The 60,948-nt window shown below is 44.5% G+C and overlaps 1 protein-coding gene across 1 annotated transcript; it reads left to right on the plus strand.

Annotated features, from left to right (window-relative positions):
* Positions 1-14,174: 14,174 nt before the first annotated feature.
* On the plus strand, positions 14,175-60,558 carry LRP11 (LDL receptor related protein 11). Its single transcript, XM_028103419.2, has 7 exons — positions 14,175-14,787; positions 21,357-21,514; positions 35,162-35,303; positions 39,333-39,458; positions 40,404-40,610; positions 52,440-52,535; positions 57,006-60,558. Exons 1-7 carry the CDS (start codon positions 14,175-14,177, stop codon positions 57,158-57,160), a joined length of 1,497 nt encoding a protein of 498 aa, XP_027959220.1. The 3' UTR covers positions 57,161-60,558.
* The last annotated feature ends 390 nt before the right edge of the window (positions 60,559-60,948 follow it).

The raw sequence follows: 60,948 nt of genomic DNA on the forward strand, positions 1-60,948 counted from the left end.
TGCTCGGCGGGAAGCCTGCTTCTCCCTCTCCCACTCCCCCTGCTTGTGTTCCTGCTCTCGCTGTGTCTCTGTCAAATAAATAATAAATAATAAATAAAATAAAATAAATTCCCATTGCCCTAGGCTCAGCTCCATACTTTTCAAACCATGTTTCTCTTTCTCTACCCACATTTCCAAGCCGGTAGCATAGGATACATAAACATTGCAATGCATACTGTGGTTCTGTACCTTTGTATGTGACTTCCAGAGGTTCCCCACAGCAGGCTGGTCCCACTTAAAAGACTCGCAACTGGGGCACCTGGCTGGCTCAGTTGGTGGAGCATCTGACTCTTGATCCCAGGGTGGTGTGTTCAAGCCCCAGGTTGGGTGTGGAGCCTACTTAAAAAACAGATTTATAAATAAATAAGTAAGTAAATAAATAAATAAAATTTAAAAAGGAAAGACTAGCAATTACTTCATGATATATGAACCTATAGGAAAATAAAACTGCCTCAGATTTGCCAGTGTTTTTATAAAAAGCCCTAACCTCCTGAGACACAGAAATGTATACAAGATAAAGATAGGAATTGCTGGATGATATTTCCCCTGGAAGAATTTTACTCATCAAATACTATGAGAATTTGAAATGAAGCCATTCATCTAGTAAATTGCTCTGTTCCCAGAGGCCAAAGGATTACAGGCTGAACTTTGACCTTAGGCTAAACCCAACGCGGGGTTTGAACTGTGTAGGGGTTACACCTGTGATGAATTAGAGTGTGGAAATCGGGTGGAGAGAGGGTGAGGGAGAACACGAGATTAGGGAGGCGGGGAGGTCAGGAGAATAGAAGGGGGGTGTATGCGGGGTGTGGGGGGGAGCAGAGCAGCTGAAGTGAGGCGACGGGGGGGGGTCGGGGGAGGTGTTGGGGGAGTGTGCCGGGCGCCAGATCCCCTCTGAGCTGGACTGGAGGAAGGAGCCCTCCCGGCGCCCTCCCTGCTCCGGCTCCCGGGATCCTCCCCCGTCTCCCCAAAGGCTGTTTCCAGGGCCCGGGACCCCTTCCCCTCCCGCCCCTCCGCGAGACGCCGTGTCCTGGGGCTGGCCGCCAGGCTTTCGGGCTTTCAGGGAGCAAGAGAGAAAACCAGAGAAAACGGCGGAAACCGAAAACCCGCAAGAGGGAACTTTCAAAAAGTTCCAAGGCGTCCACAGTGACATCACACCCACCACGTCAGTGGTGGAGTCTTGTAGCAATTTCGGAGTTCTTAGCCCGCCAGCGCGCCCTGTCGGCGGGCACAGGCGCTGCAGCCTCCACCGCGGCCGCGGCTTTGGCCCTGGTGGCCCGGCTTGCGTCCTGGTGGCCCGGCTTGCGTCCTGGTGGCCCTGGTGGTGGTCCTTGCGCCATAGCCTCCTGGGGGAGTGGGAGTGAGCAGGGGAACCAGTGGGCAGGAAATTCCATCATCCTGGAAGCCACCAACCCTGATGATGGAGTTTGGGAATGTAGGTGAGGTCTGGAGTCCAAGACCAAGAAAGAATTCTTGAGACATCTTTGGTGCAAGATGGTGGTTTTATTAAAGCCCGAGGACAGGACCCTTGGGCAGAAAGAGCGGCCGCAGGGGGGTTGGCAGGGGTGGCTGATTATATACTTGGGTAAGTAAAAAGGGAGGTTTTCAAAAGAACTTTCCTATGCTAGAGAGGACCTACAAGATACTGGAGGCCTTGCCATTGTCAAGTTAAGGTTGTTTTTCCCTCTAGAAAGGGGTTAACAGTAAGTTATTTGTCAATGAGCTGCAGGTTATAAGGACATTTAATTTTACCTACATTTCCTTCTGGAAGTTAGGTTATTGATAAGAATGCTTTTTTCTTGTAAATCACTAAGACTTTTGTAAATTGAGGGAGACGCCTGTCCTGCAGGCCTATAATCTCTGTAAATTAACCACTTGTTTTTCCCTACCTAAGCTTTACAGCAGCCAAGAGTGCCGGATCCTACCAGGTGCTGGGGTGGAAGGGGTTGCAGGGTGTCAGCTTGTGCTTTGCCTTGGCTTTGTCCTCATCACTGAGACCTGGGGGGGGGGGGCAGTTGCCCCCCAGGGGAGGGGACCGCACTTGATAACGAAAGGGAGGAAATACCTAGATCTATTGCTTTGAACTTGCTCCTCCATCCCCTTAAGAGTTCACCGCAGGCAGGTGAAGAAAGAATAGCTGATGAGGAGAGCAAAGGCAAAAGAAATGTAGACAAAATTAAACGTCCTTACAGCTTGCAGCCCATTGGCAAATACTTGAGACAAGCAGAGTATGACCTTCCAGGAACTCACAACTGCCTTAACATTAACGCTTTGCTAGAGGTGAAAAGCAACCTTCCCTCGACATTAGCACTTCAACATCAGCGGGCACACAGCCCTCCTCTTTGACGCGATGAACGTGACCTGGACAGTCATGAATCCTGGAGCCAGAGGCCTCGAGGAAGAGTGGGAGAACAAGGGACTGGCAGACTATTTCAGGAGGATCTCCGTGGGAGGCTGCGGTCACTGGCTCAGGGAATTCTTAGAACACTGGGAGAGGGTGCTGGGGCCCCCAGGTAACTGAGCAGGGTGAGGAGGTTGCAAGTAGCTCTCTTTAAAGGTCGAATGCCTTCCTTCCCCATGTGGATAGGAGTATGTGTGTGCAATTGAAGATTTGATGAATCAGTCAGCTGACTGAGTTCTTGGTGGACTGGAGAGGCACTGACCCCCTCCCTCCTCACAGGGGCCCCCTTCCCCGCTAACCAATGATCCAGTCACCCTGGACTGCTAGGTGGTCTCCAAATCTGCAAGCTACGTTGTGCTTCCAGCCTTCTCTTCTTCCTCTGTTTTACTTATCCTTTAACCAGCACGTCCAAGGAAGCCCTCCCACTTCCCCCGGACAGAATGAAGTACCCCAGTTCTGTCACCCTCAAAAAGCTCTGCCCACAGTGACCACATCAAACTGTATGATAATCAGATGGACATCAGCTGTCTCCCTCAGTAGAAATATGAGCTCCATGAGGACAGGGCAAGACCCCCGTTCCTCCTTAGACCCCGGGATCTGATAGAATGGCTGCCACATCATGAATCAATAAATTTGGGGGTGACATGGGCTGCCTGGGGAAAGTGGGTGCTCAGGAAGGTATTTTATTATTTTTTTATTGAAATATAATTCACATACAGAATATATTAATTTCGCATGTACAATATAATGTTTCAACAATTCTCTACATTACTCAGTGCTCATCAGGATAAGTGGATGCTTAAACCCCTTTAGCTTTTTCACCCCACCACCACCTCTCCCCACAAGCATCCCATCTGGCAATCATCAGGAAGGTATTTTTTTAGGATTGACAGGGCTTTCACTTTTTGTCTGTTTTAGCACCATCAATAAATGTCCCAGATGCCGACCAGCCTTCATCCATCCTGAAAATTTTATGGATCATCACAGCAATCTTCCGCTTAATCCTAATTTGCATCTGCCTCTACATCTGCATCTGTAACAAATCAGGTAAGTGTGTAACAGGCCAGCCCCTGGCTGTGGGGGAGGACGTTGTCTGCTAAGGACTTGGGAGAGGTGAGCCGTGGGTCTCAACCAAGCCCTTGTCCACTGATCCATCGCTACACAGAAATGATGCCCTTTCTTGGTGTTGAGCCCCCACACCCCGCACTAGGGCTGGGGTTACTCTGATGTTGGGATGGTGGGGGCTGGTACAAGCAGCACGAGAGTGCAGACCGAGTATCTACTCCTGAGGTGGGGCAGGGTCTCAGACCTACATCCTGGAAGGGGTATTGTCTGGTCGCAGTCTATCCCAGAATTCCCGTTTTTTGATGAAAAAATTTTTTGCTCTCTGAGAATAGCATGATGTACTCAACAATCTTTGTAATGTCATAATAGCTGTTCCATGATTAGACGTTTCTTCTCTGGACCATGACATAGTTACAACATTAGACCAACCCTTGGTGGCAAAAACTGACATTAATGACAATCTGGCTGCCAAACCAATACGTGATCTTCTACCACAGGTGGGTTTGCTAAGAAGCTAATGAGGCTTCAGCTTCAGAACACTCCCTTTACACTGTCTCCTCCCATGGCTCTTGAAGGGGACCTTGCAATGTGTTGACTTGGTCATTTTTTTTAAATTTGCAAAAGTAAGCCATTTGCTCACGATCAGTTAGGCCTGTCGTTTTACTCTGATGCTCTTTACATCAGACTTCCCTCAATGTCAGGTGGAACTGGAATGGCGGCTGGCATTTTTTACAAATTCAGTTGAGAGGAAAATGAACTAGGGATTTATTTATTTTGGTTTAATGAGATATATTTATGTATTCGCACACACTTCCCTGTGCAGATGAATTATTGCTATGCGGAAACCATAGGTCCATCATGCTGACTGACTAGATGTCATAACACAAAGGTACAGGGCTACACAGCAAAGTGACATGTGAATTAACTTATCTGTTTACATATTAATATGCCCTAGTTGCAAGGATAAATAATAATGTGATATATTTACAAATGAAACACTATATAGTAATCAATAAGGAGTAAGCTGCTACACAAAACATGAATGATTCCCATAGATGGGAATTTAAGAGGAAAATGTCAGACACAGAAGAATATATACTCTATGATTCTATTTATGTAAATTTCAAAATAGACAAAACTGATCCTTGGTAGTAGAAGTCAGAATAGTGGATCCTGATTGGGAAATGATCTATAACTTGATCTGACAGGTGATTATGAAGGTGCATTTCACCTTTAAAAAGACATCAAGCTGACCATTAAAGATTTATATACTTTACTGTATAAGAATATTACATTTCAACAAAAAAAGTTTTAAAAAAATTTTTAAGTAGATATTTCAGTTTTCATTAATGTCTTGACAAACTGGTAGTTTTCTTGTCAGGAATATCCTCAATGGTGAATTAAATTAAAATACAATATACATTTTTTCTGAATAGAATCAGATATCTATACAGTGAGAGACAGAGACACAGACAGAGAAAAGTATTACGTGACAGACAGTGCCAGACTCCACAAACTAGTCCTTTACAGACAGAGAGAACTATTACGTGACAGACAGTGCCAGACTCCACTAACTAGTCCTTTACCTATATCACTGCTCTAGGCTTACAAATTTATTGCTTTCTCCCATTGCTGTCATCATCCTTATAATATCCTCCCCAGGTTCACCCAGACCTCACAAAATGAAATGTAAAAACTTAGATAAAGTTGGCAGTCCTGGGGTTAAAGTCACAGTTCCTGGGGCTCTCTGTGGAGTCCAAAGTTAAGATTCTTTTTTTTTTAAGATTTTATTTATTTATTTGAGAGAGAGAGAGCATGTGTGTGTGAAAGAGAGAGAGAGAGAGCAAGAGAAAGAGAGCGGGAGCAGAAGGAAGGGCAGACGGAGAAACAGACTCCGCACTGAGCTCGGAGCCCGACATAGGGCTCAATCCCAGGACTCTGGGATCATGACCTGAGCCGAAGGCAGATGTTTAACCTACTAAGCCACCCAGGCGCTCCCAAAGTTAAGATTCTGATGACAAAAATAACCCACTCCATAATTCAGTGAGGAGCAATGTTACGGATGGGGGAAATGATTCAACTCTTTAGCTGTTCAAAAGAATACTAATGTTCAGCCTTCTCTGTTTTAAGTATAGGCCCTGGCATGAAAAGTAAGCTTACAGAATAATAGTGTCCGAACATGCTGGGCACATATAAGTAAGTGGTCAGACAGGGGGCACTGTCCAGAAAGGGCTCGTGTTGTGAATGGTACGGTAGCAGCCAGAACCCGGGCTATGTTTATACCGAGACTTGGAGTGAGGGCAGTAACACGGTGGGCCCAGCTGATCTCTTGCCAGGGTAGGGGATGCCATGCACAGAGCTACAGGTACATAGGTCTGCCTTTAACCCCTGGTGGAATGTGCCTGAGGACAGCTTACCTGCCTCAACCCAGCAGGATGGAGTTAAGGCTGCATGCCCAGCCATGAAGGGGATTGGTGAACAGGGAGGAAGGCAGAAGACCCATTTTCAAAACTAGGTTTCAACAGTGAGGGCTTATGGGCCTCCATGGGCACTTGGGGTTTTGAACTCAGCCAGCTTGTTTCTGCCTGCATGAACCTGCTGTTGAAGGGCTACAGGTCTTGACAGGGACAGGGCAGGGTTCAGCTGGTGAATGTCATCGCCCAAGCTGAGGCTTAGGGGAGGTGGGAGGCAGGGCCGGCCCAGGAAAGCCTGTGTTAGAGAGAAGGAGTAAAAGAATATCCTCCTACGCTTCCTCCACCTTTGGGGAGTGCCTCCCTGCTCATCAATCCCCTTTGTGGCTGGGACGGCAGCCTCTCACAGGTCTTCCTGTAAGAGGGAGGGAGGATCAGAGGGAGGGAGGGAGGTCTTCCCATCAAAGGAAAGAGTATCAGCACCTGAGATCAAAGAGGGCTCTGTGTGCCCCTGACTCATTCCTACTTTGTTGTCTTTGGCATTTCTTGGCATTACTTTTGCTGATGAGTCAGAAGAGAGAGGAGATTAGCCAAAACTAAATGATGAAGAAAAGAGCTGATGGGAAGTGTCTTAAGTCAGGAGACATTAGGCAGAGGGTAGACCCAAGATAATCTGATCCAGAGTCTAGCATAAATACTTTTTTCTTTTTCCTCTTTAGTCTGAAGACAATTCCAGTGCCAGGAAGCAAGGCTCCGCTCTCCAGAGCTCCTTAGCATCTGACAGTAGCTATTTTGCCTATTCTTTCATTCCCGTTGTGGCCCCAGAGTGTCAAGAGATTCAGAGAGAATTTGATGCCCTATGACTGTCCCAACATCTTTTCATGCTCATCAACCATTTCGAGGATTTGTGAATTTCAGGATAAAAGTTCTCCCTAATATCCCTTCCCAGGTAAACCCTCTTCCTGCTAGTGGTCCACCCTGGACATAGGCCTACTTGAGGGGACTGTAGGGCCATGCTGTAAGGATGGGGGCCGGACTCTGGGAAACAGCCTAGAGGTTCCTCAAAAAGTTGAAAATAGAGCTACCCTACGACCCAGCAATTGCACTACTGGGGATTTACCCCAAAGATACAAACAGAGTGATCCGAAGGGGCACCTGTACCCCAATGTTTACAGCAGCAATGTCCACAATAGCCAAACTGTGGAAAGAGCCCAGATGTCCATCCACAGATGAACGGATAAAGAAGATGTGGTCTATATACACAATGGAATACTACTCAGCCATCAAAAAATGCAATCTTGCCATTTGCAATGACATGGATGGAACTAGAGGGTATTATGCTAAGCGAAATAAGTCAATCAGAGAAAGACAATTATCATATGATCTCACTGATATGTGGAATTTAAGAAACAAAACAGAGGATCACAGGGGAAGAGAGGAAAAAAATAATAAGGTGAAACCAGAGAGGGAGACAAACCATAAGAGATTCTTAATCATAGGAAACAAACTGAGGATTGCTGGAGGGGAGGGGGGTGGAGGGATGGGGTAACTGGGTGATGTAATGAGCACTGGGTATTATATAAGACTGATGAATCACAGACCTGTACCTCTGAAACAAATAATACATCATATGTTAATTAATTGAATTTAAATTTTAAAATGTTTAAAAAAAAATGGATGGGGGCTGGGCAGCAAAGGAACCATCCACATAATTAGGGGGTTGGAACTTTCAGTCCCACATCCTGTCAGTCCTGATATCCGGGAAAGGAACACCAGTTGGCGGTTGAATCGATCACCGATGGCCAATGATTTAATTAATCATACCTATGTAATGAAGCCTCCATAGAAACCCAAGAGGATGGGGTACAGAGAACTCCTGGGTTGGTAGACTTGCTGGGAGACTGGTGTTCTGGAAGAGGGTATGGAAGCTCAGTGCCCTTCCCCATACCTTGCCCTGTGCATCTCTTCCCTCTGTCTCCTCCTAAATTTTATCCACTTAAACTGGTGGTGTAATGAGTAAAATGTTTTTCCGAGTTCTGTGAGCTGCTCTCACAAATTAATGAAAGCCAAGGAAGGGATTATTGGTCGGTCAGAAGCACCAATGGGTGCTTCCTGGACTTGCAGCTGGCATCTGAAGGGTGGTGAGGCAGGGACCCTTGTAGGACAGACCCCTTGACCGGTGGGAAGCTAACACTATCTCCACATAAACAGTGTCAGGATTGAATTAAATTGTAGGATACCCAGCTGGTGTCTGGAGAATTGCTTGTTGGTGCGGGGACCCCCTTTCCTCCTCCATCACTGGGATTGAGTGCAGAACCCTTTCAGGGGAACTTTGTTACAGCAAGCCTAGCAAATGAACACTCATGACATACAAAAATTGAAGGCATAGGTATCACTGTGGTCTCAAAAGATGATTGCAAATAACAGCCCGGGAATTCTTGGTCAACGGGAGAAAATGGTAGAGCTGACCGGTAAATGAACTGGTGCAAAAGGGAGGATGGGCGAGTGAGCAACGGAGGGGCTTTACTGGTGGTGTCTCCCTGGGAACCAGGCACTTCCCACCCACTGTCCCTGTCCCTTCCCCCTCACACCCCCCAGACCCTCCCTCCCCCTACCATTCCTCGCCACCAACCCGATACCTACCCACCTCACCACAAGTGTGGGAGGTAAGGTAATGCAATTGTTTCTGTATTATAGATGAGCAATCTGGGGTTTAAAGAGAGCAAGTGGCTTGCTCCAAGGCTCCACAACCAGTAAGTGTCGGCCCAGCTGCTGCCGTCCTTGACCTTAAGACTGCACTATATTTAGCAGGTTGAGTTGCATGAGAGATGTTGTGCCAGTTTTTAAATATTTGAAAGACTGCCACTTGGGAGAAAGTACAGATTGCTCTGAGAGACCCCAGAAAATGAACTAGGACAAATACTTGGAAGCTACAAACCAATTATAACTGAATGTAAGGGAAAACATTCTAATGAATAAAGTAGAGTTGCCCGGAGATGGACTAGCTTTGCTATTGTGAAGTAGGATATTCCCACCCACTGTAACATGGGGATAGTCATGGTATATGCTGCGTAAGATTGAAGTCAGTGTTTGTGCAGAACTCAGAACAGTTCCTGGCAGTCCTAACACAACACCTCTTATAAGTGTTTCTTAAATCTAAAATAAAAATCAAAAGAAGTGTCCAAGCAAACGCTGGGCATTGCCTTAGTCAATGTAGAAGACAACTTTTCAGAATTGTCCCCAGCTCCTTACCACCGCCTTTCTCTCACTCCATCCTCAGTGAGGGGAGGGAAGGCAGTGCCTGCAGCCATGTTTGTACTTCATGATATCTGCACCTCTGTAATGGCACCTGGGGGGACATGGGACCAAACTGGCCTCAACAGAATCTCCCTCCTGGCACCGACCATCGCTGGTCTCAGCTTCCGTGCACTGCTGGAATTGAGGTGAGGGAAACTCAGGCTTTGCACAAGGAGGGCAGAAAATGCCAGACGGAAAGAAGCAGGAATCGTGGGCGCCGAGCGAGGTGGACATCCAAGACTGCTTGGTCCTAGAAGGGAGAAGTAGCCCCTGGGAGACCAGCTGCCTGGTTGCTCAGAGCTCTCCACCTTTGGGTCCAGGCCCGCTTTCAGGCTCAGCTGCCCATCCTGCCCTGCCTGTGAGTCATCTTACATTTTTATGCACAGTGGCCCTTTTTCCTCAAGCCAATTTGAAGTGGGTTTTGTTGTTTGCCACCCACAGAGATTTAATCAGGCCAAACCTGGGTCAATCCGCTGCAAGGAATAAAAAAGTCCATGCAAAGAACCCGAAGTATAAGGCCAAGGAGGCGCGCTCACAGAAGCCATCTGGGGCTCTAAAGTTGAGAGGCAACTCCTGTCTTCAGTCTGTTCCTCTCCCAGGGCTGTGTGTTCACCGTTCCCTGCTTGCCCCTCCTGAGTGCTCCATTTGTCCCCCTCTGCTGAGCAGTTTCCCTACTCTATTCTCCCCTTCCATGGAGCCCTGGAGCCCACGTGGCTTTCCAGCTGTGCTGTTCTCACTGATTCCATCTGTTTCTCAATTCTATATTGTATATTCCTGGGAGAGGGTATCTGATGGGCTCAGCTTGAGCCGGGTGCTCATTATTGGTTTCCCTGAGCGGACGGGGTGGGGTACCCGGAAGCTGGGGTTGCCCCTTCCAGGGATGTGGGCAGAGTAGACTCCAAAAGTGGCGTGGACAGAGAGGAATCATAGTATAATGACCGCCTGGCTGGCTGGTAGGTTGTAGGAGATTCAGGCTTCAGGGGGTCACACACCTTCTAATCCTGGGGAATCTCCTTCATTTCTGTGAGCGCTAGTTTTTGTACCTGTAAAATTAAGAAGTGGAACCAGAAATAATAACTAGCATTTATCGAGCATCTACCATGTGTCAGATTCTATTCTAAGCGCTTTGCACGCACCAGTTTAACTTATTTAATGCCTGTCAAGCATTTATGGTGGTCACTAGGATGACAATCTTGTTCCAGCATTCAGTAAATGGACCTACAATGTGCAAATCCCAATCTGTGGGACTTTACCCTTAGTGATCTTATAAAACTGTAACGCATCTCCATCTTTTCAGCCCACAGTCCTGACATATGTATCCTCACGTACCAATTCTTCGTCCATCGATAAGGTTTTGATGTTTAGGTTTTCAAAACAAAGATATTTTATTTCTGATAGAAATGAAAGGATTTCTAAGAACTTGGAGATAAATGATTTATTTCCTCTATCACAAATGATAATCAGCCCAAATCTCCCTCCTAATTCACCATACAATGAAACCTGTTTTGTCACAGTTTTATTAAAGTGTAATTGAAGGGGCGCCTGGGTGGCTCAGTCGGCTAAGCATCTGCCTTCGGCTCAGGTCATGATCCCAGGGTCCTGGGATCGAGCCCTGCATCAGGCTCTGAGCCTGATCAGTGGGAAGCCTGCTTCTCCCTCTCCCTCTGTCCGCTGCTCTGCCTACTTGTGCTCTTTCTCTCTCTGTCAAATAAATAAAATCTTTTAAAAAAATAAAGTGTAATTGAAGACAATAAACTATATCCCCTTAAAGTATGTACAATCTGATGAGCTTTCGCATATGCATGCACCAGTGAAACGTCACCACAGTCAAAGCAGGAACATCTATCTGTCACCTGCTAGTTCAAGTGTCCTTGTACTTCTTTGTAATCCTTCCCTCCCACTGCACCCCAGAATTACAGGTTTCTCCACTCAGGCTGCCCAGAACATCAGCTATTCCCAGGCCTGTGCAGCTGGGAAATTGTTCTGCCTGCTTCTTTCCAGTGGTTCTTCCTCTGGCCTTGGATAGTTTCCTCACATGCATACACTTGACCGGTACTCCGGTGAAGGCCTAGGGGTGGAGGGAACCCTCGGCAGACCTCCAGAACTCTTTCTGTACAGCTCTTTCCCCTCTGGTACTCTGCTCTGTGGATTCTAGCCACCTGGCCCCCCGGATTCTCAATTCTGTTTTCTCTGCTCAGAGAGACTGCCAGGCTTCCTTTGGGTTCCCCTCCCAGGCTTGCAGTTTGGAATCCTCTCCAGGCAGGAAGCCAGGGTAGTCAGAAGGATCGCTTCCTTATTTATTTTTTTTAAAGATTTTATTTATTTATTTGACAGACAAGAGACACAGCGTGAGAGGGAACACAAGCAGGGGGCACGGCAGAGGGAGAGGGAGAAGCGGGCTCCCCACTGAGCAAGGAGCCCGATGCGGGGCTCAGTCCCAGGGCCCAGGATCATGACCTGAGCTGAAGGCAGATGCTTAACCCACTGAGTCACCCAGGCATCCCTCCACTTTTCTCAAAAGGACCCTGTTGTGAAGTTAGAGAGGGGGGATCTTTAGCAGTGCTGGCAGGTTTGGAAATAAATGCTCCTGAGAAACGCTGTCCCTCCCACTCGCCCTCATTATCTCCCCCACGGAACATGTGAGCTGAGTCTCACTATGTGCCGACTTCCCTTCCACTGTCCCAAAAGCAGGAATGAGGGTCCTGTGTCCATCTTAAAATCTCTGTGAAGGACAAACGAAATCATATGCCTGAAAGTGCTTGGCAAACTTTGAAAACAACACAATTGTTGATCAATGCTATATCCTATTATTATCATGCATGTTTATTTTTCATATTATTATTTTTATCATAGCTACTATTTAGAAGATTTGAATGCTACCTTCAGGATCCATTTTTTTAACTTCCATTTTTATCACCAGTGACAGTTTCTCCTTATCATGAGTCTACTGGAGCTCTCTGAGGTCTAAGGTGAAAGGAATCCTTATGTTGTCAAGAACATCCTTAAGTGGCTTCAGTTGTGCGGGTTGACTATCTCAGAGGTGGAAGAACCTGTAACCCAAAGTGGGCCACTCCCTGTAGGGCTAAGAGGCCAGTATTTCAGCTTCAGAGTCATGCATATACACAACCTCATGAACTCTATCAATTTTCCTTTTCATGGAATAGCAAGAAATATTGGACTTTTTTCTTTTTTCTTCTTTTGTATTTTTACCTTCTAGTTCTATCCTTCTCTATTCTAGATCTGAAAGCAATGGGTTCCTAAATATAAGCTCTAAAATCATATATATACGTGCTATTTTCCTATCCAATTATTTTCTCTTTCCCTCCTAAAAACGACATTGAACCATGTACAAATTACAATGTTCATGCATCCAATCAAAAAAACTTCTAGACATGCCAAAAAGCAAGAAAATGTGATACATAATCAGCAGAAAAACGAATCAATACAGACTCTGAAATAAAAAAAAAAAGCAGAAACCACTGGCAGGCAGTTACAACTCTCGGGTGTGGTCTCCACTGGACTGGATTTTCATAAACCTTATTATGCCATTTAAAACACTACTAAAAACAAACAAACAAACAAAAAAACACTACTGCTCTGGGGCACCTAGGTGGTGCAGTCGGCTGAGCCACCCACTCTTGATATCCCCTGAGGTCACGATCTCCAGGTCATGTCATCCACCTGCGTGAGGTGTGAGATCTAGCCGGTGTTGGGCACTGGGCTCAGTGCAAAGTCAGCTTGAGATTCTCTCTCCGTCTCCCTCTGCCCCTCCGGCTCATGCTCTCTCTCTCTCAAATAAATAAATAAAATCTTAAAAAAAAAAAAAAACTGCTGCTCAGTTTTGTAACCGTGTATGGTGACGGATGTTCTGGTGATCCATCAACAATATATACAAGTGTTGAATCATTATGTACACCTGAAACTAACATGTTATATGTCAAGCGTATCTCAATAAAGGAAAAGGTTATCTGCTAAATTTAATTAAATAAAATACATCCTCACTAGATCTTACATGATCCAAGCTGAAGGCCTCTCTGCATGTTATATAGAGCTAGCTCATCAGGTCCTCATGATTGGCTGTGTTCAGATTTTCGGTTACGTTTGGGGAAATATGACTGCATGTGACTACTTGATTTTTATGTTTCAACAGCATTGCCCGCCTTGTGCTACCCAAGTACATCTGGGGAATCGAATGTGTCAGGCGACGTTGGAGGTGAAGGAATGGACTGTCTGTATTGGTTCCCCAGTTCAAGTCCATTTTCTAAAGCAGACCCTCAGGTCACCAAGATTTGAGCTTCCCCTTTGGGCTGACACCCGAGCAGGTCTCCCGTGTTAATAAAGCGGAGCGGGTTTAGACACAAACCCTGCCCAGCCTCGGAGGGCCGCGGTCGTAGATGCACTCTCAGTACAGCACCGCTAGAAACCCACCCTCCAGGTCTCCCTCCCGCGGTCTCCCAGCTTGGGAGGAGCCTGCAGAAGGCGGTGTGTGGAAGGTGTCAACGCGAGCAAGGGGCAGGACAGCACGCAGGAGGGGCGGGGCTGGGGAGTCGGGGGCGGGGCCGCACGCGGGGGTGGGGGGAGATGGGCGGGGCTTGGCGCGCCTCCGCCCCCGCCGCGGCCACTGTTCACAGTCTCGGTGCTGATCCGCGCCGAGGCCGTCTTGCTGCCTCAGGAGGGAGCCCCGGGTCCCGGCAGAGAGGCGCGGGCGTTCCCCGAAGCCTCCACAAAGCACGAGCGGCGGTGCCGGGCAGGGCCGGCTATGCCTCCCGTTGCTGCGGTTCCCGCCGGCGACCGCGCGCCCGCGGCTTCGGGGGCGCAGCCGGGCCCCGGGGAGGCCGCGCTGTGAGGCGCCAGGGCCTAGCGCCCGCCGCGGCCGCGCAGGAGGGGCCCAGGGCCCGGGCTCGCCCCGCCTTCCTCGCGCTCTGCGGCCCCTCCTAGGCTCGCTGCCTCAGCTGCCGGCCGCCATGGCCTTCGCCGCCCGGGAGGGCGCGGGCTCGGGGCGCGGGCGGCCGCCGCGGCACCGGGCGCTGCGCGGGTTGCTGCTACTCTGCCTGTGGCTGCCGAGCGGCCGCGCGGCCGGCCCGGCCTCCGCGCCGCTGTCCGAGCTGCACGCGCAGCTCTCGGGAGTGGAGCAGCTGCTGGAGGAGTTCCGCCGGCAGCTGCAGGAGGAACGGCCGCAGGAGGAGCTGGAGCTGGAGCTGCGCGCGGGCGGCGGCCCCCCCGAGGAGGGCTGCCCGGGCCCGGGCGGCGGCGGCTACAGCGCCAGGCCGGACGCCATCATCCGCACTAAGGACTCCCTCGCGGCGGGCGCCAGCTTCCTGACCGCGCCGGCGGCCGTGCGGGACTGGCGGCAGTGCGTGGCGGCCTGCTGCTCCGAGCCGCGCTGCTCCGTGGCGGTGGTGGAGCTGCCCCGGCGGCCCGCGCCCCCAGCCGCCGCGCTCGGCTGCTATCTCTTCAACTGCACGGTCCGCGGCCGCAGCGTCTGCAAGTTCGCACTGCACCGCGGCTACAGCAGCTACAGCCTCAGCCGCGCCCTGGAGGGCGGGCAGGAAGAGCTGGAAGCCGCGCCACGCATGGGTGAGCACTCCGCGGGAGGAGGCTGGCCCAGACCTCTGGGTCCTGCTGCCCCTGGCACCTGTGGGTGGCTGCATCCGGGAGACCACTGAGGCAGTATAGCCAAGTGAAAAATGGAACAGCCTCGTTCCAAGTTATTTTAGTTCGGGGGCACCCGGACGAGTGGCTTTGATTGCTGTTTTATGGATGCTTTCTGAGAAACCTAGAAGATTGGGCAGAGAGGGCACCGTGGCCTGCTTCTGGAATTTTTCTATCCTTGGGGAGGGAGGCTGATCTGAGAGGATTCGCAGAAATTCGATTTAAAGGAGGCGAAAAGATCGAAATAAAAAAAAAAAAAGTTTATATTAGGCTCAGATTTTTTTAAGTCATGGTTTGTGTCAAGTAATCTCAGGAGCAAAATCTAATTAGGTGCCAGACTGCTCATAGCACACCCGTTTCTTAGCTTGACTCATGATTCCACGTGCAGTGGCTTTTCACCAGACAAAAATGAGAAGGGAAACTTGGTGTCAGGAATTTTGAAGTGGGTCCAGCTGACTCGCGTGAACCACGGTCCCTTTTGTAAAAAGGGAAAGGAAGGGATTTGATTTTAGTTGAAAATAAGAAAGTTGAGGGCACATCTCTTTTTAAAAGCGTTAATAATGAAGTTTTTCATTCTGTGGTTTTACTTCCTGCAGATGCTCTGAATGACAGTCAAGGCACATAGAGGAGGCACAAAAAATGTGGCAGTTGGAGATTAAAGCCATTGGGGGAAAAAAACCTTGATTGGGCCCACATGTGGTTGGCTGTGTGTTTGATTGCATTCTGTTGCTCTTTGATTTATGATAACATAAGAATGATATAGTGAGATTAGGGGTGGAGGGGGAGCCTCAGCTGCTTTGGAAATCTGGAGTCTCCAAGACCTGAAGGTTCAAAGAGAAGGGTCTGGGAAACCATATTCGCAAGGGCCCATCTCCTCACTTAACCTCCACCTGAGAGAAAGCTCAGGACCCTTGTCAGGGGAGCAGACATCAAAAGTCACCCTGGGACTGTTCAGCCCTGAGGCAGACATTGGGAAGAACCCCAGAGTTTTCTCCCTGAAGCAAAAGCAAGAGACACTTTCACTTGGACCTCCGCCAGCATCCCTGAGCCTGCCCCATGGCTGTTACACACACATCCTTCCTCTTTGCTCAAACATGGACTAAAAAAATCCCAGCAGTGAAGAAACAAAATCCCTTTCTCTTGTTCTCACTGCACATCTGGAGGAAACCAACATCACCAAAGGAAGCTTTCTTATAAGCTAGGGGAAATCAAAAGGAAAATAAGGAAAGAATATTCTCATGGAAATTAAAAAAAAAAAACTTAGGTTTACTAGTAGGAGTTTCTGAGTCACTTTTCTTCCGCTTCCTTCATTGCCATTCCCCTCCCTAGGGGGTATTTGGGAATTCAATTATGTAGATGTTAGGGATAAAAATGGGTGACCACAGGGCTTGGTCCTCCTTCTGGAAAACACTGTCATACTCACACCTCAGATCCCCAGCAACATGTAGAAGGGTGTAGCTCAGGTCCCGAGGTACCCTTATTTGCAGCTAGGGCAAAGGTTACCTGCCCACATGCACTGTGTCTGCCTTGCCTTGCTTAGGTGCTTAACCTCTTGAAGCTCTTTATGCTTCTGAAACTTGCACGTTATTCCTTCTTGCATTGCCTCTTTTTCCAACTCTTGTGAGTATACAGAGTTGGAGGCTAACTGAGCCTGAATATCATTTAGAAAAGCTCTTGCAGAGAATTAGTCAGGGGGCCATTTGAGGTGAATAGAAGCCTCGTGAAATGATGAGGGGGCAGGTGGAATTTATAGCAGAACCCATCAGCCGTGTTTGTTGCGGCCACTGACTGAGTTTGGTGCTAGACATTATTATAAGGTGCTTCGACACATGAACTCACTCTCCTCACAACAGCCAAAGATCTAGGTTCTGTTATAATCCCCAGTGTACTAGAAGGCTCTGTGAGAGAAAGTAAACTGCCCAAAAAAGCCTTGCCACACATGAGTTGTGGAGCCGTGTCCAAGTGTCTCCCAGGAAATATATAGCAGAGACCATTAAAATGGTCATTCGTTCTGAGATATTTTTATGGGAAAGTGGTCCATGCTAAAGAAAAAGTAGGAGCAAGAAAATTTATTGTGGCATTATTTATAATGGTGAAAAAATTGATAAAGTATATGTCCAATAGCAGAGGCTAAAATTAAAATGGCAACTGTGAAGTTTATGGAGTTACATGGGCAATACTAGAATATATGAATAAATATCAATAAATAGAACATATTAATGAGTTAGTAGGCTAATTCAGGATATAAATTTCTATTTCCTATAACTGGGTACACTTTGGGGACGCCCAAAGTATGTTTAGAAAGATCTGGGCTGACATCCGAACTGACAAATTTATCATTTGTATCATCTTAGGCAACTAAGCATCTGACTCTCATTTCCTCATGAGTCTGATGCAGATGATAATACCTCCCTCCCTCAGAGATTTGTGAAAGTTGAGTGACATTAAGGCTCACAAGCACTTAGCCTGGTGCCTGGTACAAAGAAATCACCCAATAAATGGCAGCTCTTACTTATTATCATCAGCTCATGTAGAGAAAAACTATAACGGTACACACCAAAAATGATGATAATCATATTGGGATTGTGAATAATCTTTTCCTGAAGTGTTACAATTAGGAGGAACACACAATGAAAAAAGAAAACCACAAAAACGAATAAACCAACCACATGGATTTTGACACAGTATCTAAGCCTCTTCCCTTAGGCAGGCCCCACTTCTGTGTCCAGACTTTAGGAGTCTCTGCTAGTTTCTCAACCGCCACTATATCCTTTGTGCCCACACAGTACGGATCCAGATTCCAGAACCTCCTTGTTATTAAGGCTCCTTTCACAGCAGTGTGTTATAAATCAGGTTACTTAACAATATTCTTATCTGTATAAAGTGTTTTAACTTGATATGCTTCATCAGAATTGGTATGAGTCTTATTTTGCCTCTGTAGCTCTGACCAAGTGTGTTTAGTTTTCAAAAGAAATCAGTGTTCCTATAGTACTTAACATTGATTTATTATTTTTATGATGAAAATTCAAATTTACCTTTTTTTACAAGATTTTATTTATTTATTTGCCAGAGAGAGAGAGAGCACAAGCAGGGGGAGCGGCAGGCAGAGGGAGAAGCAGGCTCTTTGCCGAGCAAGGATCCCAATGAGAGACTCGATCCTAGGACCCCGGGATCGTGACCTGAGCCGAAGGCAGATAATTAACCGACTGAGCCACCCAGGCGTCCCTCAAATTTACCTTTATCTTGTTCTTTATCAGCAAGTCGAGTTTTTTTTTTAATTAATTTATTTATTTAGAGACGGGGCGGCGGGGGGAAGGGGCAGAGAGAGAAAATCTCAAGCAGCCTCAACGCCCTGTGCAGAGCTCCATGCTGGTCTCCATCTCACGACCCTGAGATCATGGCCTGAGCCGAAATCAAGAGTCAGACACTTAACCGGCTGAACCATCCAGGCGCCCCTTAAAGATTTTAAGTAATCTCCACACCCAACCTGGGGCTCAAACTCAACAGCCCTGAGATCAAGAGTCCCATGCTCCACCAACTGAGCCAGACAGGTGCCCCAGCAAGCCACATACTTTTAAATGATAGCATACTCCTTTCCTCTTGTTGTTTATTTTTAAGACCTGTTCCTGGGTAGATAAGCTCTGGCTTATTTCAGAATACATTTCGCAGCATAATTTACCTGGACTTAAACTGAGGAGGAAATGTATCTCTTTTATTTCAGTTACAACAGTGATCAATGTGGAAGATATGAAGGTTTCGCTGTGTTCATAAATCACATCTTAAAGCTTACCTACAGAAAAGTAAACAACTAAAACAATGATTTTTTTTCTTCTTCCAGGAAAGGCAGGATTAATTAGTTTTGTAATTACGTGAGATATTTCAGAACTTACCTGATTTTTCCATCTTAAGTCTTTGGGGTTACATCTTTGAGAGCTTAAAAATATAACATGCATTCATTGTTGTTTATATCATATAGGCATATTTTAGTTTGTTTACTTACAAAAAGTATTTTAAAGTAAATTTTCATGCAGATAGTTGCTAACTATAATGTATTACTGTGAATTATAAGATAATTTCCAGAATTATAAAGTGGTAAAGCATTGTGTGGAAAGCAATGAAACTTCCAGAGCCAAAAGAAAGTTCTCTGTAACACTCTGTAAAATGGCTTATTAGTAATGAAATTGTCACCTCTTTCCTTACCTGAGAGAAGCAGAATAAAGACCTCAGACCCTAGGTCTTTGCTCAGAGATGGAAAAGGCAGAACAAATTTCTTCTTAGGCAAAGGTTGCTTGTGTGGCTTATTTCAGTCTGAGTTATTAGTCCTCATTGTTGTTTTTTTTTTAAGATTTTATTTATTGATTTGACAGAGAGAGACACAGCGAGAGAGGGAATACAAGCAGGGGGAGTGGGAGAGGGAGTGGCAGGCTTCCCGCAGAGCAGGGAACCTGATGCGGGGCTCGATCCCAGGACCCTGGGATCATGACCTGAGCCGAAGGCAGACGCTTAACGACTGAGCCACCCAGGCGCCCCCTAGTCCTCATTGTTTTAAATGACTATAAAAATGGGACTCATCTTAGGGCGCCTGGGTGGTGCAGTCAGGCATTCCGACTCTTAATTTCGGCTCAGGTCATGATCTCAGAGTCATGGGATCAAGCCCCACATCCAGCTCCATCCAGCTCCACTCTCAGCACGGAGTCTGCTCAAAGACTCTCTTTCCTCTCCCTCTGCCCCTCCCCCAGCCCCCCTTCTCAAATAAATAAGTCTTTAAAAAAACAAAACAACAACAGCAAATGGGACTCATCTTCTCAATAGACAAATGGAACCATCGGCAATAGCAAGTGTGCTTATTCCCTGTAAATAGGCTCATAAAAAAAGCCATCTCTTTTTGAGGCTACCAGCAGCATTCTCATTCAGAAAAGCCACAGCTCTAAGAGCTGCCAGCCCCTTACAGAAATTCTGGGTTTCTGGGTATATTGGGAGCATCAGTAGATGAGAAGATAGGGCTGGACGAGCAGGTCTCTCAACATCTGCAAGGTCATGGTAATTTGTTGAAGGGTTTTTCTTAAGCAGGGAAATGACCCAATCAGACTAGAATTTCAGGAAAGTCATTTTAGCTGTAGTGTATCAAGAGAAAGGACCTTTGTTGCCTAGTGACAAATAGGATTGCTGCTATCCTCAGGCCCTGGGATATCTGGGTTGGCCCTCAGAAGTTTGCTTGGGAAGCCACCGGGGCTCTGCAGGAAGAGAGCCCTGTCTCAGCAACGTCATCCAGAGAAAGTTAAGGAAGAACAAATCCAGGCCAGAATTTGGGCAGAGCTTTGGCATGGGAGGAGGGAGGAAATAGTGGCAGCCAAAAAGGATAGATTATAAGAACCTATAGATTCCCCCCCCAGTTATATTACTTAGTTTCTTTAATATAAAAGTGCATTTGGGTAAGTTTACTAATAAGCTTAAATCAATAAAATATTCACAACTCTGCTCTTAGAAATGTTTTCTGTATGCAGCTTCTCCTATCCATCGACTATCAGTTAAAGATTAGTAGTTAGTGAACACTACTTCACCTTAGCCTTGAATTATTTAGTACCATTCCAGATCAAAGGTAAACACATACTTGTTTGCTATCATACAGAAACTCTGTGCCAGCTTCTGTTATAAAAGTTAGTTGTTAGGGGCACCTGGGGGAGGCTCAGTCGGTGAAGCACCTGCCTCCAGCTCTGGTGATGGTCCCAGGGTCCTGGGATTGAGCCCCGCGTCGGGCTCCCTGCTCCCCAGGGAGCCTGCTTCTCCCTCTCCCTCGCCTGCCGCTCCCCCTGCTTGTGCTCTCTCTCTGTCAAATAAATAAGATCTTAAAAAAAAAAAAGAAAAGAATTAAAAAATAAAAATTAGTTGTTAGAACCTGTGAATGTTTTCTATTTTCCTAGATGAAAAATTGTATTCCGGAAAATTTCTAAGTGAGTTTTATTTTGTGTGAATCCAAGAACTTGCCTTAACTTTAATTTAGTCTCCTACGCATTGAATACTTAATATCACTTCTATTTTAAAAACTTGAGGATAAGAAAAAAAAAATCTATATCAGAGGCGGGTTTTTTTTTTAAATGTGTTTCAGAAGTTCTTTTTTGATAAATTCATTTAATAGAACTTTGAACTAAAATTATTTATGAATTAAATGAATATTTGACTCTAGAGAATAAAAGTACTACTCCAGATTGGATAGCCTAGTACGCACAAGCTTGTGGTAGCTGCTGCTACTAGCTGATACACCACACCTCCTCTTCTGCATGTGTTAAAGTCCATATTCCTAATTTGTTGCTGTTGTTTATTATGTAAAGAGAATATGATGAAAATCAATAAGAAAATAACTTTAGTTGCTATACATTCTCTTAGTAGTTGTTCACTGGACTACATCTATTCTAGCAAACAAGATACTTCTTTAAATAAATTATAAAAAAAATAGGGCCTCATCTCTCTTGTGAATAATTGATTTTCTTTTACAGAAAAAGATGAGCCCCCACTTAGCAAGGCCGGGCAGGATGTGGTCTTGCATCTACCTACAGATGGGGTGGTTTTGGACGGCCGTGAGAGCACAGATGACCACGCCATTGTCCGGTATGAGTGGACACTGCTGCAGGGTGACCCATCAGTGGACATGAAGGTAATTCATGATTCATTGTAATGACTGCAAATATTTCCATGAGGTGACTGCTCATAATGTTCTTCTACTCCTGTTCCCAAAATATCTGTAAGCTAGCAGAAGAGGTATAAAATGGAGAACGCACAAAAGTGATAGCTGAAAAAGTGGTTTATTATATGAATTTACTTTTCTACTGAGTAAACAGTGATTCTGATCCTTTGTTTTGAAGCTTACTCTTGTTCTTGCTGCTTTTTTGGCAAAACACTTCAAGGGAAAAGACTCAGGCTTTGTTTTAATGACTCAGATTACTTTTTAAATTTTTTTTTTTTGCCTTTTTTTACTTTTTAAATTTTCTTATTCCTTCTTTTTAAATTTTCTTATTCCTTCTTTCCTTAGCTCAAGGTCCAGGTAGAAAATTTGAAAAATACGAAGGAATATAAAGATAACAATAGAATAAACCAATTCGGGGAGCCTGGGTGGCTCAGTCGGTTAAGCGACTGCCTTCGGCTCAGGTCATGATCCTGGGGTCCCGGGATCGAGCCTGGGATCAAGCCCCGCATTGGGCTCCCTGCTCAGCAGAGAGCCTGCTTCTCCCTCTCCCTCTGCCCCTCCCCCTGCTTGTGTTCCCTCTCTCGCTGTCTGTCAAATAAATAAATAAAATCTAAAAAAAAAAAAAAAGAATAAACCAATTCTTCACAGGATCCAGAAAGCAACCACCTCATCTGGCAATGAGGCCTGCTTGAGATAACTGAGTCAGTCAGTGAGGGCAAGTGTCCCTGTTGGTGCCCTCCCTGCTGATGTTCATCAGGCTTATGTGGGCTGATCGGAATTGCTACAGACGGAATGAGTCACTCTCCCATTGGCTGCCTACACCCAGGAGTCTTTCTGTTATTTTGTTTTTTATTAATTGAGCTATTAAAAAACATTATATTAGTTCCAGAAGAACAACATAATGACTCGACATCTATACATATTGTGAAATGATCACCATAATAAGCCTAGTTAAGATCTGCTATCTCACATAGTAACACATTTCCTGTGATAAGAACTTTTTTTTTAAGGAAGCCTTAAAAACTTTTTTTAAAGATTTACTCTCAGTGACTTTCAAATATACAGTACAGTATTATTAACTATAGCCACCATGCTTTACATTATATCCCATGACTTATTTATTTTATAACTGGAAGTTTGTACCTTTTGACCCCACTTTACCAATTTCACCCACCCCTCACACCCTGCTTCTTGCAGCTACCCATCTGTTCTCTGTATATATGAGCTCAAGTTTTCTGTTTAGATTCCACATATGAGTGAGATCATACGGCATTTGCCTTTCTCTGTCTGAGTTATTTCACTCAGCATAGTACCCTCAAGGTCCCTCCATGCTGTCACAAATGGCAAAATTCCTTTTTATAGCTAAATATATGTATATACCCCATTTTTCTTTATCCATTCATCCATCAGTGAACACTTAGGTTGTTTCTTTATCTTGGCTATTGTAAAGAATGCTGCAATGAACATGGGGGAGTGCATATATCTTTTCAAGTTAGTGTTTTGTTTACTTTAAAGAAATACCTAGAAATGGAATTGAGGGATCAACACAGGGTATCTTGAGTTGTGAGGCAAGTGGCTTCCAATTAACTCTGTCAGGATCCTTCCTAGATGGGAGTATTTTCTGGCTTAATTAACCACGTTAGTTGGAGGAGGAGGAAAAAGTCTGTATTGGTCTGCTGGGGCTGCTATAACAAACTAGCACAGACTGGATGGCTTAACCAACAGAAAGCTCTCACTGTCCTGGAGGCTGGAGGTCCAAGATCAAAGTGTCAGCAGGGCTGGTTTTTTCTAAGGCCTCCCAGTTGGCTGTCGACTACTTCCTGTGTCTTCACAGGGTCTTCCCTCTGTGGGGAAGCACTGATTTATATTCTTTTGGAACAAAAACAATAATCAGCTAGTCCTTCAAGACTGATTTGTGTTCTTTATTTACTCAATTATTATGTAGTCTTTGATTTGCCTGGACCCTTGATGAGCGTCTTACCCAGCCCCCATCCATCTAGGAGCCCCTTCCAGTGGTTGTCCACTCTCTGCCTGGTATTTCCAGAGATGAAAGCTCACTACTTCACGTCATGTCCTGTAACAGCTTTCATCAGCTCTAATTATTAGGCCAACAGGATATGCCTCCTATTACTACTGTGCACCGTGCTCGATCTCTTTGGATAAGCACTGAATACATCTTTTTATTCTATTTATCAGCCACTTAAGTTTTGGAAAAAAAAAAAAAATGAGGGGCGCCTGGGTGGCTCAGTCAGTTAAGTATCTGCCTTGGCTCAGGTCACGATCTCAGGGTCCTGGGATGGAGCCCCACATCGGGCTCCCTGCTCAGAAGGGAGCCTGCTTCTCCCTCTCCTCCCTGCTCATGCTCTGTTTCTATCTTTGTCTCTCTCTCTCTCAAATAAATAAATAAAATCTTAAAAAGAAAAATGAATGTCAACCACTTGGAATGCTCTTCTCAGAACTCAACACTCCCAGTCTTTCAGATGTTCCTCATAAATTGATTTTCAGAGGGTCCCACTTACCATCCAGCCTCTTCTGGATTTTCTCAGATTCTTCCAGGCCCTTCTTAAAATCTGACATCCTGGGGTGCCTGGGTGACTCAGTCAATTAAGCATTTGCCTTCGGCTCAGGTCATGATCCTGGGGTCCTGGGATCGAGTCTCCCATCAGGCTCCCTGCTCAGCGGGGAGTCTACTTCTCCCTCTCCCTCTGCCCTTTCCTCTGCTTGTGCTGTGTTTCTCTCCCTCTCTGAAATAAATAAATAAAATCTTAAAAAAAAATCTGACACCCTTATGAACCCCATATGAAACTGTGGTTCTTCCTCACACAGACTATCACCTCCTGTGATCCAGACATTGTCTCTACTTCTACTAGTGAAGCTCAATTTACATAAACTATTTTAGTGGCTGCTTCACACAATAGATTTCATGTTGAGTTTTCCAGTAGCAGGATGACCCAAACCCTGCTTCATCTTTCTGCACGGACTGCTGCCCTGATGGCCTCTTCATCCTGTGTTTATATAATTGATTTATTGAACCTGAGTGCAGGACCTTATGTTTATCCTTTTTACAGCTCAGCCTTTTGGTTTTCACCTACAACAGAAATAATTTTGAAATTTGAGTATCATCCAGCATATTTATTATCCTTCGATGCATTGTGTCAGCTGCAAAATTAATATATCTTTATTTAATCTTTGAGAACTAAGGTTGATCAGGAAAGGTACACAGACAAGCCATTGATCATACCACTAGAGAGCTCCCTTGAGATGGACACTGACTGGTAATTGGCACTTCTGGGACATATTTGTTTAAGCAGCTATAAATCTGCCTCCATTATCATCTAGCTTTGTCTATTTGCTACTAAAAGCTTTATTCTGTAAGCAATGAATTGCATATTTGAGTGCTGAATAAAAATAATGCTGATGATTCAGTATTTAATTTATTGAAGATATCTAAAAGGCCTAACAAAATTAGGCATTTCTCATGGGCTTTTAGGTCTGACTGCTCTGCCATCAAGAGGGAAATGTGGACCAATTCGCCTGTCAAGTGTATAATGTGCTGGCAGATAGATCTAAAGTTATACAGCCATAATCTAAGTGACAAAATCTGCAATAAGAGAGCCATTTGCTACCAAACTGTGACTGTCTTATAATGGTGTACATTCATGAATGCCCGCAAAAGTAAATTCTCATCCTACTCTGACTTCATCATAACAAAGCTGTCATTGATTGAGCCATCCAGGCGGTTTAGACCTATCTGTAATCCTCAGAACAACCTCACAAGCGGGCACATCCCTACTTTGTGGATTAAAATTATAATAAAACATCATTAAAGACTTTGAAGTGGCAAGAGATTACTGAGTACCTTTCAGTGAAATGCTGCAGAGCAGGTCCTTCAAGGTTAGCATTTATAGATTGTAGAAAACAGATTGTAATGCAAATGATTCTTGTCCATAGAAATGCAAATAAATTGTTTCATATAGAGATGCAATTGACTTCCGCCCTGTGGAAAAGTGGATTTCAAGTATGATATTTTAACACCCATGGGTATTAATCTATTAATCCACGTATGTTGGTGCCTAATCACTACTAATAGGAAACTTGTTTCAGCTTTGCATCTCCTAGCAACTTCATTTAAACATTCATGGCTGCTTATTTCTGTCTGTTCCTCAGATTCTCCTTTGTCTTTTGTTTGTTTGTTTTTTTAAAGATTATATTTTTATGAGAGACAGAGAGCAAGTAGGGTGAGGAACAAAGGGAGAGAGACAAGCCGACTCCGCTCTGAGTGCACAGCTTAACACAGGCTCCATCTCAGGACCAAGATCATGACCTGAGCTGAAATCAAGAGTCCCATGCTTAACCGTTGAGCCACCCAGGGGCCCCTCAGATTCTCCTTTGAATCTATGGAATGTCTTATTGGTTTTCTCTTTAATTAATGAATTAAATAAAATCTTTGACTCATGTTCATATTAGATTTGTGTGAGAGCCATAGTTTTAACATTTTGAGAATGTTCCTTTAACAGTAATTAACATCCTTCAGGGACCATCTCACTGATCCCTTTCACTTGGGCAGCGGATTTTACACCCCAAAATTTCCTTTTTTTTTTTTAGCTTATTTGTGTTATTTATTAATCTCTATACTCAGCATGGGGCTCCAGCTCACCACGCAGTGATCAAGAGTTGGTGTTCTTCCAACTGAGCCAGCCAGGTGTCCCCACACCCCCAAGTTTCTGACTGGAAAATTGGAACGCTTAAGTCAGTTTTTTGTTTGTTTGTTTGTTTGTTTGGGCTTTGTTTTGTTTTTCTGAGAATGGGATCCAGTTGACTGGAATCTTAATTCAGTCCTTCCAGCTGTAAAACAGGGCTCAGTTGAAAGGTTGTTGGGAATGGGGGAAGAGCGATTATAGGCTAGCATAGCAAAGCAATTAAGTTAAATCCCAGTGTGCGATACACTTGTTCTTATGCCCCTTGACCATCCCCACCCCTCAGGAGCACTCATTGGTCAGGCTTTCCCCTGAGAACATGATGTCTGCTCAAGATTCTTTTTCCCCCTTCCTCCAGCTCTGCCCCTCCCCCTGCTCATGCACAGAGAAAAACTGAAGCAAACAGGAACGTGGGTCCTTCTTGATAAAATCCAAGTTACACTGGATGGTCTATGTGAGGTCTCCCCCTTAGTCTCATTTTTAATACCATAAAATGGTATTTTATAGGGACACCTGGGTGGCTTAGCTGGTTAAGCCTGTGACTCTTTTTTTTTTTTTTAAGATTTTATTTATTTGAGAGAGAGAAGGAGAGAACACAAGCAGGGGGAGCGGCAGAGGGAGTGGGAGAGGGAGAAGCAGGCTTCCTGCTGAGCAGGGAGCCCGGTGTGGGGCTGAAGCCCGGTGTGGGGCTCGATCCCAGGACCCTGGGATCATGACCTGAGCCAAAGGCAGACGTTTAACCAACCGAGCCACCTGGTCACCCTCAAGCCTCTGACTCTTGATTTCAGCTCAGATCACGATCTTAGGGTGGTGAGATCCGAGCCCCACATGGGTCTGCACACTTAGCAGGGAGTCTGCTTGAGATTCTCACCCTCTGCCCCTCCCCCCTCAAATAAACCTTTTAAAAAATGGTATTTTATAATTCAGCCTTAGAGAAGAAGTTTCTGGAAAAGGAACATAAATAGAAACAATAATTGACTTTTTTGACATAGGGCAAGAGGGCACAAAATAATTTTTGAATTTCAAATTGCACTGTCTCCTTGTAGAGGAGCCATTTGGTCACTTCTCCTCAGTCAGACTTCCTGGGATGTAATTTGGGTCAATACTGAAAATGCTCACAAAAGGAACGAATTATTACATGGTAAGGCGGTGGTTTAAAAACCTACCAAAAGACTATAAAACTTTAGGGAGCAGGATTTTCAAGGCAGCCTGCAGTTGTTTAACCAAGAGATTCCAGAGAACCTACCGTGGTCTTGAAAGATTAAACACTAACTGTATCTGTTGTTTTCTCCACATCCTCATTGATAACAGGCCAAAGAAATACATAAAATCTATAGTATCACAACAGAATTCTAACAATAATGAAAGATTCCTGTAGAAGTCTTTTCAGTGAGAGAAGGAACGATGAGCTGAAGACGGGTTTCCCTGACAGAGGGGCCCTGTCTCCCTTTTCTCCTTCTTCCCGCCCTCCTTCCTTTATTCCTTTCTTGATCATTTTTTCCCTTTCTCTCCCAAAGCTTAGAACTATGCATATACTTATTAGGATTCTAATAATACTTACTAATTAATTAATTTTTTTTAAGTAATTGGTTGCTCAGCTAACCTTTCCAAAAGTGTTCTTCTAGCCCCCAAATCTGTATCATCCTTCCTAGCACGATGGGCAGAACAACATTGCTCAGCACTCTGGGCTCATACAGCTATTTACAGAGAGCCGGTGAGTGTTGTCGGACAATTTCTTTGCACCTCGTCAAAGGAGATCCTAAGCACACATAACCTATTATTATTTCTTGGCTATTGGACAATTTCTAGTCTTCATAAAAACAAAATGTAAGGGATGCCTGGGTGGCTCAGTCAGTTAAGCGTCTGCCTTTGGCTCAGGTCATGATCCCAGGGTCCTGGGATCAAGTCCCACATCAGGCTCCTTGCTCAGCAGGGAGCCTGCATCTCCTTCTGCCTGCCTCTCTCTCTCTCTCTCTCTCTCTGACAAATAAATAAATAAAATCTTTTTAAAAATAAAAACAAATTGTAAATCACTTTAATAAAAGTTATCTCAGATATTCTAGGCCTTTGGTTGGGGGGAGTGATGGGGGGAAGATTGTTTCTAAATTTAAAAAAAAGAAGAGAAAAGTGGTAATTGGGTACCTGAGAAAGTTTCATATCACACTTAACCTATTTCCTTCCTCCTTCAAGTGAGTCAATTTGTCATAAATGAAAGAGAGCAAACAGGTAAGAATTATAACAGAGCACCTACTTTATGCTGTGGTTTTTGAATCCCAGCTCTACCACTTCCTATCTGTGAGACAGATGGCTTAAGCCATTTGCAAGATGAAAATAAGGAGTCCTCCTGTCAAGGCGTTTATTATTGGGGTTAAACAAGGTGGTGCAGGTAAGGCCCCCGGAGCCATGAGCCAAACACAGTAGACATTCAAACATGATGATATTATTCAATTTATTATGAGATCATTTTTCCTTTGATGGTGTTCACACAATTCTTGACAGCCTTGTCTTATACCCAGGCAAGACTGTGTTGCTGCCTGGGTAATATTCTTTCAGAGATTCTCCTAAGGAAACCCAAACCACCAAGACTCACTCCATGTGCTCACCAGTGCACAAAAGGACTTAAACAGGGAACAAAACCTCCCTCCTCAAATGACCAAAGAGGCAAACTTTCAGACTCTGGTCTGAGGCCAAAAAGGACTTTAAGAAGGAGCCATTTTGACACTGAGAAAGCCAGAGGGTCTAGGTGTTTCCTGGGAATGAGAGCAAAAGCAGAAGAAGAGAAGTAAATATCACCGTAATAGTTACCTCTCCTGGAGTGCTCATGTTATGCTCTGTGGTACGCTAAGCGCTTTATTTGCCTATATAGGGTAATAATTCATAGCTGTTGTGTTTCAGTGTTGACCACGAGCTTAAATGTAGCCTACCCTCACTTACGTATGAATTCTTTTTACACAACCCTCAAGGCCTTGAATATTTAATTGCATTTTTTTCTTTAAGAAAATTACTTATATGGAAATGTTGAAAAATAATCTCTCTGGGGGAAAAAAGTGCATAATTCATGAAAAGTAAATCTGGGTAAATTGAGTTAGGAAAGCTCTATTCCAGTAAGGGCAGAAGCTTTGAAGTTCTTTGCCTGTTCAGAAACAAACACACAACTTCTCAGACAATAAATTGACAGCACAGTAGGCTTCCAGAACCCCAGGAGTCTGCAATCTATCTGTGCTTCCAGTCAGATGGGGCTTCAACCTGATTTTTTTAGAGCATTACAGCTGGCCAGTCTGTATAGAAACTGTGCCTGGGTTCTTTCTAAGAAATGGTTCTTGGAATAAGGACCTTGGAAGGCCTTCCTGGGCTGACAGAGAGGTAGGATTCTGGAACTGCTGTGCGTATGGAATTTGGAGTCAAATGACCTGGACTCAAACCCAGTTTTGCCAATTCCCTAGCAGGGTGAACTTGGGAAAATTGTTTCATTATTTAAGCCTTAGTTTCCTCAATTGTAAAGAGGATAATACCACCTGATAAGAGTTTCAGTAAGGGATCAAAATGGGAAAACGCAAATAAAGCGCTTAGTGTACCAAGGAGCATAACATGAGCACTCCAGGAGAGGTAACTATTACGGTGAATTCTAAACATCTTGAGATATAAATACTGGTCTCTTTTGACCGATAGTTTAGCTGAACTACTAACAGAATAGATTTACTCACTTGTATGTAAACAAAAAATTATAAGGGCCTCTTCAAGGCAAGGAGCAAGGGAGTAAGGCACTGTGAAAAAGTTGTAAGGGATATTGCCCTCAAGTAACTTGACACCACTTGAGGATATTAGATGTGCACCTAAATAACAGTAATACCAAGTAGAAAGGGCAAGACTGTAAAAGAATGTAGATAAAATGCTACTAGAATTCAGAGAAGGAGAGATTATAATCTAGTTGAGGGAAGTCAGAGAAGACTTCGCAGATGAGGCCCCTGTGGTACATGTCTCTATAACCTTAATATTCGGACAAATAGGACTTATAAAATTATATTGACTAGAACTTTTCAGTTTGAAAAGATCCACATTCTATAGTGCAAAAATTTTGGGCATGCCCGATAGTATTTAAAGTGTGTATCCTCTCAGTATGGTGACCTAGGGCCATAAAATCAGAATCCATTCAAAATGAGAATCGGGTTTGGCTTTTCCCAGAGGACACTTGGCCATTTGCCCAGTGGTCTGTATAGTAACATACTTTTACTTTTCTAAGAAATAATACAGAGAGGAGTGCCTGGCTGGTAGAGCATGAACTTTTGATCTTGGGATTGTAAGTTTGAGCCCCACGTTGGGTGTAGGGATTACTTAAAAAAAAAGAAAAAAGAGGGGCACCTGGGTGGCTCAGGTGGTTGAGCATTCTACTCTTGGTTTTGGTTCAGGTCGTGATCTCAGGGTTGTGAGATCAAGTCCCGTGTCAGGCTCCACACTGAGCAGTCTGCTTGAGATTCTCTCTCTCCCTCCCTCTCTGCCCTTCCCCCTGCTCATTCTCTCTCTCTCTCTAAAATAAATGAAGAAAAGAGAAAAATAATACAGAGAGATCTTGTGTACACTTTACCCATTTTACCCACATCTTGCCAAACCGAGATACCAATATTGATCTTCCCTAGTTTAGGAAGGAGAGAAGGGCAGTAGGAGAAGAAACAAGAAGGAAGCAGTACTAATCTTTTGTCTGTAGAAACTCTGCATTATGGCCAGGTGTCAAGAAAATGGATTCATGTTCTCAGGAAATGTCCTGTTCCCTTGGCAGGAACAATGAGAACGTTTGTCTTATTCTCTTTCTCCTATATATGTTTTTTACCCTAACACTTAGGAAATGTTTGTAAAATACTTTAAATCCTTTCCAATGTCATATAAATATGAGAAGATGTCCAGAAGGATTACCTGGGGGCTTGAAGGGAAAATATCCATCTTACTGTTCTAAATATTCTAAATATCTGATTTCAAGGAAAGACACCCTTTGTTAGCTAAATGAATAAAAGGGGTCGAGGAAGGGATATTAATCTGAATAGATCTAAATTTAAGCTCACCCAGGACTTTGAAGGTTATCACCATGGTCTGGATCTGGATCAGTGTTTCCGACATCAGAAAGGAGGTGCCTAGGAAGGCAGAGAGAGGCATCCAAAGCCCAGGTGGATGATGACCTCTTAGGGGATGCTCTGTCCTTCCAGCCCCAGCACTGAAAAGAGGCTTCCCAAACAAACCCCAGGTCCTCAGAGTTTCAGTTTGATACTAGTGTGTTGAATGTTGACACCCAGAGAGATTAGGCACAGGCCGGGGTGATAATAGTGTCCACGTAGATGGCCCATCTAGATCCCTTGCTTCAGGGCCTCCCCAGTCTCTTAAAATCTCCATTAACTTCACCTCCACCTCACTCCTATGGCCCCACTCAGGGTCACCCTGACCTTACAAATCTCATTCTGTGCAAGCCTATAGTCTACCCTCTCCTCTCAAGTCCCTAGGCAATAAAGCCCTCAGCTGTTGGCTTTCTGTAGTCTTAGGTCTTGTCTGCATTCAGGCAAACCAGCTAGGACAGCTTCTCTCCCTTGTAGCACCTTACTCAATGCTGTAGGGCTCAGTGTGGTCATCATCTGCCACCATGTATCCGTGTGTCCCAAGAAGCAATAAGTAGTGGTCTTACCTATTACGTTGCTGCCACCTAGCAAGGCCCGCCTGATTCTGAGCCAGAGCTGGAGAGAGTGAGAGTCCACCAACTGCACCAGGCTTACCACCTCCTGCCCCTTGCAGACATTGACTCTCCTTGGTTCAGCCTCACACTCCTATAGCCATAGGGAGAAGTCATAACTGACACTTATCTTACAATCATGTGGACAAAGGTGGGAGGGGAAGTTTCCGGAAGAAAAGGATGTCGGGCTCCAATCCCACTGGAGTGCAAATCTCTTGACCACTGCAGTGACTCAGGCTAGAGACAGGGTGGGCTCAGACCAGACTGGGCTCAGAGCAAGGTGGTGACAGTGACGGTGGACGTGATGAGAAGTGGTTAAATTCTGGATTTTTAAAAAAAGATTTTATTTATTTAGAGAGAGCATGTAAGGGGGGGCGTTGGGCAGAAGGAGAGGGAGATAACCCCAAGCAGACCCGTTGTGGGGCTTGTTCTCATGACCCTGAGATCATGACCTGAGCGGAAATCAAGAGTCTGACGCCCCACTGACTGAGTCACCCAGGTGCCCCTGGATGTGTTTTTAAAGTAGAGCCAACAGGACTTCCTGACGGATTGGATGGGATGTAAAAGACAACAGGCGTTCAATACGACCCTGCGGTCCCAAACCATAGTTCTTGTCTCATTTTAAATCCTACTCATCTGAATCTCTGATGTTCTCAGACATCGCAGCACCCCCTTGTTTCTGAGGATCAGTTGCCCACCCCAGACTCTGCAATTAGCTTGTCATCTTCAGCTTTCTCTCTGCATGCCCCTCGGGTAGTGTTTTAATTCTCCTAGAAGTGAACCCTGTTTGATATTCTCTTAGTGTAGCTGGGCCTGAAGTTCATGTAACCACATGGCAGTGAAAACTGCTTAACATCTCTTTGAAATAAACCACAAAGGACTGGTGGTCTTCTTTGCCAGATGTCCAGCCTACAGCTTTTGCAGGGGGAGCGATGGGACTGCTCATAGCCGGTTTTACATCTGGAGGTCTCAATTCTGCCACCATCTCAGTGAGTGAGAGTCACATTATTGAGATTTCATTTCCCTGTCTATAAAAACTGGGTGGCTCAGCTTGAGATGAGAACTAACCAAGGGAGATAATGGATATATCTAAGCATTTACTATGTTTCAAGCTCTTTTGATATATATTTATAATTCTATGTAAGCCCTATATTAAGCTTTTTACACAGCTATCTCATTTGATACTTATAAGATAGGTGCCATTATTACTTCATTTCACAGATAAAGAAACTGAGACTTAAGTAGGCTAAGTGACTTGTACAAGGTCACATAGTTGGCACATGGTTGGACCTGGCATTCCAACCCAGCTCTGTTGGATGCCAGGCTCCACTCTTAACCACTTCACTCATTTTCTTCCATTGTATCATCTGTGTGTGCCTGTTACGTTCAGATTCCCAGATCCCACGCTCAGACCCTCTGACTCAGACTCTGAGGCTGGGCTGGGAAATCTGTGCTTAACAGGAGCTCTGGTGATTGATTCCTGAGCAGCCTAAAGTGTGGCAACAGCTGTATCTCCTTACATTGTCTCTGAGTGATTGTAAAGCGTTCTGCTTGTGTGTGTACATAGTCCTGAAAAAGCCTCGAAGCCAGGGTCATGTGCAGGAATCTCAATTCTAGGATTTCATGAATACAAACCAGCAGCTGATAGTTCTAACAGGGCAGCAACTCTCTGTACTTTCAAGTCCGTTGATGCATCCCTGTAATAAACCGTGTAATGGTCAGAATTCATTTGTAGCCGATATCCAGACTAGTTCACTTAAGCAAAAAGGGATTTTTCCTAGAAAAATAGGATATTAAACCATTATAGTATCTTTGGGAGGGCTGAAAATATATAGTAGTTGGATTGAGCATCCAAAAATGACTCCCAAAATCACAACGTAGAACTGAGCCTCAGAAGCTATTGCTCTTGCCATGAGCAGGAGGCTCCTTGAAAAGTGGCATGAGATGGGCGCCTGGGTGGCTCAGTTGGTAAAGTGTCTGCCTTCAGCTCAGGTCATGATCCTGGGGTCCCAGGATCAAGTCCCACATCGGGTTCCCTGCTCAGCAGGGAGTCTGCTTCTCCCTCTGCCCCCTCTCCCCCGCTCATGCTCTCTTTCTCTCTCTCTCTCACAAAAATAAATAAAATCTAAAAAAAAAAAAAAAAAGATTTAAAAAAGAAAAGTTGCATGAGAAGAATAGAGGATCAAGATGGGGCCCTGGGTTTAGGAAGTGAGCAGAAGTGAAGTCCATGAGGGTGATCAGCAAGGAATAGTTGGGGAAACTCAGACACAGAAACAGAAGCCCGGGAAGTCGGGAGTTCCAGAACCCAGGAGTGGTCACATTATAAAGTACAGTAAGAGGGCCAGTGGAGGGGAGCTGGTGCAAGGTGAGGCTAGCGAGTAGCGCTGACCTTGACAACCCCGTGACCTTTGCTAGATCTGTTAGTGAGTTTTACCAGCAGTTTCAAGGGGATGGTGAGGAAAGAAAGCAGATGGGTGGGATAAAGAATAAATGGGAAACGAGCGAATGGAAGCAGCAAGTGCAACATGAACCAGGTTTTGAAAAGGTAAGTTGAAATGGAAAGGAGATATGATTTATGGCTGGAGAAGATCTTGGAGTGGAGGGTGTTTTACTTGCTGTTGTTTTGTTTGTTTTTAGGTCAAGAGTAACTTGAGCATAGTGATAGCAGAGCCATTTGAAAGAGAAGTTACTTGATGGGTCAGTGTTCTGAGGGCAGAGAGCAAAGAGGTCAGGGCCTGAATGGAGCATTGGCCTGGAGTGCAGGCAGGACAGCTCATCTTACGGGTGGGGGAAAGGAGGTGATGCCAGGTACAGATAGAGGGGCATTCCCAGCATGGGGTGAGTGCAGGAGCCATACTCGCGGCCATAATTAGAGTCCTGATTTTCTTCTCAAAGCAGATGACGTCATCTGCTGAGAAGGAAGACACCAGGTATCGAGTGTGGAGCTTGGAGGAGTTACAGGGTGGGAACAGTGGTTGCTAAGGACAAGTGAAGGATTGTCAGTCAAGGATAGTGTCAGCCCAGATAACACTGAGGATCGTGAATTCCAAGTGGGGCAAACTGCCAAAATAGTGTATGATTTAGTATTTCACATCCTTGGACCAGGAGTGGAGAGGCGAGTCTTGGGACTACTCCAGGGATAATGGATGACGCTGGACCCCATGCCGCAGCTCTCTTAACTAAATGTGCTGTTTCCTGTTTGGGTGTCAGGTACCTCAGTCAGGAACCCTGAAGCTGTCCCACTTACAAGAGGGAACATACACCTTTCAGCTCACGGTGACGGACACCGCCGGGCAGAGAAGCTCCGACAGCGTCTCGGTGACGGTGCTCCCCGCGGCCTTCTCCGGGGGAGGTGAGGGGAAGGTCCTTCCCTTGCATTCACGGTGCCTGGTAGATACCAGCTATTCACAGAAGAATGGTATTACACTGGCATTTTATATTCTGACTGCATCTCATGGGCTCTTCCATTCTTTCTTTTTTTTCTTTTTTTTAAGTAGACTCCACGCCCAGCATGGAGCTCAACACAGGCTTGAACTCACACACTGAGATCAAGACCTGAGCTGAGATCAGGAGTCGGTCGCTTAACCAACTGAGCCACCCAGGCGCCCCTCTTCCATTCTGTTTTTGGTTGTTGTTAAATAAGAGTCTTTTCTAAAAATATGACAACAAAAATAGGCTCCATTACATTTTGGGCTTCATGGCACTGTTGGATTGGGGTGGAGGAGGCTCCAGGGGATGAGAATAGACTGTGTGAGCCACACGACCCTATAGATTCTTCATCTTTCCTGACTCGTTTTCACAAAAGACAATCATGTGGTTTTTTTAGGAGAGGATCTTGTTCAAAGAAAGGCGGTCTATTTGATATGTATGTTCAGAGAGTGCAGCTAAGAAGCGTATTTAAAACAAATTAAAATTTAAAAATTTAATAGTCCTTTTAAATTGTGCATGTGTCAGTTTAAAAGGACTATTTAAAATTTTTCATGGACACATCACGCAGATACTCTCATAATATAGCTTTACATATATGCGATTGTTCTCATAATCTGTTGCACAATATAAACTCGCCCTCCTCATTTATCTGTGTTTCTTACTTTCCCAAACATCTACGTTTCTAAGATTAGCTCATCAAGTTTAAGAAATATACATATTGAACTTGAGAGCACTAAAAATATAGAGGTATTGCAGAGGGAACCCCCCCACAACTCACTTCTGGAGAAGTGCAGAGATAAGTGTGTATCTGAGGGTCTTGCCCTTCGGTCCGCAGCTACTCTGTGTCTGCAGGAACTCGGGGCTCTCTCCCAGGAGCTGTGCTAGGCACCAGGCGGACGGTGGTATGCTGCACAGACCCGGCCCCGGCCCCACGTAGCGAGCCTTCACAGTCGCTAGCCTCGGCTCTAGTAAACCCACAGCATGTCTTTGCCATCCCTGACAACTCAGTAATTAGATGGTAATTAAGCCAGCAGCTGGAAGAATAAGTGTAAAAGATTGGAAAATGCCTGTATGTCACCAATCTTGTCTTCCATCCGACATAGGTCAATGTGCATGTGGGAAACAAAGCGAGATTTTAGAATCCTGAGAACTTGGCAACCTTGATAATTTGCCTTCCGCAGGGACAGAGAACACAAGCAGCATTCCGAATTTGGCTGGCTGACTCCCCGTCCAGCCAAGGTTCCAGCGTCCTGTGAGGAAGGAGGGTGACTGCCCGGGGACTGGCTGGCACCAAGCTCCTGCCCACCGCTGCCCTCTGAAGCCCTGACAGCAAGCACGAGGAGCGTCCGGGCCAGGATTCTGATCCAGCCCAGATGCCAGCAGGGCCGCTGACTTAGTGCAGCTCCTAGGGACAGCCAGAAAGTTACTCAGAACAGTTTTGAGGGGCACCTGGCTGGTTCAGTTGGAAGAGTGTGTGACTCTTGATCTCGGGGTCGTGGGTTTCAGCCCCACACTGGGTAGAGAGATTACTTAAAAAAAAAAAAAAAAACTTGGAAAAAAGAAAACATTTGGGGGTACCTTGGCGTGCTGGGCATGCACCAGGGCCATTGGAAACACGGGCTCGGCTCCAGCCACTCACTCCCTGTGCAGGACCGCTGAGCCCAGACAGCTGTCCCCCTGGGATCCAGGGCTCACCTGGGCAAGGAGCGAGTCACGTGCTGATTCTTGGAGGAAAGAGCTCATGGGAAGAAGGCAGGAATACCCTGCTATCCCTACAGAAGTTGGAAAGGGATTGCTTCTGTACAACCAAGGTGCCTGGGGGGAGGAAGGGATGTAAGTGTAGGTCTAAGCCAATGACTAACGCTGCACCAGCCTGGCTTATTTACTCAGACCAATTTTCCAGGGCTCCAAAGGTAAATGACCAGTTGTACATTTCTGGCCTTTCTCCGAGATGATAATAAAATGTATTCAAAGTGGCAGAAAGTTACGTGAATCACTTTTGATTACTGAAAGGCCACTTGGATATAGCTGTTATGTATGTAACTTCATATAGAAAATAAAAAAGAATGGCTGTGTTATTAACTGCTATCTGGAATCACTCTCTGGCTAGACTGGAATAACATACTATGAATTAAAGTAATAAAACACACCACATAGAGACATTGAAAACCAGAAGTGGGGCTAGAGAGGTGTTTCTCTCCCTTCTGTTATATATATAGTGGTCTTGCAGTTAATAACCCAGCTCTAATGGTAACCAAGGGTGCATTTTCTGGGGGAAGCAGACAAGCATGTCCCCCTGGTTATGTGATAATAATGTGGTTGACTCTGGGTATAGAGCCTGCATGTTTTCAAGCTTGGGGGAAAATAACCTCTTCAAATGCCAAGCCAACAAAAACTTCTAATATGATCTAGGTTAGTGGTCTCCAAAGAGGATCCCCCAGAGATCGACATTTTTGGGATGGAAAAGAAGACACCTGAACTTGCATTTTTAGTAATTTTTAATCTCCTTTACATTTTTAGTATATTTTATAACATGTTTAATATGTTAGTATAGTCGTACATGCATATTATTTATAGATGGAGCTGTGTGTTTACTACACTACACACATAGTATACAATACTATATGTATTGATCAGATGCACGGTCAAAAAAAATTAGAGACCACTAATCTAGAAATAAATGGATAAGTTACAGATACCAGTCTGTCTCCAAAACTACCAATGAATAAGAAAAACCTTGAGATATTTAGGATTTTTATGTCATGAACTTAAAAATGTGAGCAATAGCTATATCCTACTTGGTATTCAGGGTAACCCCAGTTCCCCTTCACTTTTCCTCTAAGCTCCTTTCCTGGAACAGAAGCAGATTCCCCTTTCTGGGCCCAAAGTCTCAGTCATCGCTGAGGCTCTTTGCTTCCTCTTCTTTCTCAGGAGCTTCTACCACCACTTCTTCTCTTCTTCTTCCTGGATCAAGGTATTTTCAAACTGCCTTGTACCCAGAGGGACTCCTTTCCCAGGACCTAATTTAACTGCTTCCCAATGGAGTATGTATCCAAGATTTCGCTTGGGCTTGTATACTATGCTCAACCATTTGTTTCAGTAGAATATCATTATCTACTACTCTCCCATGTCCTGAGAGAATTGTTAGTTTCTTCTGTCCCTGGAAAATTATGGAGTTCCTTAAGAGCTACTTCTAGCCTGATAACCTTTACACTGCATTAACCAGTGTCAAAGTCACCCAGTTGTTGTATAGCTAAGTCTGGTAAAGTTGGCTTAATCTGGAGTGGGGGAATGCCTTTCAAGAAAATACAAGTAGCTCCTATGAATTACACTGTAGATTAAAAACCCCTAATGGCTCCAAAAGGGAGACAATTTCGTTATTTGAAGAAAATAAATTCATATCAGCTGGTGACTAAAGATTTTGTTTATTCTTTATAACACCAAGGATGTATGGTAGTCAACAAATAGGGTTCAGTAGTAGAAAGTTAATCTCTGTAAAAATTATTACTTAGGAAACAAGAATGCGAGACATAGCGAGACATAAAATGGTGTCTCTAATAGAACATGGCCAGGTAAGAGTGTTAGGCTGCCCACAGAGCTGACGGGCTGAACAAAGGAATGCAGAGGGAGACCCCTGAGGGAGCAAACCCAGGGCTGGATGGAGAAGACCAGAACTGCTGCTTCCCTGCTCCCACCTCTTACGCAGGGTTGGCCTGGAGAATGGCCCTGAGAGAAGAGCCCGTGGTGATGCCTCAGAATTAAGCCAGGAGGTCAAGGAGACATCCTTCACTTTCTCGAAACATGTTGCTCCAGCTAACACTACTGGGTGTTTCCCCATTATTTGCGTCTCTATACCCCAAAGCATTTCATGGTACATTTAGTCTTTGTGACTAGAATGCAGTGAAATGTTGACTTTCCCACGCTTCCGTGACCTGAGACTGTTTGTAAACAGGGTGCTTGAAGGTTTGCTCACGCTACCACTTCTTCTGTGATGATGGCTGTTGCATTGACATCACCCTGGCTTGTGATGGAGTGGAGCAGTGTCCTGATGGGTCTGATGAGGCTTTCTGCCAAAACCGTGAGTCCACTGCATGGCCTTTTCAGGCAAGGCGGGAGAAGAGATGTCTGTATCCTCATAATAAAATGCAAGCTCAGGATTGCTCTTTTTCTACTTTAGCTATAACTGCATGTGAATAACTTCATGTGAATAAGCTATGCCTTACATTAGGTGAGCATTTACTAGGAGTCTTAATCTGAGTTATAAATGTCAAACTTTTTATATTGCTTACATTTTTCGAAAATTGCTTTCAGTTTTCCAAAAGATTCTTCCCCATCCTAAAAAAGCTGTGTAGAATATGGTTTTTAAAGACAATAAAGTGAGTTAAGATTTTATTTTGATCAATGTATTTTGAAAATTTATGATGTACTGGGATGTGCCTAAATCAGGACTATAAATCCGTCTTATAATGTCATCCAGATACATAGAAGGGCACCACAAAAAAGAAGAAAAGCTTCAGAAAGTGTAAAGTGAAGCTTCTGGTTTGAAGAAAGATGTAGAATCTCTCAACCTTAGGTTTAAGCTTTGTTTTTGTCAATTTATGTGTGACATTTAGAAAGTCAATTATTGGAAGAAGAGAAAACAGGTTACCCATTTGAAGGGAGAGGAGTTTTTTATGGGGCTCTGACATGCCTCAGATGGTTATTATTCCCAAATATCCATGACTTTAAATCTACTGCAAATTTAGGGTTTTTTTTTTAAAGATTTACTTATTTATTTGAGAGAGAGAGAGAAAGAGGAGGGGGGGAGGGGCAAAGGGAGAGGGAGGTAAGCAGACTCCCCACTGAGCTCAGAGCCCAACATGGGGCTGATCCCATGACCTTGAGATCCTGACCTGAGCTGAAACCAAGAGTCTGCCAGCCACTTAACCGACTGAGCCACCCAGGCACCCCACCAAATTTAGTGGTTTTAATTACAGTTCAGAAAAGAAACCCAACAACTAACAGTAGCTCTTCCGTGTTCCAGTGAGCCTTGACCAGAAGATGGTGACCCACACAGTGACTGCCCAGCCTAGAACCACAGGACCAAGAAAAGATGCAGCAGGAAGCTCCTTCTTGGAAAAGTCCCAGAAAGTCACTGTCCAAAACCAGCCACCAGCATTATCAAATACGGAGAAGAGGAATCATTCCATGTTTTGGGGATCAGAGAGTCAAACCGATCCTGTGATGCCAGGTAAGGAGCTGAGCAGGTGCTCCAGAAACAGCCTCATGTTCTATAGTGACGCTTGGCTTCAAAATTCAGGTTATATTTGTTTTTTGTTTTAACTTTGTGTCTTTTTTTAAGATTTTTATTTATTTATTTGACAGAAAGAGAGACAGCAAGAGAGGGAACACAAGCAGGGGGAGTGGGAGAGGGAGAAGCAGGCTTCCTCCTGAGCAGGGAGCCCGATGCAGGGCTCGATCCCAGGACCCTGGAATCATGACCTGAGCCGAAGACAGATGCTTAATGACTGAGCCACCCAGGTGCCCCAAAACTCAGGTTATATTTGAAGAGTGTTAAGGAAATACAAGAAAGAAGAGAGTTAAAATGAAGAATTTGGCCAAAAATGAAAAAAAACTATTTGCACTGATTATTTATAGTAAAGAACACCTACTAAATACATTCATACATACTCCAGAGATACCAGTACATTTATTAGTAAGTAAGCTAGAACTAGGCAATTTCAACACCTGTATTAAGGAAACAAATGCCCTAAGTGTTAAATTTTAGGTTTTAAGTGTTAATTTTGAGATGAAGCAGCATAACCCCTATGTATTCATGTAAATCCTCTTTACACTAAGCAAGTGAATGTGAAGAAAATGTATCATATGGAAATGGTTTCATGTGCCAGTATTTCAGTGTTTTTGTCCCCAATTTAACTAAATCTGTAATTTTTTCTTTCTAATAAGGCTAATAGATTTTTAAATATATTCACACTGCTGAAGCATTAGCATTCTATCATCTTAAATTTATTTTTGCACATTTGTATTTGTTGATGACATAGACAGAAATATAGAATCTCCCATTTCTGTACACTTTTGTAAATGTCCTTTCAGTACTCCAACTCTGCCTACATTATACGGAAATAATCTGTCACTATTTTAATAACTTCTTGATGACAATTTTTTGTTCATTGCAGGAGATGCAAATAATAAAAAAGGAAAATGACTTAAAACACCACACTTTACTGAAAACAGCTTTTACTATTTTGGTATATTTCTTTCCAATCTTTTGTTTATCTACTGTTTAGATTTTAAGTGCCTCTACAGATCCATGCACAAAATATTCCGCGATGGGCTCAGATTTAGGCGCTTTCAGAGCCCTGCGTTGGGTCTCTTCCTTGTTCGTACTGCCATCTGCTGGGCAGCTCAGTCAGTGCATCCACGCCTTGTTTTAGTCCGGTTTCTCCGAATGTAAGGTCTGGCTCCCTGAGGCCAGAGTCAGGGGAGACCAAGGTTCTGGGCAGGAGGGCTGAAAGGATGAGGAGCTGGCGGACAGGACTGAGTTCTCGGAGGCCAGGACCGATGGACTCCCACTGCGACTCTGCGGTAGAGAGGCTCACGCGAGGGTGAGTGGATCAGCTGACGGCAGAGTGGAGACCAAAGCCCACGTCTCCTTAACTTAGGTCCAGTCTTGGCTCTGCCTTTAGAGCCTTGAGCAAGCTTCTTCATACTCCGGACCTGTTCCCTCAGCAGTTATGAAGGGATTTCAACCAGACGGCCTTGAAGCCCCTGTGTAACACGGGGAGTGCTTCCGGAACGATCCATAGTCCGATGCTTGTGCCCTCATCCCGGCCAGAGACTGATCCCAGTGCTGGCTCCCGGGCGGTGAGGATTCAGCCTCACAACTTCTTTGAAAGCAATACTCCAGGCTGCACCACCACTTCATGGGAGCCAGCACTCAATTTGAAATGTCTCTGCAATCTCTGCTTTGTCCTTTTTGATAATAAGCCTCTGACTTTGGCTATAAAGATGTAAAGAATGGAGTTTCACAGATGCAGAGAGATTAAAAGTCCAGTTATGGGGCGCCTGGGTGGCTCAGTCGTTAAGCGTCTGCCTTCGGCTCAGGTCATGATCCCAGAGTCCTGGGATCGAGCCCCGCATCGCATCGGGCTCCCTGCTCCGCGGGAAGCCCGCTTCTCCCTCTCCCACTCCCCCTGCTTGTGTTCCCTCTCTCGCTGTGTCTCTCTCTGTCAAATAAATAAATAAATAAATAAATAAATAAAACCTTTAAAAAATAAAAAAAGCCCAGCTATTCTTCAAAATACATATATTGTTTTTCCTAATGATTAAAGTAATACATATTTACTGTAGAAAATTTGAAAAGTACAGAAAAATATAAAGAAAAAAATTAAAACCATCTAGCAAAATTCACCATTAATATTTTTTTGCATTTTTTTCTGTTCACTTTATATGCATATGTACATGCATTTATTCACTTTTTTTTAGTATAATTAATGTACAGTGTTCTAGTTTCAGGTGCACAATAGAGTGGTTCAACAATTCTATACATTACTCAGTGTTCCTCCTGATACGTGTGCTCTTAATCCCCATCATCTCTTTCACGCCTCCCCGACCCATCTCCACTCCGGTAACCATTAGTTTGTTCTCTGTATTTAAGAATCTGGTTTTTTTTTGTTTTTGTTTCATTTTTTTCTTTGTTTTGTTTCTTAATTTCAGTGAGTGAAATCGTGTGGTATTCATCTTTCTCTGTCTGACTTATTTCACCTAGCCTAATACCCTTTAGGTCCATCCACATTGTTGCAAATGGCAAGGTTTCACTCTTTTTTATGGCTGAGTAATACTCCATTGTGTATATGTACCACCTCTTCTTTATCCATTCATCTATGGAGGGGCCCTTGGTTTGCTTCCATATCTTGGCTATTGTAAGTAATGCTGCTATAAACAAAGGGGCTCGTGTCTCTTTTTGAGTTGGTGTTTTGTTTTCTTTGGGTAAATACCCCAGTAATGGAATTGCTGGATCATATGGTAATTCTATTTTAAATTTTTTGAGCAACCTCCTGTGTTGCTTTCCACAGTGATTTTACCAGTTCACATTCCCACCAACAGTATACAAAGATTCTTTTTTTCCCATGTCCTCATCAACACTTGTATTACTTGTTTTTTGTGTTTAGCCATCGGACAGGTGTGAGGTGATAGCTCATTGTGGTTTTGATTTACATTTCCCTGATGATTAGTGGTGTTGAGCATCTTTTCATGTGTCTGTTGGCTATTTATATATCGTCTTTGGAAAAATGTGTATTTAGATGTTTTGCCCTTTTTTAACCAGATCATTTGTTTTTTGGTTTTTTGGTGTTAGTTTTATTAAATTGTTTATATATTTTAGATGTTAACCCATTACTGGATATATCATTTGCAAATATCTTCTCCCATTCAGTAGGTTGCCTTGTCATTTTATTGATGGTTTCATTTGCTGTGCAAAGCTTTTTACTTTGATGTAGTCCCAATACGTTAATTTTGTTTTTGTTTCCCTTGCCTAAGGATGTCTCCTTATCTAGACAAATGTTTCTACAGCTGATGTTAAGAAATTACTGCCTATGTTTTCTTCTAGGAGTTTTGTGGTTTCAGATCTCACATTTAGGTCCTTAATCCATTTTGAGTTTATTTTTGTGCAGGGTATAAGGAAGTGGTCCAGTTCCATTCTTTTGCATGTGGCTGTCCAGTTTTTCCAACACCATTTATTGAAAGGACTGTCTTTTCCCCATCGTATATTCTTGCTTCCTTTGACCATATAGTTGTGGGTTTGTTTTTTTTATTTTCTATCCTGTTCCATTGATTTATCTGTCTATTTTTGTGCCACTACCATACTGTTTTGATTGCTACAGCTTCGTAATATATCTTGAAATCTGGGATTGTGATACCTCCAGTTTTGTTCTTCTTTCTCAGGATTGCTTTGGCAATCCTACAACACTGGGATTTTTTGTGGTTCCATAGAAATTTTAGGATTATTTGTTCTAGTTTTGTGAAAAATGCTATTGGTATTTTGATAAGGATTGCATTAAATCTGTGGATTACTTTAGGCAGTGTAGACATTTTCACAATATTTGGTCTTCCAGTCCATGAGCATGGAATGTCTTTCCATTTGTTTGTGTCAGTTTCTTTCATCAGTGTTTTATAGTTTTCGGAGTTCAAGTCTTTCACCTCCTGGATTAAGTTTACTCCTAGATATTTTATTCTTTTTGGTGCAGTTGTAAATGGGATTTTTTTCTTAATTTCTCTTTCTGCTATTTCATTATTAATGTATAGCAATGCAACAGATTTCTGTATATTAATTTTGTATCCCACAACTTTACTGAATTCATTTATCAGTTCTAGTAGTTTTTTGGACATTTATTCACTTTTAACAAAATTAGGAACATGTTAGGTATACAAAACTTTTATTTTTCTCAGGAGTATATTCATGTGCTATTACAATCCATCAAAAACAAAAACTTTTTTAAAAACAAACACACAAAAAAAACAGATTCATAAGTGCAGAGAACAAACTGATGGGTGCTAGAGGGGAGGTAGGTGGGGGATGGGTAAAGAAAGAAAACACAATATTTGAAAGTCCAGGCTGAAGAAAGTGGGAAGAAAAGGCCAGAACTTTGAAAATGTTTGAAAGGGCCCTCACAACATGCGGTTTGTTGAGACAGCAACTATCTCCTCCCTCCCCCTCCCTGAGACCACCACACTAGCGTCCCCAGCCTCCAATTTCATGTGAGGTAAGGTATGCTCTACCCAGCATAACATAAATAGATTTTAAAATGCTCCACTGTTGGCAACCTGTGCCTGGGTTTTGCGAAGATCATCAGCTAGTACAATACATATGGACAAGTTAAATTTTCTGCCACTTCCTTCCCCCACAGACATGTTGTGAGGATAAAAGAAACTTAACTCAAGGCGCCTGGGTGGCTCAATCATTAAGCGTCTGCCTTCGGCTCAGGTCATGGTCCCAGGGTCCTGGGATCGAGCCCCGCATCGGGCTCCCTGCTCGGCGGGAGGCCTGCTTCTCCCTCTCCCACGGCCCCTGCTTGTGTTCCCTCTCTCGCTGTGTCTCTCTCTGTCAAAGAAATAAATAAAATCTTTAAAAAAAAAAGAAACTTAACTCATTGAAGATTTGTTAAAGAGATACTAGGATTAATACTGATCATGTAGTACTGAAAGTGATGAAATGCAGTTTTTCATCTGTCACATTAGCAAGGTGAAAAAATATAATAATTAATGTACAGAGCACAGAGAAACAAGACTCATGCACTTTGGGTGGGATTAAAATTAGTACAATCTTGGGCGCTGGGGTGGCGCCTTTGGTGAAGCGACCGACTTCTTGATTTGATTTCTGCTCGGGTCGTGATCTCAGGTCCCTGAGATCAGGCCCTGCATCAGGCTCCCCACTCAGTGGGGAATCTGCTTAAGACTCTCTCTCCCTCTGCCCCTCCCCTCTGCGAGTGCTCTCTCTAAAATAAATAAATCTTTTTTAAAAATTTAGTACAATCTTCTAGAGGGCAGGTCTGAAGCCTTAAATCTGCATGTGCCTTGATTCAGTTATCTCACAATTAGGAATTTCTCCAAAGCATGTTACTAAGGATCAAACCAAGGATTTGTACAGATGCTCAGTTACACGGGGAACGCATACCCCGTGCACTTAGCACCGCGGGTCGAGACTGTGTGCTCAGCACGCAGGAGCTCAATGGCTGAACTGTTAGACATGCCTGCCTCTGCAGGGCCTGTTCCCTGGGTGGTCACGCCACTCATGAACAAGGCTGTCCTCTTCTATCTGACCCAGCCAGAGGAAAGAAATCTGACTCCTGGCACTGCAGAGTGCTAGAAAAGTGGTATATCCACGTTCACAGTGAGTCCAGTTTTTGAAACTTGAGAATTCATGTCCAGCCCAGCAAGTCAACCAGATGCCCTAAGGATCCAGACTGAAGCATGGACTTGGGAGAATGCGCGGTTTCTGTATGGACACAGGGGGCTCTGCCTGCACTTTCTCACATCCCCGCTAAACGTGCTGAAGCCTTGCCCTTCAGCTTCTCTCTGGTGGTAACTGCAGTGAGCAACTGTGACCTTTGCATTAGTGTGGAAGGTGTTTTATCCAGAGAGGATATCCTTATAAACAGTATTCAAAAGGGTTTTTTCAGGCGCCTGGGTGGCTCAGTTGGTTAAGCGCCTGGGTGGCTCAGTTGGTTAAGCGACTGCCTTTGGCTCAGGTCATGATCCTGGAGTCCCGGGATCGAGTCCCGCATCGGGCTCCCTGCTCAGCAGGGAGTCTGCCTCTCCCTCGGACCCTCCCCCCTCTCATGCTCTCTCTCTCTATCTCATTCTCTCTCTCAAATAAATAAAATCTAAAAAAAAAAAAGGTTTTTTCATGTGCCCTGTATTTTTCGTGGGTATTTCATCTTTTTTTTTTTTAAGATTTTATTTATTTATTCATGAGAGACAGAGAGAGAGAAGCAGAGGGAGAAGTAGGCTCCCCGCTGAGCAGGTAGCCCGATGCGGGACCCGATCCCAGAACCCTGGGATCATGACCTGAGCCAAAGGCAGACGCTCAACCATCTGAGCCACCCAGGCGCCCTCATCTTTTCATTGTGCTGGACTGTGTCTCTTTTCTTATTGAGAAAATATCCCGAAACTATAAAACAACATTTCTGGGAAGGTAGTTTGAATTTGTTGAAGCCTGATAAGCAGCAGAGCTGAATAGCCTGTTAATGCTCCAATGTGATAGCAGGAATCAACCGTTTTCTGAAATGGATGGATCTTATCCTAGTACAATCCAGAACGTTTCCTGAAGACAGCTCCCTCTTACCCACTTTGCAGCCATGCAGTGTGCTCTGCCAGTGAATAGCGACAAAGAACAATTCTGTTGTCTGTGTCAGTCGGCAGGTGGTCATAGGAAGCCATAGAGCATTCTGGAAGGCAGGCCCGTATTGTAGCCACTTTTCCAGCTGGTATTTCCACCTTCCTTCCAGAACATGCCTGCATGTTCTGTGGTGACTGAAAATGAATTTAAAACAACTCTATCCAGCTTCCAACTCCTGCTGTGAATGCATGGCTATGCATGTACACATAGCACAATATGTCATTCAGAAAAGGGACAAAATAATTTCCTAAGACATTAACTATGTAAAAGGGTCATTAGAAATAAGCTATTTGCAGAAGCAAATGCCATCTTTGTCTTGTTTGTTTTGACTTGCCACTCTGGAGAGAGCCTACCATAGGACAGGAGGAAGTGAAGGGCTTCTCTGTGGTGTGCCATACGTTGGCGTCTAGGCAAAGTGAATCAGACAGTCTGGGAAATGACAGTGACTTCCTCCCTGAAATGTAGAAAACAGAAATTCACATTTCAAATACCGACTCGAGCAGGGCAAATCCCCTGGAAATTCTAGAGTCTGTGGCAATTGTGTCTTAAGTCTCCTGTGTGCACTGCCCTCTCCCTGCCTGATCCCTCCCTGAGGACAGCTAAGAAAATACTCTTCAAAGTTGACAACTGAAGATGCAGAATGAATTTGTCCAGTTTTCCACATGAACCCATCTCCAAGGCAAGATCCCCTTTCTAAGTACAATTAAGCTCTTTCTCTGCTGCATCCTTAATAGAGCTTTGTCTCAGACTTCCTAAGGAAATATTTAAATTTGTGATTTTTGTCAAGGTATTTTGGTTTCAGTAAATAAATATGGTAGATATACATTACTCTAGATATGAGTAAATAAGTACGGTATCAACTCTAAGTTCTTGGATCTGTGGCTCTGAGAACAGTATGGTTGAGTAGAAACGCTCCTGCTCTGGATCAGTCCTGGGTTCTAATTCCAGCACCACCAGTTACTAGATGCCAGGTCATTAACTGCTCTGAACTGCATTTCCTTGCAGGATAATAGTATCTTCTCACAGAGTGGCTACAAGGATTGCGTGAGACACCATATGTAAATATAATCTAGGTCTCTCAGTAGCTGTTCATGCCTGATGACTTTTTGCTGGAGCATTCGAGGGCAGTGGCATTCACTAGGAAACTCGGGTAAGAGAGCAACAAGCCAATAAGACAGTGCAAATAAAAAAAATAAAAACAGTGCAGTGGTGGCCCCAGTACCGAGTTCCTGCTCAGAATCAGAGTGAGCAATCTCTCATCTTTGTTGGAAAGAGACAGGGGCAGGGGGGCATTGTGAATGTAGTTATTTTATATTTTTCCATTGGGTAAAAGACAAACTAGCTAATCCTCTGGAAAGAATAGGAGGTTGGTAAATTCTGATGTTTTTATTCCTGGCTCATTATTTCTAAAAAGTAGGACATGAGTTCTCAGCCATGTGATCTTCCCACTTCCAGATTTATTATTGGAGAGAGGACTTACTGAGTGCCTGTCACTGTGCATGTCTTGGGTCTTCATAGCAACCTGGTGGTGTGCAGAAATCATTAGCCACATTTTATGGTTGAAGACACTGAGACTAGGTCACACAGCTAATAAGTAATAAGGCCAGAATTTAACTTAGTGTCTAAATACCAGCCCCAGTGGGACGATGGCTTCAGCCACAAGCCTCACCGTGAGTTCAAGGACCTTTTTTCTTAGCTACAGAGATAGGAAACAGCTACAATTCCCTTAAGACCTGCTTATACAGTTCTTTCTATTAGGGCATTAGAAGCTCCGAAGGAAGAGATCTGTGGGTGCTAGAGAAGTCGGGTTGGCCACTTGTAGATCTGCATTGTAACTTTCATGGGCCCTTAAAAAAAACAAATACTATGCTTTATGACTGTGTTGGAATAGAGAGTAATATAACATAGGCTAGATTCACTATTATCATATCCATTGTGTTCTTGTAATTTTAAGAGAAATCAAGTTGAAACATTTTTGCCGGCTCTTTACCCATTGAGCCTCGTGGACAGGCGGCCCTACCTGGGACAGGCATGAACGTTGCACTGTGCTCTGAACAGTGGGCAGAAAGAGTTTGAATACATGGAAAACAGGGTTCTAATTAATTGCATGAGCAAATGGGTTTGGGAATGACAATTATTGAAGCAGGGGATCCCAGCTACCCAAAGTGAAGGGTGTTTATCGAGAATTGAGGGCAATACAGAGGACCTCGAAAGCCCTGCTGAGGCACCCGGACAGGCGGAGTCAAGAAGGAGGGTAACCGAATTTAGTCCAGTCGAGGAAGGATCAGTACCCACCCATGATAAAGCTTTCATGCATTCATGGCAAAAATGAGAAAAATAAGGACAAAGCAGTCTTTTTTATAAGGCTGAACTTACTCCATTTAAAGAGCTGTCCTTTTTATGGATTAAATTCTTCATGTTTTGTGGGTTTACACATTTCCTCACTTTATAATGAAGTAAAGGCAATGGCCTTCATAAATGGCCATTTCTTTCAATGTCTTGGGAAAATAAAAAATTGACAACCCCAAATTGGCCCCAAAATCATTTTGAATTTTTAATTGGTCCACAAAATCCCAAGGGGTCGAAATCACCTTGCCACGTGGAGGACAGCCCAGGTTCTCAATGGCCTCAGCGCTCCCCCAGCCCCAATGGCTTAGATTCAGTAGTCCCTGTCCCCATCCTACTGGGACCCAGGCCCCCACAGCGCCAGGCAGCCACCCCTTAGTCCGTGAGTATAGTCTCTCACCGGCTGCCCCTCTTCCTTTCCCTCCCCTCACGGCTCTGGGTGGGAGCGGGCCTTACACCACCACAGTCAAGTGGACAATAGTAGCAATCAACTTGAAAAGTAAATCTGATTCTCTGGCCTACAAGAAAGTGCTTATGCCTTACTCATGTGTCTCATTCTCTTTGGGCCAGGAGTCTATGGAGGACAGCTCACATTACTGGCTATATGCAGGTGGCCGGGATGGGTCCTTTTAGAGTAACATGGAGAAGCACAGCAGAATGGAGGGAGCAAATGTGGGCCAGCCTCCTGGCACGGACACTGGGGAGTGTGGGTGAGAACCTTGGCAGACACACCCCGCCCGGGGCAGAGGTTCTTGCAGTGCTTGAGTTAAAGGTGACAGACACCTAAGACTGTGGCCTTGAGGACAGAGAAGAGGGGCCACAGTCGGGGATATTTCACAGGGGATCCTAGACAGGGTCTGCACTGTCCTGAGATGGATGACTGGCGGGGCTGAGTGAAAAGGAGCGTCAAGGATGCCTTAAAGAAATTAAATGTATTTGCAGTCCCTTCTCTTCAACAGCGTTAGCCCGGGGCTGCTATGATCGGTTTAAGTCATGGCTTTCTGGCTCTAGTAGGTACCCGCAATAATTTCACAATTTTCCATTTTCCTCTTGATTTTTGTGATCCTTAGTAAATCCAGGCATATCCCTTAGTACAAACTACAAAGAATTTTATAAATACTACATTTAAGTAGCCTGATTTCAGTTGCAGGAGTTACGAACGTACCTGTTGATGACCTATGAGTAAAGAAGCTTTAAAATTTGGTTTTGTTTCTCAGTAAAATTCCTCATGCCAGTTCATCATTTCTAATATATTGTCACTGAGAATTATATTATCCCACAATCTCCCTTGAGATCACAGCAGGAGGGCAACTCCACTAGCTCGTTATTCATTATATTGTCAGTGTAATAAAGCACACAAATGTCGTCAATTCCTAGATAGGAGATGATACAATGGTAAAATCGTGGCTCATCAGACCTGGGATAAAAGTCCTAAGATTTGATCTTTCTCACTATTTGCTCTCAATAATATAACGGAATAGAGTGGGCAATTAGCAGCACATTATTACATCACAAGGGCTGGTTTCCACCAACAAGCAGTTCGGCACACCTGGGTTTAAATCCCAGCCCTGAGGTGCCTGGGTGGCTCAGTTGGTTATGACTCTCTCTTCCTCTCCCTCCGTGCCTCCCAGCACTTCCCCGCCTCCGCCTGCCCCCACTCGCTTGCACACACTCTCTCTCTCAAAAAGTAAATAAAAATAAATAAATAAACCCCAGCCCTGTGACCCACTTACTACTCGAAAGAACCTGGGCAGGTGCCAAGCCTCTCTGACCAAACCAGAACACATGAAGCAATGAATACCTGCCAAGTAGGGTTGAGGTAAGAAAGTCAAATAGTGTGTCTGAGCGCCTTCTGTATGCTCACTGCTCATTTTTTTTTTTTTGAGATTTTATTTATTTAAGGGCGCCTGGGTGGCTCAGTTGGTTAAGCATCTGCCTTTGGCTCGGGTCATGATCTCAGGGTCCTGGGATCGAGCCCCGAGTCTGGCTCCCTGCTCAGCGGGGAGCCTGCTTCTCCCTCTGAACCTCCCCTCTTTCATGCTCTCTCTTATTCTCTCTCTCAAATAAATAAAAAAGGGAGAGAGAGAGCACAAGTAGGGGGAGTGGGAGAGGGAGAGGCAGGCTCCCCACTGAGCCGGGAGCCCAGTGTGGGGCTCGATCCCAGGACCCCGGGATCGTGACCTGAGCCGAAGGCAGACGCTTAACCAACCGAGCCACCCAGGCTCCCGCTTACTGTTCATTTTTTTTTTTTTAAAGATTTTATTTATTTATTTGAGAGAGACTGAGAGATAGAGAGCACGAGAGGGAAGAGGGTCAGAGGGAGAAGCAGACTCCCTGCTGAGCAGGGAGCCCGATGCGGGACTCGATCCCGGGACTCCAGGATCATGACCTGAGCCGAAGGCAGTCGCTTAACCAACTGAGCCACCCAGGCACCCTACAGTTCATTTTTTTAAAGAAAAACCTCTGTGGACTGCTTCTGCTTTCTGTCGTATGAAGTCCAGAGATTACCCTTGACTTTTCGAGCCAAGGCCTCTCCTTCACCCTCCAGGGTCAGGGCGCCGGTTGGACTTCCGGTGCCTTCTGCCTCTTCCCTTTCTCTGCCCACGGTTTTGTTCTAGCCCCATCCTCCGCATTACTAAACCGGTCACGTGAGCTGTCCAGTGTGTTAGTATCCATCACAGACCTAGGTTTACTAGAGAAATAAATTCTGTAAGTCCTTGAGATCCATCCTAAAAAAACAAATAAGGCTGTCTTTCCATGTCTGTTTCCTGAAGTTTCTGCTGTACCTTCAGTATACGTTCTATTTGTTTCCTGTAGATCGTGGCTCCTCAGGGAAGAACAGAAAAGAGGAAAATTATATTTTTGAGTCCAAGAGCGATCGAGGAGGAGGGGGACACCCAGCCCCAGAAACAGGTAAGTGTGTAACTTGGAAATTCATTGCAGAGTATAGACATCTGCAGAATCCCAGATCCTCCAGCTGCAGGTATCAGATGCAGCTGCTGGAGTCATGACAGGACCTGTGGGTCAGAAGAAGGTGCAGTTCTCCCTTCCTCCATCATGCTGCCTCGCTGGGCTCTTAAACTAGTAACTTCCATCTTCGGACTTCGGCTTCCTCTTCTAGAAGTTGATGGGACTAGATTATCATTATATCCCCTCCCAGGTGTAACATTCTGTGGGAAGAGTAATACTCATGCACAGGGGTTAAGAACACGGGCTCCAGGGGCACCTGGGTGGCCCAGTCCATGAGCGTCTGCCTTCAGTTCAGGTCACGATCCCAGGGTCCTGGGATGGAGCCCCTCATCGGGCTCAATGTTCGGCGGGAAGCCTGCTTCTCCCTCTCCCTCTGCCTGCCGCTCCCCCTGCTTGTGCTCTCTCTCTCTCTGACAAATAAATAAATAAAATATTAGAAAGAAAAAAAAAAGAACTCGAGCTCTAGAATGTGATGCCAAGGTTCAGACCCTTGCTCCACCACTAAACTCTATGACCTGGGGTGGGCGATTTTCTCTCTCTGGATCCCAGTCTCCTCATGAGTAAGATGGAGATAACAACTCTCACTGCCTCGGAGTTGTTAGGGAGGGTGAGTGGAGCAGTGAAACCATTTAGCACACTGCACGGCTCATAATGAGCCAGATAAATGGTGGCTATCATGTTTGAGTTAGTTATACTACAAGAGTAAAGATCTTAGAGTACCTAATCTCTCCAGCATGCTTGCGCGATGAAGACCCAAGACAATAGGAATGAGGAAAGAGTGTTGGAGGTTGAGGGAATATTTAGTGAGTACAAAAAGAATACCATAATTCCATGATTTTGGTGGTTTTTAAGGAGAAAGAAAACACATTCGACATAGTTCTGTAGAAAAGTAGGTTTTAGTCCTAAATCCCATGAACTAATTAGTAAAAGAAGATTCAGGAGGACAAAAGATGATTCTTAAATTATAGATCTGAACGTGGAGAAGGCTTTCTTTTTACCCTAGAGTGTTCTTTGTAAAATCTGGAAAACATTAAAGTATAACCATTAACCAACAGATGGCCAGAATAATCCAGACCTCAAGTACCTAGATGCCGCTCAGTCTGCAGGCCTGCTGGACTTACCCCAGCCCCAGATATTTGAATAAAAAGGGCCCTGTCGCCCATGGACACGTAAAGGGAAACCAGGCCTGCCCGGCTCCCATGCCTGGTTGTATGCAGAAGAGTCTCCGTTCTAACTGCCCATTGCCCATTCCAGTTGTCATGTATTATGAACGTCACCCCCACTCATACGAGCAGAATACCCAATTCATCTCCTTAGCTGGTTCCTGAGAAAATTATATCATGATGTGTTTTACAAGGGTTTAGAAAATGTTAAATCTCCAAATACCCAAACTAAAGACAATGAAGAAACCATGCCAAATGAGTATTGAAAAGTCTGGAATAATTTGCAGTATCGTAGCAAGTTCTGTATGGGAGATTTCATTTTCCTTGTATTCAAAGCATTAAACAGAAATCAATTTGACAGTTTAGCCAGCTCATCTCTGACTTGGGAAACAGAAAGTTCCCCGAGATGATATGTCTGCTCTGTTGTTACCCATAGCTGCATCTGCACCCCAGACCTGGGATGGGGATCTTCAAGCACAGCCCCATTCCCTGAGGCCTAAGCACCGGTGCTCATCCTTACGCAAAATCACACACATTTAGAAGGGCCGCCTCTAGTCCCTTCCCTGCCCTGAACAAGCAGAGTGGGCGTCCTCAGCTACTCATCCCGAGACGTGAACCCCCGTCCGTTTGCACCCCCCCCCGCTTCCTTCCTTCAGTACTAAAGGAAGAAGTGTCCCCTCTTTCCAAGGTCAGTCTCCCCCCTGACCTTGATACAAGCTCTAATCTTCTCAGGTATGTTTCTCCATCATTAATTAACTCTCCTGTGTTTTGTTTTTTTTTTTAAGATTTTATTTATTTATTTGACAGAGAGAGACACAGCGAGAGAGGGCACACAAGCAGGGGGAGTGGGGGAGGGAGAAGCAGGCTTCCCGCGGAGCAGGGAGCCCGATGCGGGGCTCGATCCCAGGACCCCGGGACCAGGACGTGAGCTGAAGGCAGACGCTTAACGACTGAGCCACCCAGGCGCCCCAACTCTCCTGTGTTTTTAATCTCTTTCTCTACTGGCTGGTTCCCCCAACAGCTGCAGACACTTTCAGATCTCTCCCAACACATAAAAACAAAATAGCATCCCTCAATCTTCAGTCTCCCTGAAAAGAATTTCTGATTGCTAAGTCCATTGGCCTCTCCGGGCTTCACCTCACTTGACCTCTTCTTAGCATTTCGTTCAGCCAAGTGCTTCCTTGAAAGTCTTTTCCCTGTGCTTCCGAGGCTCCCCTGTCCGTTGGCTGCACTGCCACTTCTCTGATGCATCTCCTTCTGTCCTCCTCCGTTTCTCTCTGGCGATTTCATCCCCTTTGTGGCTGCAACCAGGACCTCGACGCTAAGGACTCTCACATATTTAGGCCCAAATAATCCCGAAACCTATGGGGCACGTGGGTGGCTCAGTCAGTTAAGCATCTGACTCTTGATGTCGGCTCAGGTCATGATCTCAGGGTCATGAGATCGGCTCCGTACTCGGCAGCGAGTCTGCTTAAGATTCTCTCTCTCTCTTTCTCCCTCTGCCCACCCCGCCATGGGCGCGTGCTCTCTCTCGCCCTCTCTCTCTCAAATAAATAAATCTTTAAAAAAAATTCCAGAAACCTAAAGAAAATTCTACCTGAATCATGTATAGGCATTTCAATCCAAAAATGTCAGAAAATACATTTATCTCCCCCACCCACCCCAAAGGAGCTCCATCATACATTTAAACCACTGGAGCAAAAAATCCTATGAACTGGATACACAAACCACTCCTTTTACATCAGCACTTCTGATCTAATTCTGTCACAGTAATTATAGTACTTAATGGTGTTTTTTCACTTAAATATTTGTCTACCCAGACCTGAAGTCAATCAAATCATGATCTCATTTCCCTTTTGAAGAAGTTCTGTACAGTGCTGGGTCTGGAGCTGCCCTGCCTGGGACCCTGTCCTCGCTGCACCACTGATCTTACAAGCTCAGACAAGTCACTTCATTCTTGATATCTTAGTTCCTTCATTTGCAAAATAGATATAATAATAGTACCAACTCAAATGGTGGTTCTGAGAATTAAATGATTTATACCATAAAGCGTTTAGAAGAGTACGGGTGCCTGGGTGGCTCAGTCGGTTAGGCGTCCAACTCTTGGTTTCAGCTCAGGTCATGATTTCAGGGTCGTGGGATCAAGCCCTGTGTTGGAGTCTGCTTAAGACTCTCTCTCTCTCTCTGTCTGTCTAAAATAAATAAATAAATCTTTAAAAAATATATCATTCTTTAAAAAAAAAAAAAAAAGGCACTTAGAACAGTGCCGGGACTCTGTAGCATGGGCTTATCATCTTTGGTCACCAGCACTGAGCTCAGTGTCAGGCACATAGCTCTGACTGAACCCTGCATGAGTGAAGAAAGGAACGAGATGAAAGGTTATAGAATCAGCTTATGCGATGGGCATTTTTATCCCTCTAATTCCACGAGTTGGCAAGACCCCTGCGGCTAAAAGTAGCTCCGCCATATCGTCTCCAAGCCTGGTCTGACTCCAGAGTAGATCAGACTAAGAATAGAGCCTGCTGAGCTTGATAAGGAAGACTCACCCGGGACACACCCTGTCCCTTCCAGACTTCTGCTGGCCTTGAAAGGCTGCTTCTCGCTTCTCGTCTGGGTGTCTAAGACGCAACCCCCAGGAGAGACCCTTTGAAGGAGAATGAGAGAGATGTTTTTCTTCAAGTACCCTTCGCCAGAATTACACCAGCACAGTTTGCAGTTGGCTCTCATCAGTGGATCTTACTGGCTGAGGGTAGGTTCTCTGGATTTAGAAAAGAAAATAAATTTCTTAAAACCCTACAAGAAGTCAGGAATCAGTCCATACTTATTCTGAGAGAATGATCATGGATGGATCCACAAATATCATCTGTGACTACGATGAAAACGCTCCTGTGGCCGCCATGTCTTCACCGCTGTCCATTCAGAGTCTGTTACGGGGGGGCTGAGGGGGATCCAGCTACAACCTTGGTGCCCACTGATGCTACCCACGTGTTGTAGGAACCCGGTACAGAATCTGGTTTGAAAGAAGCCTGGGTTTGAGAACTACACCTGCCATTTACAAACCAGGTGCTCTCAGACCCATGACTCCATCTCCGCACCTTAATCTGTAAAATGGCGATAGTACAAGTACGTACGTAATGGAGTTGTTCAGATGAACTAGAACAGTGCCTGCAAAGTGCTCACCGTGCAGTAAACTGTGGCTCTATCGTGGCTGCTCACTGACCTGCCCTGTTCATTTCTAACCGCTTCACAGGTGCGGTTCTACCCCTGGCCCTGGGCTTGGCCATCACGGCGCTGCTGCTCCTCATGGTGGCGTGCCGCCTACGCCTGGTGAAACAGAAACTGAAGAAAGCTCGTCCCATTACGTCTGAGGAATCCGACTACCTCATAAATGGGATGTATCTGTGATAAGTGTCACTTAAATAGCTGGGGGCGACGATGTTTTCCTTATAATTTATCCACTGATGGTTCTGGATATTTATAACCTCTTTGGTTTGAACTGGGCTAAGAAAAATACTGAAACCCCAGAATATTCTGTAAACCCCAAACCTTTGTTTTTATTTATTGTAGCAAGAGTTTCTTTGGGGAGTATGTGAAATGTTTTGAAATTTAGAGAGGAGTCTATATGAGTAAAAACACAAATCTAATTCTGACTTAGGTAAGCTGTCCCTGAAAAATAGCAATTTGCAGTGAGCCAAGGCAGAAAATTCAGGTTCTCGAGGGGTGGCCTTCGAATGGCAACGTTAACCCTTTACCTTTAAGAAGCCAACCATTGGCCCCCAGCAGCCCTGGGCCACTTTCCGCTCCCTTGTTCGGAGGCCTTCTTGTCCAGTGCTCTCCTTTCTCTTCTCCGCTTCGAAACCTATTTCTGAGAATGGATCTCAAGTACTTGAGTTTAGACCTTCAATGAGATGCTCCCTCTGGCAGGAATGTCTAAAGTATAACCCTCATGAGCACGTCGAGGAGGTGTCAGGGCAGGTGAGTGTGAGTTTATCCCAGTGCCTCTGACCTCAGGTCCCTTGGGTGGCTGCCCCCTCAGGCTTGCCTTTGGGAGAAAACACCCTGACTTTGGATTACGACTAGCTGTGACATGGTCCTGGAGCGGGGTTGGGAATCATGGTGACGGCAGAGGTGGAAGTCAAACGTTGGAACACAAATTTAGCTGAGGGCAACGTGCCAGGACGACCATTAGTACTTTCTCGAATCTACTCGACACTGCTAGATGGTCCAGAACACAGCAGCTTTATTTATATAGTCACTGGTTTTCAGCAGGAATCTGTGTTGATGGAAGAGAAAAATGCATTCAAATTGAAAAGCAGAACACTAACTAGATTTCTGGGTGCAGCTTTTGTAAAAAGGTCCCATGTTTAAGTATCAGCAGGTTCTTTCAACCAATGGAATAGGCCAGTTTTCTCCCATCATTTGTTTAGTGCTATAAAATGTTAAAATGTGCAGTCGGCCAATGCCAGGCTCACGTATTCCCAGAGCATAAAGCAGTCTTGCACAAATTCATCTTTACAGAAAACTGGCATCTAGTTTAGCATCTTTTCCCTTTTAATCAATCCATAGGATTTTAAAGGCAAATTATTCCCATCCTCATTTCATGCCGGGATTACACACACCCGAGAAATCATTCTCCTGAGAGGAATCTACCATGTGGTGCCTGTCTACACTCACAATGATGTTACTCTTTCTATAATAATGGCTTTTTATCAGAACTGGCAAATATTCTAAAATACTTGAAAACACTGTAGAATCCTTTCTTTTCAGACTGAGGTAAGTTGTCCCTTTAGCAAAGGGCTTAATCTGGGTCAGAAATATAACAGACTACATTAATAAACAGAAAGTTAGTTCTAGAAAAACAAAGAAATTGGTACTTTTATTTCCCAAGAGGTCCAAGCATTTTGTTGAATGTTTAGAATTGAGCAAAGGCTTGAAGTTCTCCTCAAGAGGAGACTGGAGAAACGACTGCGTGAGTGACTTAGGATATCTGTACCCTCTGTGTGACGCTTTGCAGTTTGCTTTTCTAGAGAAGGGTGTCACATATGGCCATACCCAATAAAATTAAAACTGATGAGGCATGCATCTTTCGGCACATCTTTTTATACATGAGGAAATTAAACACAGTTTAGCATTGCTATTCTGTTGAAATACTTGAGAAAATATGTCCATATCCATGTGTACAATATCCCTTTAATAAATTTTATTTTATTCTTATGCCTTTTTAGAATAACCTTTTAGTCAAATCATCATCATGAGTTGCTGTTACTTACTGGGCTGTTACTATATCACCTGGATTTAATCATATCAACCTTATCTTGCAAAGGGGAAAATTAAGAATTAAAGAAGGAGAATCAAGGCCTACAAAATAGTTATATTGTCAGGTGGACTGAGCGGGACTTTAAATTTAAAGTTACCTTACCTGTGAGTATCTGATTGGAGGAGTTCTGCATCTAAGATAATTTAAAAATAATTTTAAAGGGAAGATTGTCCACAACTTACTGCTCAAACATGTTCTTATGTCTCACGTGTCTTTTCCTGAGAGCGTAAGGGCCCACGTAACGCCACCTTTCAGAAAATGTACAGCTGGGCACCCGGGTGGCTCAGTCGGTGAAGTGTCTGCCTTCTGCTCAGGTCATGATCCCGGGGCCCCAAGAATCGAGTCCCGTGTCGGCCTCTCCCGTGTCGGGCTCCCTGCTCGGCGGGGGTTCTGCTTCTCCCTCTGGCCCTCGCCCATCTCATGCTCTCACTCTCTCTCAAATAAATAAATAAAATCTTAAAGAAAACATACAGCTTCTTTGCTCTAATTCTCAATACAAGTAGACAACAGCTAGTCTCCATCCCTCCCCACGCATTTGAATGTCTCCAGTTGCTCGAGGATCAAATTTGTTCTCTTCCACGGGAAGACGACAGAATGTCTTCACCTTTCTCTGCTGCCTTTTCATCATCTGTGACTTGGCCACACCATTCACCTTCGCACTTACCAACCCTCCTCAGCCTCTGACGGCTGTTGCATGTTGTTCTAGATTTTCCTGCAACCCAAATGCAGAGATGTATATTTCTATTCTTCAGTTTTGGGGTTCAAGGCAGACTTCGCTATGACTTCCCTGGACGTCACAGACGGAAACGTACCGCGGTGTGGTGTGCCCGGGAGTCCGGGCGCTGGGCTCCGTCGCCCGCCTTCTGTCTACATCACAGCAATGATGCCATGTAACAGAAGCATCCCAGCCTGAGATTGGCATTTGGGGTCTCTGTTAAGTTATATTGTCCCCGATTTCATGTTTGGGGATTGCACCACTTTGTTCTTAATCGGAGTGACTACAATTACTTCTTTTCTTTTCTGGACTCCAGGTTTTCTGCAGCTGTTGGCATTGAAACTGAATGACAATTTCTAATGAAAAACACTGCCCACATCATATAGAAAGAGGGAAAAGCCTAGCTTGCAGTTTGCTGTTCACAAGTGTTCTCATAGCCCTGACTTTTTAAGCAATTGTGTTGCTGACTTTTTCTTGGGGACTGGCCCCATTTTTCTCAGCTCTCTGGTCTTGCTCAATTCTAGAATCCAAAATAAAGTACCTATTTCATGGATACTTGGATAGCAGGTTTTTTGTTTTGTTTTGTTTTGTTTTTTGGTTAAATATAAAATCACCAAGGATGAAAATAAGGTTGGAAGCTGAATGTGTCCAGGGGCCCCTGGGTGGTTGTCGTTAAGCGTTAAGCGTCTGCCTTTGGCTCAGGTCATGATCCCGGGGTCCTGGATCGAGTCCCGTCCCTGCTCTGCAGGAAGCCTGTCTCTCCCTCTCCCACTCCCCCTGCTTGTGTTCCCTCTCTCGCTGTGTCTCTATCAAATAAATAAATAAAATATTTAAAAAAAAAAAAGCTGAATGTGTCCAGAGATGAGCTGGTTAGAACCGAGCTTTCTCCCTTTGCTTCATGTAGGTCTCAGTGTGTCTTCATTCCTACTCATTTTAATTCCCCCATCACCTCAGTTCTGAGTCTTGTGAGTTACCATACTGTAAATTGGAAAGAGATCAATATACAGTATCATTCAGCTTAAGGATATTTTTATACAGTCATTTCAAAACTTAGGAAACTTCTCAAAACATACTTTTAAATTTTTTTAGGTTTTATTTACTTAAGTAATCTCAACACCCAACGTGGGGCTCAAACTCACAACCCCAAAGCCAAGAGTTGCA

The sequence above is a fragment of the Eumetopias jubatus genome, unplaced genomic scaffold, assembly GCF_037043125.1.
Source record: "Eumetopias jubatus isolate StellerSeaLion01/CBP00866 unplaced genomic scaffold, mEumJub1_p1.0 scaffold_6, whole genome shotgun sequence".
Taxonomy (NCBI): Eukaryota; Metazoa; Chordata; class Mammalia; order Carnivora; family Otariidae; genus Eumetopias; species Eumetopias jubatus.

Bases quoted from the DNA above. Each gene is read 5' to 3' on its own strand.
- LRP11 (XM_028103419.2), top strand. From the start codon at position 14,175: ATGGCCTTCGCCGCCCGGGAGGGCGCGGGCTCGGGGCGCGGGCGGCCG. The intron at 35,304-39,332 runs GTGAGGGGAAGG...GTTTGTAAACAG, and splicing joins CGCGGCCTTCTCCGGGGGAG to GGTGCTTGAAGGTTTGCTCA. The intron at 52,536-57,005 runs GTAAGTGTGTAA...ACCGCTTCACAG, and splicing joins ACACCCAGCCCCAGAAACAG to GTGCGGTTCTACCCCTGGCC.